Raw genomic sequence first — 72,089 nt, 5'->3', positions numbered from 1 at the left:
GCTGATAAATATTTAAGGCGATTTTGCATTATTCAATCTAAACTTGTATGTATACTAGGGTAGGACTTATTTTGCAGTTTTGCGATTTTTCAATATTTCAAGATTTTCAATTTTCCCAAGTTCTAGAAATCAAAAGCAAGATCGGATTAAGCTTAAAGGTGGCACATTTTATTTAAAGTTTCGTGTTTTAAATCCAAAATATCAATATTTTGAAAAAAATTTAAATTTATTGTTGAAAAAAATTCCTTTTAAAAATACACCCTAACCACAAAAGCCTTAAAGTCGATTTTAAGTCCATAAAGTTGACTATTATTTTAAATTTCGTACCATAAAGCAAATTTCAAATATAATTGAAAATGTTGTTTTATTATTTTAAAATAAGCTTTTTGTTTTTAACTTTTTTCTTATTTTTTTAAAATTCGCTTTCATGAAGACAGTTTTTTAAGTGAACTCATGGTATCTACCTGGGTAGATAATGACTTTATACATTCAATTTGTGTTAGAATTTTTATTTATATACTAATTTTTTATATTAAAATATCTAATACATATTATAAGAAGTAATTTTACAGCCATCTATGCATCGCGATTCGTATATTTCGGGTAAAAAACAAAAGTCTGACGTCATCCAATTTTACAATAAAACTAAAGGAGGCGTTGATACGGGAAAAACATGAGTCCCAATATCCAACCAAAAGAGCAACAATACGTTGGCCTGTGGCGATTTTTTTCAATTCATTGGATTCTTCAGCCCTAGTAGCTTAAAGTATATGACAAAAACAACACACAAAGTACGGAAATATATTACTCTGGACGTAGATTACTCTTGAACTCCTTGGGTACAAATCTTTGCATCGCACAAATAAATCTCGAGCCGAAAATACGATGGTGTTTTTTAACAAGACAGCAATTGAATGTATTTAAGATAAGCTTTTGAATAATTTTTGATGATAGTATAAAGTAAAGCTAGTTAAGTAACAAAGCCAAAACCACGGTATATATTCATAAACCCGTATACACAAAAATATAAAAAAAAACTTCTATAATCTTACTTTAATTTTTTTATTTGTTTGTTTTCTAAAAATTCGGCAAATTTTGATAACTGAGCTGAAAGCAATTTCAAAGTTGATAAAAACTGTGTAAGTTATTAACAACTGAATATCCAAATATCTACCTCGGTAGATACTATGAAAGCGAAGGTTAAATTTAATTTTTTTTATTCACATTCTTTGAAAAATATTTTCATTTATTTGAATGTATGAGTTGGGAAAAGTTTTGACAGCTTTTTAAAATATTTCTTAGTCTGCTTTTATACACAGCAAGTTTACTTGAAGCAAGTCTCTTCGATTCCGTTTAAACTAACTCGACTGTTCAATTTTGTATGTCAAAACCTAATAGACGCCATAGTGAAAATGAGAAAACAAAAGAGAATTGAAGAGACTTGCCAGTACACTTGCCTCTTCTTTCTTCTTGCCTCTCTCTCTCCTATAAACTCTAGACTTGCGCAAGAAAACTTGGCCTGTGTAAAAGCAGACTTATGGTACAAAAAAAAACAAAAAAAAGTCGACTTTAACTAAAATTAACATTCAAATTTCTTTTATAGTTAGGCTGATAGTTTTTATATTTCATTTAACCAATTTCATTTACATCCAAACCCATTACAGCTTGATATCAAAGTATTTTTTTCACATAACTTCAAAAACTTATAAATTAATGACTTAATGGTTCTACAATAGATGGCGTATCTTAGTTTTTAATAACAAAGGGCCACAACAAAGTTTTCCATTGTGATCTATCCTGTGCTATCAACTTCACTGCAGCCCAGGACTTTCCAGTTGAGTATGTTTCACTTTCGATTTGTCTCCTCCAGGTGTTAGCGGGTCTGTCTCTTCTTCTACTGCCTTGGGGGTTCTATTCAATTACCATCTTGACTATGTTGTCGTTGGTACGTCTAAGATCATGGCCAATCCTACTACATTTTAATGTTTTTAATAACAAAGGGCCAAAACAAAGTTTTTCCATTGCGATCTATACTGTGCTATCAACTTCACTGAGTCCCAGGACTTTCCAGTTGAGTTTGTTTCACTTTCGATTTGTCTCCTATAGGTATTAGCGGGTCTGTCCTTCTACTACCATGGGGGTTCCATTCAATTGCCATCTTGGCTACGTGTTGCCGTTGGTACGTCTGAGATCATGGCCAATCCTACTACATTTTAATGTTTTTAATAACAAAGGGCCACAACAAAGTTTATCCATTGTCATCTATCCTGTACTATAAACTTCACTGCGGCCCAGGACTTTCCAGTTGAGTTTGTTTCACTTTCAATTCAGGTGTTAGCGGGTCTGCTTCTTCTTATACTGCCTTGGGGGTTCTATTCAATTACCATCTTGGCTATGTTTTCGTTGGTGCGTCTGAGAACATGGCCAATCCAATTCCATTTTAATGTTTTTAATAACAAAGGGCCACAACAAAGTTTTTCCATTGTAATCTATCCTGTGCTATAAACTTCACTGCGGCCCAGGACTTTCCAGTTGAGTTTGTTTCACTTTCGATTTGTCTCCTATAGGTGTTATCGGGGCTGTCTCTTCTTCTACTAGGGGTTCCATTCAATTGCCAACTTGACTATGTTATCGTTGGTTCGTCTGAGAATATGGCGATTATTAATCTGGGTACGTATTGGTGTTTCACATGCTGTTTGCCACAGGTCTCTGTTTGAGATACCATTCGGCCAAAATATCTTAAGCAGTTTTCATAACGAGCGATTAAAGAATACCAGCAAGGATTGCAAGTCGCTAGCAGTGGTGTTCCAGGATTCACAGCCATACAACAGGGCGGAACGCACGTTAGCTGAAAGGAGGTGGAGCTTGATCCTCAGATGAATTTGGGTTTAGTGCCCCAAATGCCTGATTTTCCTTTTTGATGCGCGATTTGTAATGTCTTTTCTCGAGTCTCCTGATACTGATATGACACTACCTAGATATATAAACGATTGGACATCTTCCAGGTCTACGTTGTCTATTTGGAACTTTTGGAAGTTGGTGGTATTTAAATGCAAGATCTTGGTCATTACCAGGGAAACCGGAAATATGCTGTAAAAAAAGCGTTTTAGGCGCTTTAAATATGCAGTAAAAACTTTAAAATATGCTCTTAAAATTTAAAAAATATTCTCTTAAAAAAACAAACTTTTACATAATTTTTAACCAAAAAAAATTTACTTAAATTTTCAAATAAAAATCATTGTCTATTGGATCTGAAAACATTTTTATACATAGAAAATGTTCTTTCGACATCAACTGATGTTACAGGAGCAAATTTAAAAGACAATATTTCTTTAACACTTAGAACGGATAAGTTTGAATTAGAACTAAAATTTGATATTTAGATGGAGCTATTATTAAAATAGTGCTTATTTTATATTAAAACAAGTAAGAGAGCTATATTCTGCTGTGCCGAATCTTATATACCCTTCACCTAACTATACTTCAAAATAAAAAATTTAAATATTTTTAGGTGAACAAAATTTTTTTTTCAGTTTTTTAATTTTTTGGAAAAAAATTTTTTTTTTAGGTGAACATTTTTTTCAGTTTTTTCATTTTTTGGATAAAAAATTTTTCGAAGAAAAAAAATTTCTGTTTTTTAAATTTTTTTTTTTCAATTTTGAATTTTAAACAAAGGAAGTAAAGACTTGTAACACAACAGCGAAAAATAAGTAAGACAAAATTTGTTTTTGATAAACTCAAAATATGCTATTAAACAGTAAAATATGCTCTAAAAACGCAAAATATGACATAAATATGCTCTTAAAACAAATATATGCAAAAATATGTATTTAAGGGTAAAATATGCAAAAATATGCACTAACAAATCGATGCCAAAATTCTTAAATAGTTCTGAAACGTGTAAATATCTTATCCATGTGCTCATTAGACTCACCAGAAAAAACATGCTTTTGCATATTTTGGTTTCCCTGGTCATTACTATGTTAACATGTAAACCAGCATCACTTGTCGTGGTCTGTATTTATCCTAGTTTGGTTACCATATCGAGATCGTCGAGGCGCCCAGTTAGGCCCCAAGTGATGCCTCTTTAATTGGTTGATGTCTTAATCATTATAACGTCAAGTACTATATTGAACATCAATGGAGATAAAACACATGCTTGTCTTACACCTGCATTAACTCCTAAGTGTTGAATCCCGGTATAAGGCATGGATTAGATTAATCAATTCATGTGAAACTCCTTTGTACTGTAGCACTTCACCTGCTGGTGAAGCGAATCGAAGGCTTTAGCAAAGTCTATAAATATGCGAAGCGCTACAGCAGTCAAATCATCTACATAGCTGGAACAACAACCGTGTAACGAAACTGATACAAAATAAGAATAGACTGGTTCTAATGGCAACATCGTACATAACTAGGACAGTGCCAATCTATATGGGAAATACGCGAAAAACAACTGCAACAAATCGTATAAGATGGAGATGCTTTGCGGAAGTGACGTATTATCCTAACACCAATATGTGGATCGGCTTTAAGCAATTCTGAGTATACTCTTTATCACAATCCACTGCACATGTTCCGATACCTCGATTTATATCGTCTCCTTATAGTTTATACGAGCCTTTCTCATATACTATCATGATGGAGTTGCTCACATCGTACTGTCTAGGTGTGGGTATAATATTCGGTCGCCGAATTGCTGATATGTTCATTCTAAATACTCCAACGAGGAGGTGAGTATTTAGAATGATGGTTGGGAACATCCAGTAAGGAGCCATTCCATATCCTACTTATAGCAATATGGGCAATTTGGATATCCATTCGGTGATATTTTAGAAATACTTCAGTGATCTCTCTCATCAATGAGTCGCCAAGTATCATCCGTTAACCATATTTTGCGTTTATGTTGTCTGTATCCGATTTTCTGTCTAGCACCTTCCGTGAGTATACTCTTTGCCACACTTACTGCACATGTTCCAATACCTCTGCATATCGTCTTCTTATAGTTTCCACGAGTCTTTCTCATATACTATCATGATGGAGTTGCTCACATCGTACTGTCTAGGTGAGGGTATTATATTCGGTCGCCGAATTGCTGATATGTTCATTAAAATATCTCCAACGAGGAGGTTATGGTCGGATGGTTACGAACATCCAATAAGGAGCCCTTCCATTGCCTACTTATAGCAATGTGTTCAATTTGGTGATATTTTAGAAATACTTCAGCGATCTCTCTCATCAATGAGTCGCCAGGTCTCATCCGTAATCCATATTATGCGTTTATGTTGCCTGTATCCGATTTTCTATCTAGCACTTTCCGTGAGTATACTCTTTATCACACTCCACTGTACATGTTCCGATACCTCTTCATGTCGTCTCCTTATAGTTTCTACGAGTCTTTCTCATACACTATCTTGCTGGAATATTCGGTCGCCGAATTGCTGACATTTTCATTCTACTTACTCCAACAAGTAAGTGATGGTCGGATGGTTGCGAACATCCAGTAAGGAGTCCTTCCCTTACCTGGTTATAGCAATGTAGGCAATTTGGATCTCCAATAGGTGATATTTTGGAAATACTTTTGTGATCTTTTGTAGATCTTTCTAGTTTATCAAATCTGAGTGCTCACAAAAAAAAAGATTTGATTTTTATTACTATGGTGAAGCATATTCAAAATTCGGCTCAGTCGAATTGTTTTAATTATTGCATACAACTAACTAATATTATATGCATATATTATGTTTGGTCATTATAATCAGTATTTTGATGTTTTTTTATTAAGGTAATAAATTTAATACTCATTTATGCATACGTGTAACTATTTTATTAAATTTTAAAATGTTTTTCTAGTTTCTAGTATCTACTACATATGAACATACATGGCACAATGGGACATTTTGTGATATTCTTTTGCAAGGTTGTCTACCGATTCGAAACGTTTAAAAAGTAACGGTTACAATAATTTGGATTAATTCGGTAATTGTACTGTACTTGCATTATTTTGGTAACGGTATTTTTATGCTAACGTTAATTCCATCCTGAATTTAATTATTAACCAAATTTAAAAAAATTAACAGTTGACAATAGTTTTCATTATATTTAAAATTATATTTAAAATTTTGTAAATTTCAATAAACTTATTATTAAAATTAGAACTTATTTTTTTATAACTAAAATTATTTATAGAATATCGGTAAAGGTATTTATAAGTAACGGTTTTTAGTGGTAACTGTAATTGAAGTTATTTTGGTAACGGTAGCTTAGCGGTAACGGTAGTTGAGCTGAAAGAATATATTTTTGTTGGCGCCCACATTAGTGCTAATGAATTAAAATTTTTATTTTTACCTTTGAAATCCTATAGTAACTACCTATACATTTATCTGAATCGAAAACATCACCGAAAACCGCATTTCTAAGCCTTCCCCCCCTAAGTAGACCACTGTGCTTTGGTGCAGTAGATAGATATTGCATTGCACTAATGTGTATTTATGTATCCATGGTAATTTGAAAATGTATTTTCATGTGTTTCAATTTTGTTTCTGGTTAAATTTGTTTCCAGGCGAAATAAAATTAAAATAAAGAACAATGAAAAAAAATACCATTTAAATTGTTTTTCTCATTTAAAAATGTAATTAAGGTTTGCAACAATTATAAAAATAGTTAGAGGAGTTTCTGTATTATTTTAGACACACACATGCAAATATTAATTCACACATCCATTGTGCATAGCATCACCTTAAACAGTGTGACAAAGTTTAAATGAAACAAAACGCAGATATTTTTATAGGACTACGAGAAAAAGCCAGTAGTTTGGAATAATTTGTTCAATATACCATTATAGTGTTAATCAGTTTTAATAAAACAAATTCAGAATAGAAAATAGATACTGAAGATTTTAATAAAATCGGACAGTTACCGATTTTTGAGTATAAAACACATTTTAACTATTATTGGACTTTTTCGATTTTATAATGTTAAAAATAAGTCATGTTTTGGTGAGAAAATTAGCGTTTTAACTTATTTTTTTCATCAGTTTTAAATTCCCGGGATTTCCGACAAAAAAATCCCGAGGATCGGGTTGTGAAAAATGTTTAAAATTCCCTGGAGCATGATTTATCGCGTTGCTTTAAGACAACGCACAGTGGTATGAGAATAAAAAAAGAGGGAAATAAATCTGTAACTTCTAAACCCTTACTCATTTCATTCGCATTTGAAAATTTACACCATAACATACACCAGTTTTTTATAGAATTAACAATAGATCTATATATCAAATAAAGAAAGAATTGTTTAAAAATCATGACTGAGTCCAAAGTTACATGCATTTGAATATAAAAAAATTAAAAAAGGCGATTTTTCGCAATTTTTTTGGGAAACAAGTACTTTTATTCTTTTTAAGTTATCTAAAAATTTTCTATGAGGATGTATAATGAATTTGTAGTTTTTGAAAAGCTAACTTTACGCCAAATATTCTAAATGAAAAAAACATTTATAATTTTTGATACCGACGGGATCAGCTCCTTTCAAAAAATGTCTATTTTTTATGTAAAATTGAAATTTAGGGCAAAAATTCTCAAATCGCATACTCGATATCAAAATATAGTAACCTATTTTAGATGGCCCAATAAGTTCTTAATTATTTTGTAAAGGGTTCCGATAACCCCGCCCCTATGGATATTATAGCCAAAAAACCAAAAAATTCCATTTTTGGGATTTTTAAAAATTTTTTTGGGAATTACGGGATACTTGATTACAAATTTCAAATTTTGTTTTTATTTTTCCATTTTAAATAGAAAAATCTACATAACTGTGAAATTTCATTAAAAAATATTCATAAATAAAAATTTTATTTCAATTTGAAAAATTTGTATCTATGCAAAATTCAATAAAAAGCTTTTTTTGTCATATTTTTCAAAAAAGTATTCCATGAATTTTTTAATTGTCAAAAGTTATATACATTTTTGAAAAGTTGACAAAATCCTCTATCCATTGATATATAACATGTCTACCTTATGTTTTTTACGTGTCAAATAAATTAGGGAAAACTAAACAACTCGCTGAGAATTTACCTAGCAATGTTATTATGTAGGCAACATGCTTTTTTATGAATTTCTATGTTAGGTAAATTCTCAGCGAGTTGTTTAGTTTTAAATCGGAACACAAACGAAGAAATAGAATCATTTTAAAAATTGAACATACCCGAGGTGTCCTACTTTGGGAACCCCTGCTCCAAATTCAAAACTTAAACTCGACTACACTTCCTCTTTGCGCATGTGAAATTTCATTAAAATCGGCATAAGGGTTTAGAAGTTACAGATTTATTTCCCTATTTTTTATTCTCGTACCATTGTGCAACGTTAAAGATTTGTGTAAGAAAAAAAATAAATTTGGAAATCGGGTTTCATTATTTTGCTTCTGTCATAGAGCGCTCCTTGACAGAAGGATTAACATTACAAAAGTACAATATATTGTTTATAAACATGTCCATCAGTAGAAGCTTCAACTTATCAACAATGTTGAAACGATGCAGTTATTAGCATTGTCTGTAAATATGGCAATACTAAATGTTTAAGAATATACTAGTTTTGTCCGTTAAAAAGCATTGTAGTAATAGAGCTTTCAAGAAGCATCTAGATGGTAATGCAGCGTATACAAATTGGCCGTGAGAACATCAAGCAGTCAGTCTAAGTATCGTTAAGTATAGACAAATTAACTGCCTTAAAGTGTGCTGTATAAGTTGTGAGTGAGTTTATTATAGGCGCTGTTAGAGTTAACATCAACTGCATTCGTCCACATTATAAAGTGTAATTTAAGTGTGTGTGATTTAAAAACACATAGTGACTACTTAAACTGTTGTTGTTGTACATTTGAATAAATAAAGAGTTGTTACAATTTTAAACTGCTTTTATTTGTAATCAATAGTATCCGGTTTATTTAACAATTTGCGGTTTAGTGGTCACTTTACTAACCACCTTTTCTATAGTCTTTAAAACATAGTTTATTGGCATTTTGAGAAACAATTAAATTATTTGAAGTCATCGTTTATGTTTTCTTGCAAAACTTTTTCGTCAAGGTGCTCTGGTTAGACAGAAGAGACTTTCACGCATTCAATAAAAAAAGCACAGTGTTTATTGTTCATCGAATTCACTGTTAATTTGCTATTTCGTTTGTTTGATTAGAAAATTTAGTCAAAGTTATTAAAGCGCTCAGATAGGTCTTGAAAAACCATGCTTGCCTGTGCTATTTATCTCTTATAATTTCCATGTTATAGGTATTTCAAGTTAGACAACTAAATTACCAACAATATGCAAACGATTTTAGAGCAATATCAATTATGAATCCAAAAGTACAGGATTTTCAATTTAAAAAATAGTAGATTTTTTCTGTTTTTTGGAAAAAAAAAACTTTCTTTAAGAAAATATAACAATTTTATGTTTTTCTGTAAGGCATCTTTACGAAAAATATTTTGATATGATATACGCCCTTCGAAATTTGACTTTTTTTTATAAAAATTTCAACTTTGGGCCACATGTTCTAAAATCCCAAAGCTGGGATCAAAAAACGGAAAGCAGCCTTGGATACCTTGATGTGTTTCTTATTTATCCCCAAAAGGAATTGGGTCTACAATTCCATGTGCAAAATTTTAAAAAATACCACTTTTGGGATTTTCGCTCCAATTTTTAGGAATTACGGGATTCCCTTTGACTTTCGGACAAGTTTTTTTACACTTTGTTATTTGGAATGAAAAATTTAAAAAACGTTGAAAATTTCATTAATAAATAAAGATTTTATTACATATTAGACCACCGTTTTTAAAAGGTAAAAACTTAACAATATTGTAAGCCATATTACATGTTACACTTATAAACGACTAAATATTTATACGAATAAATTTAAATATGTTTCAAGCACAGACATAACAACAACTCTTTATGCCCCTATAAATAAAATTTTGATGCATATTAGAGACAATTGAAAAAAGGGTTTGTTTAATAAATCTTCTTTTTAGTATTTTTTTTTTTGTTCTATTCCTTTTATATTTATTTTAACACCTGAACCTTGTGAAAAAAATGATAAACAAAATTCATTTACTGGGGGTGACCTCAAAATAATTTTTCGTTTTTGGCGATTTAATCTAATGTACTTATTTCAAAACATACTACATTATTTACATTAAAGCTCATACATAACTAATACACACCAACACACACTAACACTCTTGTAACGCCTTTCAAATGACACACGTATGTGTGTGTATATGTGTGAATATTTGAATTATAACGAACGTGTTACAAAAACATATATTTAAATTGATTTATGCAATCATTAATTTCATTTAACGTTATTTTTTCATTCATGAAAAACCATAAATTAAACAAGTACATACATAGAAAAAAAATTAAATTCAACTAATTTTTTCTATTTAGTTTCGACTATTTTTCAATTAAAACTAATTCAATGATTTTTTCTTTCTCTTGTTCAACATTTGTTGTTGTTGTTGTTTTTTTTGGACTAAATGTCATCAGTTTTTTCCACATGATTTATTCATTGAATTCACAATGTTTCAACATGGCGACAATTTTAAGGTAATATTTGAATTAAATTTAAATACACTGCAGAGGATATATTTTAAATTTTTTTATTGAACTTAACAGTTAAATTTATTGTTGATATAACTAAGACTATTTGAAATCCAATGTGATTAAAATGTGATAAATAAGTAATTATGTAAACGAATTTATTTATAAAAATAATAATAATAGATATGAATGTTTTTAGAATTTAAATTTTTAAAATTCATTAATTCGTGAATATTTTGTTTAAAAATCAGGGAAAAAAAGAAATTACATACAAATAAGTCTTCGGTTTACGGCATTATAAAGCAAGAAAATGCACTAAAAATTTCGTACGCACAACAGAAAGTGCCCGAGAATGGGAAAAATGGTGTATAAGTGGTGTTTAAAACAAAGAGAGTAGAATGTTCGAATATCAGCAGAGATGCTACGGACAGCCATGAAACCGTAATAGTCCACATGTAGCAATACCCGTTAAAACCTATTTAGAAACAAATGGTTGTGAAGTTTTGCTTCACCCGCCTTATAGTCCAGACATTGTCTCGTCCGACTACTATTTGTTTCGATAGATGCAGAACGCTCTTTGGGGGATACGATTTGAAACATAGTATACGATATTGTCTTGATTCGTTCTTGGCCTCAAAAGATGTGCAGTTGAAAAAAAAGTTCGATTTTGCCAAAAAAAAAAAAAATCAAACATTTTATGTCTTGAAGGGACCGTTTTGGAAAAAAAATCGATTTTGCAAAAAGAAAAGTCAAAAATTGTATGTCTTGTATTACAAAATATTTATTTTGATAGATATCCCACTCGCATCCCACTAAAAGACCAAATAGGTCTTAAAGGAAAACTCTTAAGCTTTCTTTTGAGCAAACAAATTTTAAAACAAGTAAGAGAGCTATATTCGGCTGTGCCCAATCTTATATACCCTTCACCAAATTATACTTCAAAACAGTGTTTAAAAAACTAGACTACAAGTAGCAGTAGCAACGAAAAAACACAAGTAGTCTAGTTAAAAAATTAATAAAAACTCGGAGTCAATAATTACTACTACTACTGCTACCTTCACATTTTGGTAGCAGTAGTTGTAGTAGTACTAAAAAAAGAAAAATTTAAAAGTAGCAGAGTAATTTATTTTCTATTGCTACCTTAAAAAAGAAAAAGTTTTGATGTAGCAGTCATTAGTTTTTTATCAATTCTGCTACTTTTAAAATTTAGTAGTAATAGAAGTAGCAGTTGAGGTAGTAGAAGAAGTAGCAGTTAAGTAGCAGTTGAAGTAGCAGCTAAGTAGCAGTTGAGGTAGCAATAAAATAAGTCAAAAATAAAAATCTTCAGCCAAAAAAGTGTGTTGTTGTGAATGTATATTTGTGTAAGTTGGTCGTGTTATAAACAAAAGTTCGGCTTTTTTGTTATACACACAGAAAACACGATCTTTCTGTTAGAAACACGAACATCTAGACGAATAAAAACGAATAATTCTTTCAAACTCTCTCAAAACAAAAACAACACACAGTGATTAATTCTGTCAATTTTGGTGTTATGACTGAAGATTTTTTTTGACTACTTTTATTGCTACCTTAACTGCTGCATCAACTGCTACTTAACTGCTACCTTAAAAATTAAAACTCGATATAGATCAGTAGCAATGATTTGTATTTTTATGCTACTACTCAATTTACAATTCATGTTTTATTGCTACTGCTCTGTTAAGAGTTTTATATTTTGAAGGTAGCAGTAGTTTTAAAAAAAAAAGAAAACGAAAAAAGACAAATGCTACCGCTACATACACTTTTTTGAAGCAGTAGTTATAGCAACAGTTAAAAATTTGTTAGTTATCGTAGCTTTTTAAACACTGCTTCAAAATACAAATTTTAAATATTTTTAGGTAAACTAATTTTTTTTTTCCAAAGTGGTCAAAAATAGGTAAAAAATCGAGGTTGTCCTGGTTTTTTCATCATATCTCAGCCATTTGTGGACCGATTATGCTGATTTTAAATAGGAAACTTCTCGAAAGCATGTCTGACAGAATTATTCAAGATTTGGATCCCGAAAATATCTGGGGTCTTCAGAAAATTGATTTCAACAGATAGACGGACAGACAGGCGGGCATGGCTTAATCGACTCCGCTAAGGATCCAGAATATATATACTTTATAGGGTCGGAAAATTATAAAAAGGGACCATTTTGGAAAAAAAGTTAGATTTTGCAAAAAAAAAGTCAAAAATTGTATATCTTGAGTTAGAAAATATTTATTACTCGCATCCCACTAAGCGATCAAAAACGCCTTCAAGGAAAATAATTAAACTTTCTTCTGAGCAAAAAGAAAAATTAAAAAAGGGTCTATTTTGAGAAAAAAAAGTCGACAAAGTTTTTGATTAAGCAAAAAAAAGTCAAAAATTGTATGTTATGAGTTACAAAATATTTATTTTGATAGATATCCAAATCGTGTCCACTAACGAAGTCTGGTTAGGTGCTAACTAATAGTTATATTGTGGTTTAAAATTATTTTTGTATGAAAACTGTCAGCATAACTATTAGTTAACACATAACCAGGCTTCGTGTTATTGGGGGTAAACGATTAAATAGATCTTCAAGGAAAATATCTAAGCTTTCTTTTGAAAAAAAGTCAAAAAAGTATTTGATTAAAATATTTTTTTTTCAAAAGTTGGTTCACTTGACATGTAATCCGTCATATATCTATTTCTTATCAAATATGTAAACATATTACAAATTATTTTTATATTAGTTAGGAGTTAATTAGAAATAAGTGAATAGTTTTAGAAAAATCTTTGGAGCTATACAAAGTTTTGTAAACCAGAGCTTGTCTTCCAGATATACTTGAATAACATTAATCACCCCAATAAGCATTTTTACTGGAATTCAAGTTGAAAGCAAGTGTAATTCAAACCTTGAATTATAGTCAAGCAATTGAATTACAGTTGTATTACACTTTATTTCAATAGCATTCTCTAGTAAAAAGGAAACATAAATTCAAGCCATATGTTTTTTGTTTGATAAATAAATAAATTTTCAAATATTTTTCATGTTTAAATTAGGTCTGTTCATTTACTTTCCCAGTAAATACTTGCAACGAGAGAATAAAATCAAAATTTACAAAATTACTCTCTTAAAATCTCAAAAATAGTAAAAAGCATAATATAACTATCACAAGGTAGAATCAGTAGAAAAGTAAGTTCTCAATTTTTCATGCCTTGAATTGTCAGACTTACATATGTATATGTATATAAAATAAAAAATATAAATAAAACATCAAAAATTAAAAATTAAAAAAGTTTATCAAATATTTTTTGGGAAGAAATCAATTTAAATATTAAACAAGAAATATAACAAGAAATATGCGTGTGAAATGTGCTGTATGTAAATGTTCATTTGATCAAAAAGATATAAGGTTTTTAAAATGTAAACAATTTTTAAATTTTCTTTATTTTTATTCATATATTTTTTTCTCATATTTGACATAACAAGGCATACAATTTTAAACTCTTCCTACTGATTCTACCTGGTTATTGTTGTATCATGAGTAAAAAGTAAATGAACGCTATTCCAGTAACAATTGTTTTATACACACAATTTTCATATTTTATTCCTTTTAAAATGTATAAATACTCACATTTTCTTCAATTTTATTGAAAATTCTTTTTTTCACTTTTTTTTCACCACAAAAATAAAATTGTAAATAAATAAACAATAACACAAAACATATGAAATATAAGCTGCTAACTATTACGAGTTCAAAATAGAACTTGTAATAGTTTGCAACGAGAGAGCACTCTATAAAATTTATACGCTCTTGAATTTTTCTCTACTTGCAAGTATTTTGAGTTAATGAACGCTTTTCCAGTAACAATTGTTACTAACTAGTAACAACTTTTAGTTATTGAACATAGCTATTATAATTACATTTGCATTCAAGTCAAATTCCAACCAAATGTTCAAGTGCTTGAATTTTTGGCGCTTTGGTGCTTATTTGGACAAATGAGAAAATTGTAGAAAAACATTTTAAGTTAATTCTTGTATCTAATACACCTTCGTCCAATTTTTTTTTGCTTATTTGTTAAAAATTATTACGCAGTCAAATAGAACGCATTTGTATGTAGCAAAATACATAAATTGGCTTTTCAAAACTACAATCTTTTAACGTAGAGTAACTTCGGGTATTGTGGACTATGCGTCTAATGTGGACCAGTGTCTTTTTTCAGAAACTATTGAAGGTATGATAAAACTGATTTGTCGTACATTTTACAATTTTTTTGAAACCACAATTGCACATTTGCTTTCATGAGTAATTGATATGTTGGCTATTTATTCTTGTATTGAAATTAATGCGCGTGCTCAACATTTTGTTCTGCTCAAGTAAGAAACAAAATTTGGTACAGTTACTTTGTAGAATTTAATGTTTGGTTGTTTTATATAGTTAAAGTGGACACGTAGTTTTGCATATATTTGATAAGAATTTAAGCACATTTAGATTATTAGGTAAAAATATTTTTTACCACTGTAACCCAAGTTCGTGTAATGTGGACCACTTAAATTACTTGATTATGTACTACTGGTCCATATTACCCGACAATAACTATGTACTTTGTAAGCAATCTATCTAAGCCAAGAACGCGACTTTTTAGTTTGTATAAATAAAAATATATTGAAATTAAATTTTTTAATCATTCATGATTAGCTGGTTCATGAATTTTATGTATTAAATATTAGTCCACATTACCCTCATATAGTGGTCCATATTACCCTCCAATTTTCCTTACAATATTTTCACATAATTTTTTTATCCTTTGACGGAAAAAATTTTCAACTGCAAAAACAATTAGGGAATATATTAGCTAATATATTGCTTCACAACTTTTTTAATATCCATATATATTGTGGCCAAAATTTAGAAGAAACAAAACGGTAGTCCACATTAGCCGAAGTTACTCTACTTATCTCTACCTGTTAACTGTATAACAGCTATTTTACATACAATGTTAAAGGACACAAAAGCGTTTTAAAAAGGAACATAATTAGTATGTATTTATTAGAATCCAAAAGTTAACAAGTTCCTTATTCCAATTGTATACATATATGTACATATATTTATATTAAAGCTTTTGTGACATTTTCTTTCACTTATGTATAAATGTATAACAGTTATAAATATCCTACAAAAATTCCATTAACAAATATGTATGTGGATTTTGTTTTTATTTTCTATTGGAACTTGTTATAAATTGGAAATAAAATGTGCAAAAATGGTGTAAATTTATAGGAGTTTGGAATGAATTAGTTGGCTGTTAGAAAATTGTGGCATATTTGACCCTTCCGAACATCAGTATGGGACATTTAACACTATACTGGTACTTTTTGTAGATTTCGTTCTTGTATTACACTGATACAATACTTATTATGAGGAATTTATTATAAATATATGATTTGTATTATATGTATGTAATGTGGTTTGCATGCAATATATGAAAAAACTATAAAGCCCCTTGTGGAACTTCTGAAGAGTAATTAAAAGCTTTTTATACAAGTATTTGGTATTGGTTATTCATTTACCTTATTTCATTTACCTTAAAAACTAAATAAAAATATAATATGGTGATTATCCATGAAGACAGATAAAAAATTTTAACGTTTAAAGATATCATAACATAATTTGGAACTAATATAGATCCAAATATCCTTAAAATTTTTGACATATTTATTTTCAAATACCAAAATTCTAATGGCAAACCTAATTTTATTTTCAAATTGGCCAGGTTTGGATAGGGCTTGAGGGCTATGTCCGCTTAAATGAGCCAATGCATCTTTCCTTAAGAAAATTTATTCTATAAAAGAAAAAAATGGAGAAAAAACATAAAAAATATGGCCCTTTTTACATGTTCCAACTTTAATCAGCTCCGGATCAAGCTGAAGAAGACTTTCTCTAAAAGATGCTTTAAGCTCCAAAACAAATGCAGAAGATTCATACAACAAAAACAATTTAATCCAAATATACCAATAACAAGTTCATTATTCAAATTATTACAAAAAATCGTGAATATTCAGGGCTGTCAGACCCCTTTCACACAAGGCAATTTAGTTGCGCAAGTATCTTGCCGAACAACAAAACAGCATGCTAAATTTTCTTCTCCTTAACCCGACATTACCTCTGGCATCTACAAACAGAAGACTTTTAGAGACTTGCGCAACTAAATTGCCTAGTGTGAAAGGAGTCTCACAGAATTCTATTCCGATCGAAAGTGGAATATTTTTAGTATTTTACTTTTTCACAAAGAGTAAAACGTAAAACCACCTTCCGAGGAATTGATTTTTGGTTAATATTATTGAGTTTTCTTCAAGTTTTAATTAACATCTTCACTTCATTTTTGATTTAATAAGCATAACATTGCCAATTCAAAATTTAAAAAAATAAAATATTTATTTTTGGCGAATTAACAGAATTAATTGGAATCTAACGAAGGTAGAACAAAATGTAATGGAAATTGAAGCCATTCCGATACTAATGACAAATGGTGACAGGTTTGTATATAACCAAAATTAGAAATCGAATCAGTTTAGCTCTTTATATTAAATTTTTATTGGATTTTTTTATTTGTATCCAATTACATTTTAAAACAAATGACATTTTTAACGAAGTCTACATTCTTAAAATTAATACCGATTTCCCAGGAAATTAAAAAATGCGAGAAAAGAAAAAATCTACTCGTGATTCATTCGATGGCGATACTCTCCGCCTACGCAGATATATCCATATATTTTGGGGAGAATCTTTCTCTCAAACACTCCAAGAGCAGAGAGAGAAGAAATAACAGTTTCTTTATATTATTAAGAATTTTATTCTAAATATTAGGGTATTCATTCGACTAATGATCGTTCGATTAATCGAATAATTTCTTACGAATAATTATTCGAACCATTTAACCATTATTCGGCCATTTTCGCTTGCTTAAAATGTTTCATAATAATTTCAAATTTAAATAAGTAAAAATTACTAACAAAAATTGTATTGTTTCTGAAATTCGACAAATGACTAAAGACAAAGGGACTTTCGATCACTGTAGATGAATGTTCCGATAGCTCCTTCTATAAATATTACAGCAAGAAGTTACAATTCTAAAAACAAATCTTTAAAAATTTTTAACTTATAACTTGAACCAATGAAAATAAAAGGTACGGAATAAAATATTTGTTATTTAGCTGGCGAAATATTAGAAGAATCGCAATTAATAATCAAAATATTAACTTAGATTAAAGTGGAGTTGAATGCGATGGAGAATGTGATTTTGAAACGGTCGTCGAAAGTGATATTAAGGATGACATTTTTAATGATTACATTGAAATAGATGAAGGCCATGATCTTAAAATATATGTATATAAGTGATGTTATTAACCGCGTATGTAAGTGTTGCAAAATATTTAATAAATCAAATATTGCAAACTAACGTTTTGTTGCAAGAGTTCGTCATATACATGATTTTGAACATCTTTGTTTAACATGGTAATAAACTTTTTGCTTATTTGTAAATGCGTCAATCATGCACTGCCAGACTTCAAATTGGACAGATTCCCTTTATTGTGTAATTCCCCAAGACCACTTTATTAAGCAAAGATTCGGCAACGTTGATAGGCTTGATGTATAATACAATTTGTTATAAATAATTTTGAAATAGTGAATAATTAATTTACTAAAGAATTATTATATATTGTATTTGAATTCAGGATCATGTCCAAGTAGCTCAAATTGTTTAAAGTATAGCTCCAAAACGGAAACCAATAGGGTTTGCTAGTCAATTGTTTTGTAGATTGTTCGGGAGTTAATCTGATCAGAATATTTCTGATGAAAATTTAATGATGGGCTTTGTTTTCGAATGTTTTTTAACATTATCAATACTTGAATTGTTAACTTTAACGTTATTTTTTGTTTTTCTTTAACAATAAAATATTAAAAAACCGACATCAAAACTTCATTCTTTACTTTTTTTAAAAAAAAATTAAATTATTCGAATAATTTTAAACGTGTGATCGAATTATTCGAAGAAGTTAAAATCTCTTATTCGTTTAATTCGAACAAGAGAAAAATCGAATAATTCGAATACCCTACTAAATATAGATTTTAAAAAAAATATTCGACCCTCGGTGGATATTTATAAAAAACAGATTGAGAGAATTTAAATAAACCTAAATATTTCATAGAGATATATAATAAAGTATTATTTATATTTTAAATTTCAGCTCATTCGGACCATAAATGGATATTTTTTAAAAAATTTGAGACTTTGAGGGGCCACCCACTGTCCCTCATTACGCCTACGTGAAATTTCGTACGATATCACCAATAGTTCCCAAGATACAGAATTATTTAAAAAAAAAGTTTCTAAACCACTGTCCGACGATGAATTAAAACCATTAAAGAATCCATCGTCTCCTTGGAAATATTATAAAGCTTCCTTCGTATGGATACATAACATCGTTTAAAATGGATCTGTAGTCGATTCGAGTCTAGTATATTTTATGATATGAATTTGACCCATACCTTACCCTGAAAACAGCCCCACAGCATAATCTTGCCAAACATGACTGTGGTATTTGTGTACTTGGGGTCCAGTCTCTGGCTCTTTACTTGGATTCATCCGAAAAGTGAACAGTATTCCAGTTTTGTATCGACAAGTTTAAATTTTATTTGACAACTTGTATACGAGCAGTACGGTTTTTAAGAAATAATAGTTTTTTTCGCGGGACGATAGCAACCAAAAACAGATTATGGATGGCAACCTAAATAAAGTTTCGTTTTCAGTTTCCAAAATGGTATAACAGATGGCAACTGGCAGCTATCATTTTCTGTTGCCAAATTGGCAACCATAAATGTGTGGTTGCCCTCTGACAACACAACTGAAGTTCGGCTCGGTCTTTCGGTTTATAGAAATTTGTCTGGACTATTTGGTTGTATTTAATTTAAAACAAAGAAACAAATAATGATACACGAAACATGTTTAAGATTGTACATAAAAAATATATATTTTTATTATTAATAACTTAAGTTTACTTTAAGTTCACAACTTTGAACACTTTAGTGTTATAATTTATGCATAAAAACATAATTACTATAGGAGAATGTAACAAATTAATTTGAAAATGTATAAAATAAATGTTCAAGAAGTAGTTTGGCTAAAACTTAAACAAAAGCCCTTTAACAATTAGTCTAATGTACTTTAATTTTCTATTTAATTATTGCTGCAGAAAAATACCTTCTGCCATTGTTAGTTAACATTTAATGCTATTATCACACACCAGCTACTTTTAGCATTTCTTCGATTTTAACAATTTTCTCTCTAGGTTTTCCCACCAATAAGCCTCTTTTACTTTCTTCTTCGTCAATTTTTTTCCAGCCTTGCCAAGTCACTACCGCATGACTTTTTAACATATCCTGCAAACCCAGTTTCTGATCATCTGTTTTAATATTTTTAGCTAAAACATCATCACATATGGTTTTAGCTACACCAAAAGCACCATTCATTGTGGTTAATATGACACCAGTGGGACCAGTGCCCAACCAACCAGCAACATATAAACCTTTATCTACTGTTGTATCATTTAAAGACTTTAGAACTCTTCCATGCTCATTAAAAACTCGTCCAGTTTGGTTATCAAAACATATTCCATTATCAGCACATGAGGATTTGTAGCCAATACTTCTTAAAATTAAGTCAGCTGGTATGGATTCTTCTTTTTCGGTAGATATTGCTTTGTCCTGCTGCATTTTGTTTACAGTAAAAATAAGTTGATTGTCTTTTAATTGTTTTGGTGATCGCATGAAAATTGGTAAAAATTGTTTTTTATTCTGTGGCTGTGCCACAGATTGTTCATTTAAGCTTTTAAGCATCAATTCTGTTAAACGTTTACGAGGTCTGGCCAATTTGTCTACAACTTCGGCCACGCCTTCAAAATCTTGTGCTCTCCATTGTGTGGTAACATTTGGCAATTTTAACATTTCTCTTAGTTCTTTGATGGTAAATGCCACCTGTAAAGGTCCCCGTCGACCAACTAAATACACTTGTTCAACTTTGCTGGTGACTAACGTTTCCAAAGCGTAGGATGTTATATCGGTTTTCTGGAATAAAATTTAAAAACAGCATAGATAATACACTAACTTATTAACAACACCATTTTCAATTTGAATATTTTTGTAGTGAATTTAAGGTTTGTAATTTCTAGGACTTTTTTTCCTTCCCGGGAAGAAATAATAAAATCTTTTAATTCTCGGAAAATTGTTAATAATAATTTAACCCAAAAGCCAATAAAGTTTATCGAAGAAGTTGTGTTCATAAATGTTTGCATGTGTTTTAAATGATTAGGTTGTACAAAAGATTTTTAAGGATTTATAATATAATAGTGGAATTTGATCGGAACATGTGGAATTCTTTTCGATAGAGACATTTTTCAAATCAATGACGAAAGTACTCGACATGACGACTATGTAAATTTAAAAATAAATATTCATTATCAAACTTTCTGTTAATATTAAATTCTATAGAATTAATTTACCTTTAAATCGTCTATTGAACTCAGGAGCATTCTTGCCACATCTACAGCCACATTACCTTGACCAACTATCGTTACAGATTTCCCAGTTAAATTTGGATTAAGATTCTCAGCTCCAGGTAAGCCATTATACCAGGCCACAAAATTTCTAGCAGACAAAACATTCGACTCGGTTTCATTTTCTAAACCCAATTCACGATCTTGATCAGCACCATAGGTGAGTAGAACCGCATGATAGTTATCCCTCAACTGTTGTAAGGTAACATCTCTACCCAGTGTAACATTGCCGTAAAAATTAAAGCGGGAATTCTCAGCAGTTTTTGTAAATGTATTAATGACATTTTTCACCTCGGGATGGTCAGGGGCAACACCAAAGCTAACAAAAACAACAAAATAATTAGTACTAAAATAGATAAAGTAATTGTTAAAGTCATTAAGATAAGAATAGAAATAAAAAAAAAGAAAGTTAGACAAACAAATATACCCACTAATGATGTAATTTTATATATAAATATGAAATATTTACTAAAAGTTGAAATTTTTAAGAAAACCAGGTTAATTTAACTAAATATGTTTAAATTAAAACTACTTCCGGCTGTATTCCTAACAATCTTATGTTTATCCTTACCCCCAGTTCAGGCTACATGGAATTTAGCGGGCATAGGAAGTACTATTTTAAAAAACTAATATAGTTTTATAATAACTAACAATGTATTCTTTCATTTAAGATTATTTTCAAAATATATTTCGCGCTATATTTGATCCCATATTCAAATCTTTTACCACCGAAACTTCATCAACCACTTCAGCAACCACGAGTTCTCCTTAAGCAGACTTACCGCACTAAACCGAAGGGTACTGGCAACTTTTCTATTACATCTACTTTACAATCCTGCAGGGTCTTTAAAATATACTGTGCCGCATAGAAACCTGCTGGTCCAGCTCCTACAATGCAGATTCGGGGTCCAGTAGTGCCACTTGTAAAATGACGATGATTTAAATTAAATCTCAGTTTAGTTAGTAGTCCATAGCTTTGTCGTGTAATTAAGCTTTTATTTATAAATCTTTGTAGCATTTTAGTTTAAATTAAGTTAATTAAACTTCTAATTTCCGTAAATATGTTAATGCTAATTAAATGTAAACAACTAATATAAGTGAAATTTAAATTTGTTGTTGTAAATTTATGCAATCAGCTGTTTAAGGGGAAAAATGAGCGGGGAAACAAGGCGAAAGCAGTGTTCCCACTTTTTGTTTAATTACCACAGATATAATGCTGCCGGATTGTTCAACTTTATACTCCGGTTCATCTGGCTCACGTCAAACACAAAACACAACATTTCTTATGGAGCTGATTGGTTTGAAGGGTCCCCATTTCACATTACGAAAAAACCAATATAAAAAATGGTTTCGCTCAGTCCAAGGTGCATTTAATAAGGTGCCATCGGCAGCACAGCTGATTATGGAAATAGCTCGCACAAATGTCAAACTACATATATAAAAAACTACATATATAAAAACATTTCTAAAAAATTTTATTATTTTCTGTACCAAAAACTTCACTTTTGTTTTAATATAAAAACGCTGTCAAATAAAAATCTGGAATACAAAATTATGAAATATGGAATTAACAAATTACACGGAATATAGGAATATATGATTAAAAATATTCAGATATATTCACTAAAGACAGAAATAGTAGTATTAAATTAATAAAAATCTCAGATATTTTTTTTATATGTAGTTTGAAGTCTCTCCATTTATTAATATTATTGCTTGGTTATGACAAAATTGTTAGTGCTTTTGCTAAGACAACTTTGTCTTGACAACAAATGTCATTTATTGTTATGATAAATATTTGTCAAGTATTTAAGACAGAAAGAACATTTGATAATTTTATTCAAACACATATGTATTTGGAAAATTTAATTCTTTTGAATGTCTGGCAACATAGCTGCATTATAATGTTTTGTTTACCAACACTGGTTTCTATGTTTGTTTCTGACGCCGTTATTTTTTATTATTGTTGACTTTGATGTTACGCTAAATTCTGTGAAAATTTTTTTGTGAATTGTTGTGACCAATTATTATTTACCTGATAAAAATAAGAAAATAACTATTAAAAACGGTATTTATATTTTTGTTTATAATTAAAATACAAATACTTGTTTTTATTTATGTAACTGAAAAAGCAAGAATCAATAATAATCTATCTTTTTACCAAAATAAAAACAACCACATCATCACAACTTGCAAAAACACAACTTATTGATTACAATGGAACCACAGCCATTACAACAGCATCTAACACAACAACAGTCAAGGAGTAACATTATTAAATCAACCATGGTAACTGAAGATCTTTATGTAAATGCAAACAATATCGAACATTTTTTTTTTTTGGAAAATTCATAGAATTTTTAAGAAAAAGCATCGATTTTAATTTTTTTTATTTGTGATTTTTAGGCCCCTCTATCGCCCTGTCCCATACCAGATATTAGCGATGATGAGTTGGTTTCCATATCTGTACGTGATTTAAATCGAACATTGAAAATGCGTGGTCTTAATCGTGAGGAGATTGTGCGCATGAAACAACGTAGACGTACTTTAAAAAATCGTGGCTATGCAGCCAGTTGTCGCATTAAACGTATCGAACAGAAAGATGTTTTGGAAACGGAAAAATCTCATGAGTGGACGGAACTAGAACAGATGCACGAAGACAATGAACAGTGTGCTAGGGAAATTGAAACCTGGAAAAAGAAATATGCCGCTTTATTACAATTTGCAGCTCATAATGATATCCCAATACCGCCGGAATTGGAAACTTGCTAAGCATTGGCGTTCGTAATGATTTTCATAATTTGATCAATAACAGTACAAGTTTATACTTTTTTCATATTTGACTTTTATTTAGAGATAAGTTTATTAGAATTAATTATATATTAGTAGAATTAAGAAAAATATACATACATACTTCATTAGTATTTACTAAATTACATTCATTTACTTTAATTTTTATATATGCAAACGGACGTAACTACACTTTTTTCAGGAGAAGCAAAGAACGTTATACAATCAATAATAATAAAGTTAAACGTCCGTTTGAATTTCTTCAATAAAGTTGTCATTCTTGATCGCAGGGGTCTAAAAATTTGCGTGATCATGTAGTTTCATAAAATAACCATAATCAAAAACTGAAATTATACAGATGCATACAGTGTCACTAGGTTGTTAGTAGGTTATACTTTGGTTAGTAGTGTCCAAAAACTGGAAAAATTAAAAAAAAAACTGTATAATCCCGAACAGGGATTTATGGCAGCTCGGACTCTTCCCCCTGACGATGACATAAGGCTGACGGCTCTAAAAGGGGCAATAGGGTTTATATTGAGAACTTTGGGATAAAATCCTACTTTAGGCTACTTGGCTGAAGTATTATCGAATATCTGATGATACATATGTATGTATATTTACTGATAGCAAGGCTGCCCTTAACGAAATAGAGGGTGTCTTCACATGTAGTTTAACCGATGAATGCCGGGTATCCCTAGATGAGATAGCGAAACATTCTAGGATAACGCTTATATGGGTCTCTGGACACGATGAAAATCAGCGTAATTGTATAGCAGATGAACTTGCTGAAGGCGAGGCAATCGACCTATTTTCTGATATTTCCATTCTTAAATGCAAGATGACTGTTCAGCTGAAATAATAGAGACTACACAAAACAGGTTGACCAATAAATCTTCCTGTGCTACGAGGTCGACTTGGCCCGTATATGTTCCCTGCCGGAAGAATCTACTTAGGGAATTTCTTCGTGAACAAATAAGGCTAATTGTCTCCTTTACTATAGGACACTGTAAAATGGGACATATGCGGTACAACAACTACTGTAGAAGCTGTCATAATGCAGAAGAGGATGAGACTGTGTATAACCTATTCTGCCAATGCCCGGCTCGGACAAATATGAGTGAACGCATCCTCGGAATCTTATTCCTATCATGCTTGGATGAGCTATCAAGAATGAATCTTAGACGAATCTACTCCATCATCAGGGAATATGGTTGGTTTAACTCGGAGACAACGGAAGTATTATAAATACCCTGCTGTTTACCCCTTGGGTATCACAATGGGATCAGTTTTGATTAATTGTTGTAATTAATTGGTCCGTTAAGAATTGAATAACTTTGGACATCGATATGTTAATTTAAAATTTGTAACAAAATACTTTTATTGTCAACTAATGCTATTACACATTTATAAGAATGTTACTTATTGAGTTGTGACTTCAAATTGTCTATATCGTCAAGAAGTTCCTTTGATTCGGGAGATTTATCACAGGTCTCTTCAACGCAGTTCAACTTAAGTGATTTTAATTTCTCCTCGACATTTTCATTCAATTTTTTAATTTGATACCTATAGAAAAAAAAATAAAATTATACAAAAGAAAAAAAAGGTAGACTGATAAAAATTGTACTTTAATTCTTTTTCTATTGGCTCCAACATAGCAATATACTCTTTTATTTGCAGAAACTCCTGTGCCCGGTCGTTAAGGTATTGTGTAAATATTTCTGTGTCCTCTTTTTGTTTTTTAATATTGCAACAGGTTTTTTCTGTTAAATCTTTTAGGGCTTCTTCTACCTCATAATAGGGCTAAGTATTCGAGAAATTAAAGTACATATGATAGGTATAAAAAATAAAATAAATTTATACTTGCCTTCAAAGCCAGCTCATTATTGTTAAGAATTTCGTAATACATTTTGCGCATTCTTTTATTTTCCTCTTCGAATTTTGTATTAATGGTTTCTTTGAATTTGTTTACTTGCTCTATATTAGTTTTAAATCTGTTTACGACTCCTTCAATCTTGGAAAATGATTTATTCGGAACAACATCAGTGACTAGCTTTGTAGTGTCTATATTATTAATATAGACTAGTTCACTAATTTTCACCTTCAAATCATCATTTCTTTGCTGCTTTTCTTGCAATTGGGATTTTAGGAATTTATTTCTGTTTGACTGCAAACAACGAAAATAAAAGTAAAATCAATTAAAATGATAGGACATGTGCTTCAAAATTCATAAAATTTTATTAAACACAGAATATTTATTTCAGAATTATTTTGACTCTCTTTGATTTTAATGGAACTTACCAATTGTTCATTGTACTTCTTCAATAATTCTTTAAATTCAACCTTAATGTTCTCGGATTGTTCACAGTTTTTTAACAAATCCATTTTTATTATCTCTCAAATTATTTCTTTGTAGAAAATTTAACGATTTTCAATTTTTGTGCAGTTATTTTAATAACGGTAAAATAATTCCTTCATAACAATTACAGGGTTGTTATAGGGTTTTTGACATATTCAAAATGAATCAACTCTGCTTTATTTGTTGTTTTGTCAGTGCGGCCAACATTGACAGCGCAAACACAAAATGTCTTTAGAAATTCTGCCTGTCATTTAGGAGTTTGCAAAATATTTTTTACATTGAAAGTCTTCAAAAGATTTTTGCACAAACAAATTCCGGTTAAAAATCAGTTTTACTCAATCACAGAGTTTACTACAAAAATACTAGAAACATATTATTGTCAACAAGTTATTTGCAAGATATTTTAGAAAAAAAAAACAAAATGCCGTCATCAGAAGTTTTGGTAAACAAAGTAATAGTTCATCCATTGGTTTTGTTGTCCGTGGTGGATCACTTCAATCGTATGGGGAAGATTGGCAATCAAAAACGTGTTGTTGGCGTTTTATTAGGATGCTGGAGGTCTAAAGGTGTCTTGGATATATCCAACAGTTTTGCTGGTAAGTTTATGTTTATTTAGAACTATCATTTTCAATGGAATGACTTTTATGTTGCTTTTTTCTTTAGTGCCTTTCGATGAGGATGATAAAGATAAATCTGTATGGTTTTTGGATCATGATTATTTGGAAAATATGTATGGCATGTTTAAAAAAGTAAATGCCAAAGAACGTGTTGTGGGCTGGTACCACACTGGACCCAAATTGCATCAAAATGATATTGCCATTAATGAGTTGATAAGGCGCTATTGTCCAAATTCTGTATTAGTCATTATAGATGCCAAACCTAAAGATTTAGGTTTACCCACAGAAGCCTATATAGCCGTAGAGGAAGTTCACGATGATGGTTCACCAACCAGCAAAACTTTTGAGCATGTTCCCAGTGAAATTGGCGCAGAAGAAGCCGAAGAAGTCGGTGTGGAGCATTTATTGCGTGACATTAAGGATACAACTGTAGGCAGTTTATCGCAAAAGATTACCAACCAATTAATGGGTCTACGAGGTCTCAAGGATCAGTTGGATGATATAAAAAGTTATTTGCAACGAGTTGGTGATGGCAAGATGCCCATAAATTACCAAATTGTTTATCAACTACAGGATATTTTCAATCTTCTGCCCGACTTAACAAACGATCAATTCACCGAGACCATGTATGTCAAAACAAATGATCAAATGTTGGTAGTCTATTTAGCCTCCATGGTTCGTTCTATTATCGCCCTTCACAATCTCATCAACAACAAACTGGCCAATCGTGATGCTGAAGAAGGAAAGGATAAGAAAACCGATGACAAGACGAAAGAGAGCAAAGAAAAGGAAAACAAGGATACTAAGGACAAAAAGGGAGGTTCCGATTCGGAAAAGACCGACAAGAGTAAGGATGATACAAATTCCAAGAGCAGTAAGAAATAGGAGAGAAGGAAAAAGAAAAAGAAGCCTAGACGTAAAAAGAAACGTGACTGAATACACAACACACTTCATCATTTGCTAAACATATTACAACAAATTCCCAGGCTCTTTATTCGTCAAAAACCATGATACAAAACATATTTCAAATGGAAGCAAAAGAAAAAAAATTTACTAAAATACCATTATTTCTGTAAGAAAATATTTAAATGAGAAACAAACAACAACAAAAATATTATGGAAAATAGTCTTCCGCTCGACGGAACTATGCTATTTTCTAAACCGTAGTCTTTATAAATAATAAACACTTAAAACAAAACAGCCTATTCAACTAATAATAAATATGTTTGAGAAAAATATGCTTTAAACTTATATTTAAAATTATTACCCCCACCACCAGCTTTTTAGGTTGCATTTTAAACATTGTCAATAAAACAAAGAAATTCGTTTGTTTAATTTAATATGCGAACATTTTTTTTTTTGAAAATCTTTCTTTATAGTTAACAATTAGTTGGCAACGCAATTATTTTTTTCTTAGAGATATGGGTTTTTTCGTATTATACGGTTTTACGTTGAGGCAAAATATGCGGAGTGAGTGTATTAACATGAATTAACACAGTTTAAGCGAAGACGATTACACTATTTTAATTGAAATTTAGAGAATTGGTTCGTCTCATAGATAAATAGACATACATATACAAATTCATCTGGAAAATATTACTCAAAATATTTACACATACGGGAGCTGTTTTTGTTTTAACATAGTTTTTTCTACTAATACATTTTCACCACTTACATTTCTGACAACTGAGTTAGGTCTCAAATATTTTATACACATTGACATACATATATTTTTATTTTTCCAGTTTATTTCACTCCTCATAAAATAAAGTGCAATGATGCATAAAAAAGAATTAAAAACTTATAATTCTTTATCATGTAAACATTCAAAGTTTTTAGGCTTGACATATTAATAATGATATTTTGACATAATTATGCTTAATTACAGCCATTAAATCAAGCATGAACAAATTATTGTCTCAGTTTTAAATCATTTTCTAATAACATACATATTAAATGAAAAGAGAACATTTTATTTTGTCGTATTATTTTAATGTTGAAGAAGTAATACATGACTCCGATTAGAAATGCTGTATTCTACGATGAAGCAAACTATTTTTGGAAATAAAATATATTTAATCACCATTGCCCAATTCACAATTGATGTCGTAGTGTTGTAGCATTGTATGTCATAAATATTTTTCAAACAAATTTTTCGAAACAAAAACAATTACGACATACAACGATACGACGCTACGACACTAATTGTGAATTGGGCACATGTGTTTGTAATAAAGTTACTGACCTAATTTTCTTTAATAGTGAATGAATTCAAATTCTTTTAGTTGAGTGTGACAAAAAAAAATGTATATGTGATCCACTGATCACTCATATTTTATACCAAAAATTATTTTTTTGTATAAAACAATCAAATATCTTCAATCGTTAATAACTTCGTAAATACTGCGATTTTATGGAAAACTAGCTCAATCTGTGATCACTCATATATCATAACAAAAATCGATATTTATATAAAAAAACTCATATATCTTAAATCGTTAATAACTTCGTAAACACTGCGATTTTAGGGAAAACTAGCTCAATCTGTGATCACACATATTTCATACCAAAAATGGATTTTTATATAAAAAACTCATATATTTTAAATCGTTAATAACTTCGTAAATACTGCGATTTTATGGAAAACTCAATCTGTGATCACTCATATTTATAACAAAAATCGATATTTATATAAAAAAACTCAAATATCTTAAATTGTTAATAACTTCGTAAATACTGCGATTTTAGGGAAAACTAGCTCAATCTGTGATCACTCATATTTCATACCAAAAATCGATTTTTATATAAAAAAACTAATATATCTTAAATCGTTAATAACTTCGTAAATACTGTGATTTTATGGAAAACTAGCTCAATCTGTTATCTCTCATATTTCATACCAAAAATCGATTTTTAGAATAAAAAACTCAAATATCTTAAATCGTTAATAACTTCGTAAATACTGCGATTTTATGGAAAACTAGCTCAATCTGTGATAAAACTAGCTCAATCACTCATATTTCATACCAAAAATCGATATTTATATAAAAAAACTCAAATCATTAATAACTTCGTAAATACTGCGATTTTATGGAAAACTAGCTCAATCTGTGATCACTCATATTTCATACCAAAAATCGATATTTATATAAAAAAATCTCAAATATCTTAAATCGTTAATAACTTTGTAAATACTGCGATTTTATGGAAAACTAGCTTAATCTGTGATCACCAGGGAAACCGGAAATATGCTCTAAAAAAAGCGTTTTAGGCGCTTTAAATATGCAGTAAAAACTTTAAAATATGCTCTTAAAATTTAAAAAATATGCTCTTAAAAAAACAAAAATTTTCAAATAAAAATCGTTGTCTATTGGATCTGAAAACATTTTTAAATATAGAAAATGTTCTTTCGACATCAACTGATGTTACAGGAGCAAATTTAAAAGACAACATTTCTTTAACACTTAGAACGGTTAAGTTTGAATTAGAACTAAAATTTGATATTTAGATGGAGCTATTATTAAAATAGTGCTTATTTTATATTAAAACAAGTAAGAGAGCTATATTCGGCTGTGCCGAATCTTATATACCCTTCACCAAATTATACTTCAAAATAAAAAATTTAAATATTTTTAGGTGAACAAACATTTTTTTCAGTTTTTTCATTTTTTGGATAAAAAAATTTTTCGAATTGTTATTTTAAATTTTAAAAAAAATTTCTGTTTTTTAAATTTTTTTTTTTGGTGAAAAGCCATCTATTTTTCAATTTTGAATTTTAAACAAAGGAAGTAAAAACCTGTAACACAACAGCGAAAAATAAGTAAGACAAAATTTGTTTTTGATAAACTCAAAATATGCTATTAAACAGTAAAATATGCTCTAAAAACGCAAAATATGACATAAATATGCTCTTAAAACAAATATATGCAAAAATATGTATTTAAGGGTAAAATATGCAAAAATATGCACTAACAAATCGATGCCAAAATTCTTAAATAGTTCTGAAACGTGTAAATATCTTATCCATGTGCTCATTCGACTCACCAGAAAAAACATGCATTTGCATATTTTGGTTTCCCTGGTGATCACTCATATTTCATACCAAAAATCCATTTTTAGAATAAAAAACTCAAATATCTTAAATCGTTAATAACTTCGTAAATACTGCGATTTTAGAGAAAACTAGCTCAATCTGTGATCACTCATATTTCATACCAAAGATCGATTTTTATATAAAAAAACTCAAATATCTTAAATCGTTAATAACTTCGTAAATACTGCGATTTTATGGAAAACTAGCTCAATCTGTGATCACTCATATTTCATACCAAAAATCGATTTTTATATAAAAAAACTCAAATATCTTAAATCGTTAATAACTTCGTAAATACTGCGATTTTAGAGAAAACTAGCTCAATCTGTGATCACTCATATTTCTTAACAAAAATCGATTTTTATTATAAAAAACTCAAATATCTTAAATCGTTAATAACTTCGTAAATACTTCGATTTTAGAGAAAACTAGCTCAATCTGTGACCACTCATATTTCATACCTAAAATCGATTTTTGTATAAAAAAAAACTCAAATATCTTAAATCGTTAATAACTTCGTAAATACTGGGATTTTATGGAAAACAAGCTCAATCTGTGATCACTCATATTTCATACCAAAGATCGATTTTTATATAAAAAAACTCAAATATCTTAAATCGTTAATAACTTCGTAAATACTGCGATTTTATGGAAAACTAGCTCAATCTGTGATCACTCATATTTCATACCTAAAATCGATTTTTGTATAAAAAAAAACTCAAATATCTTAAATCGTTAATAACTTCGTAAATACTGGGATTTTATGGAAAACAAGCTCAATCTGTGATCACTCATATTTCATACCAAAGATCGATTTTTATATAAAAAAACTCAAATATCTTAAATCGTTAATAACTTCGTAAATACTGCGATTTTATGGAAAACTAGCTCAATCTGTGATCACTCATATTTCATACCAAAGATCGATTTTTATATAAAAAAAACTCAAATATCTTAAATCGTTAATAACTTCGTAAATACTGTGATTTTATTGAAAACTAGCTCAATCTGTGATCACTCATATTTCATACCAAAGATCGATTTTTATATAAAAAAAACTCAAATATCTTAAATCGTTAATAACTTCGTAAATACTGTGATTTTATTGAAAACTAGCTCAATCTGTGACCACTCATATTTCATACCTAAAATCGATTTTTGTATAAAAAAAAACTCAAATATCTTAAATCGTTAATAACTTCGTAAATACTGGGATTTTATGGAAAACAAGCTCAATCTGTGATCACTCATATTTCATACCAAAGATCGATTTTTATATAAAAAAACTCAAATATCTTAAATCGTTAATAACTTCGTAAATACTGCGATTTTATGGAAAACTAGCTCAAAAAGATCGATTTTTATATAAAAAAAACTCAAATATCTTAAATCGTTAATAACTTCGTAAATACTGTGATTTTATTGAAAACTAGCTCAATCTGTGATCACTCATATTTCATACCAAAGATCGATTTTTATATAAAAAAAACTCAAATATCTTAAATCGTTAATAACTTCGTAAATACTGTGATTTTATTGAAAACTAGCTCAATCTGTGATCACTCATATTTCATACCAAAGATCGATTTTTATATAAAAAAAACTCAAATATCTTAAATCGTTAATAACTTCGTAAATACTGTGATTTTATTGAAAACTAGCTCAATCTGTGATCACTCATATTTCATACCAAAGATCGATTTTTATATAAAAAAAACTCAAATATCTTAAATCGTTAATAACTTCGTAAATACTGTGATTTTATGGAAAACTAGCTCAATCTGTGATCACTCATATTTCATACCAAAGATCGATTTTTATATAAAAAAAACTCAAATATCTTAAATCGTTAATAACTTCGTAAATACTGCGATTTTATGGAAAACTAGCTCAATCTGTGATCACTCATATTTCATACCAAAAATCGATTTTTAGAATAAAAAACTCAAATATCTTAAATCGTTAATAACTTTGTAAATACTGCGATTTTATGGAAAACAAGCTCAATCTGTGATCACTCATATTTCATACCAAAGATCGATTTTTATATAAAAAAAACTCAAATATCTTAAATCGTTAATAACTTCGTAAATACTGCGATTTTATGGAAAACTAGCCCAATCTGTGATCACTCATATTTCATACCAAAAATCGATTTTTAGAATAAAAAACTCAAATATCTTAAATCGTTAATAACTTTGTAAATACTGCGATTTTATGGAAAACAAGCTCAATCTGTGATCACTCATATTTCATACCAAAGATCGATTTTTATATAAAAAAAACTCAAATATCTTAAATCGTTAATAACTTCGAAAATACTGCGATTTTATTGAAAACTAGCTCAATCTGTGATCACTCATATTTCATACCAAAAATCCATTTTTATATAAAAAAAACTCAAATATCTTAAATCGTTAATAACTTCGCAAATACTGCGATTTTATGGAAAACTAGCTCAATCTGTGATCACTCATATTTCATAACAAAAATCGATATTTATATACAAAAACTCATATATCTTAAATCGTTAGGAAAACTAGCTCAATTTTAGGGAAAACTAGCTCAATCTGTGATCACACATATTTCATACCAAAGATCGATTTTTATATAAAAAAAACTCAAATATCTTAAATCGTTAATAATTTCGTAAATACTGCGATTTTATGGAAAACTAGCCCAATCTGTGATCACTCATATTTCATACCAAAAATCGATTTTTAGAATAAAAAACTCAAATATCTTAAATCGTTAATAACTTTGTAAATACTGCGATTTTATGGAAAACAAGCTCAATCTTTGATCACTCATATTTCATACCAAAGATCGATTTTTATATAAAAAAAACTCAAATATCTTAAATCGTTAATAACTTCGAAAATACTGCGATTTTATTGAAAACTAGCTCAATCTGTGATCACTCATATTTCATACCAAAAATCCATTTTTATATAAAAAAAACTCAAATATCTTAAATCGTTAATAACTTTGCAAATACTGCGATTTTATGGAAAACTAGCTCAATCTGTGATCACTCATATTTCATAACAAAAATCGATATTTATATACAAAAACTCATATATCTTAAATCGTTAGGAAAACTAGCTCAATTTTAGGGAAAACTAGCTCAATCTGTGATCACACATATTTCATACCAAAGATCGATTTTTATATAAAAAAAACTCAAATATCTTAAATCGTTAATAACTTCGTAAATACTGCGATTTTATGGAAAACTAGCTCAATCTGTGATCACTCATATTTCATACCAAAGATCGATTTTTAGAATAAAAAACTCAAATATCTTAAATCGTTAATAACTTCGTAAATACTGCGATTTTATGGAAAACAAGCTCAATCTGTGATCACTCATATTTCATACCAAAGATCGATTTTTATATAAAAAAAACTCAAATATCTTAAATCGTTAATAACTTCGTAAATACTGCGATTTTATGGAAAACTAGCCCAATCTGTGATCACTCATATTTCATACCAAAAATAGATTTTTAGAATAAAAAACTCAAATATCTTAAATCGTTAATAACTTTGTAAATACTGCGATTTTATGGAAAACAAGCTCAATCTGTGATCACTCATATTTCATACCAAAGATCGATTTTTATATAAAAAAAACTCAAATATCTTAAATCGTTAATAACTTCGTAAATACTGCGATTTTATGGAAAACTAGCCCAATCTGTGATCACTCATATTTCATGCCAAAAATCGATTTTTAGAATAAAAAACTCAAATATCTTAAATCGTTAATAACTTTGTAAATACTGCGATTTTATGGAAAACAAGCTCAATCTGTGATTACTCATATTTCATACCAAAGATCGATTTTTATATAAAAAAAACTCAAATATCTTAAATCGTTAATAACTTCGTAAATACTGCGATTTTATGGAAAACTAGCCCAATCTGTGATCACTCATATTTCATACCAAAAATCGATTTTTAGAATAAAAAACTCAAATATCTTAAATCGTTAATAACTTTGTAAATACTGCGATTTTATGGAAAACAAGCTCAATCTTTGATCACTCATATTTCATACCAAAGATCGATTTTTATATAAAAAAAACTCAAATATCTTAAATCGTTAATAACTTCGAAAATACTGCGATTTTATTGAAAACTAGCTCAATCTGTGATCACTCATATTTCATACCAAAAATCCATTTTTATATAAAAAAAACTCAAATATCTTAAATCGTTAATAACTTTGCAAATACTGCGATTTTATGGAAAACTAGCTCAATCTGTGATCACTCATATTTCATAACAAAAATCGATATTTATATACAAAAACTCATATATCTTAAATCGTTAGGAAAACTAGCTCAATTTTAGGGAAAACTAGCTCAATCTGTGATCACACATATTTCATACCAAAGATCGATTTTTATATAAAAAAACTCAAATATCTTAAATCGTTAATAACTTCGTAAATACTGCGATTTTATGGAAAACTAGCTCAATCTGTGATCACTCATATTTCATACCAAAGATCGATTTTTAGAATAAAAAACTCAAATATCTTAAATCGTTAATAACTTCGTAAATACTGCGATTTTATGGAAAACAAGCTCAATCTGTGATCACTCATATTTCATACCAAAGATCGATTTTTATATAAAAAAAACTCAAATATCTTAAATCGTTAATAACTTCGTAAATACTGCGATTTTATGGAAAACTAGCCCAATCTGTGATCACTCATATTTCATACCAAAAATCGATTTTTAGAATAAAAAACTCAAATATCTTAAATCGTTAATAACTTTGTAAATACTGCGATTTTATGGAAAACAAGCTCAATCTGTGATCACTCATATTTCATACCAAAGATCGATTTTTATATAAAAAAAACTCAAATATCTTAAATCGTTAATAACTTCGTAAATACTGCGATTTTATGGAAAACTAGCCCAATCTGTGATCACTCATATTTCATACCAAAAATCGATTTTTAGAATAAAAAACTCAAATATCTTAAATCGTTAATAACTTTGTAAATACTGCGATTTTATGGAAAACAAGCTCAATCTGTGATCACTCATATTTCATACCAAAGATCGATTTTTATATAAAAAAAACTCAAATATCTTAAATCGTTAATAACTTCGTAAATACTGCGATTTTATGGAAAACTAGCCCAATCTGTGATCACTCATATTTCATACCAAAAATCGATTTTTAGAATAAAAAACTCAAATATCTTAAATCGTTAATAACTTTGTAAATACTGCGATTTTATGGAAAACAAGCTCAATCTGTGATCACTCATATTTCATACCAAAGATCGATTTTTATATAAAAAAAACTCAAATATCTTAAATCGTTAATAACTTCGAAAATACTGCGATTTTATTGAAAACTAGCTCAATCTGTGATCACTCATATTTCATACCAAAAATCCATTTTTATATAAAAAAAACTCAAATATCTTAAATCGTTAATAACTTCGCAAATACTGCGATTTTATGGAAAACTAGCTCAATCTGTGATCACTCATATTTCATAACAAAAATCGATATTTATATACAAAAACTCATATATCTTAAATCGTTAGGAAAACTAGCTCAATTTTAGGGAAAACTAACTCAATCTGTGATCACACATATTTCATACCAAAGATCGATTTTTATATAAAAAAAACTCAAATATCTTAAATCGTTAATAACTTCGTAAATACTGCGATTTTATGGAAAACTAGCTCAATCTGTGATCACTCATATTTCATACCAAAGATCGATTTTTATATAAAAAAAACTCAAATATCTTAAATCGTTAATAACTTCGTAAATACTGCGATTTTATTGAAAACTAGCTCAATCTGTGATCACTCATATTTCATACCAAAAATCGATTTTTAGAATAAAAAACTCAAATATCTTAAATCGTTAATAACTTCGTAAATACTGCGATTTTATGGAAAACAAGCTCAATCTGTGATCACTCATATTTCATACCAAAGATCGATTTTTATATAAAAAAAACTCAAATATCTTAAATCGTTAATAACTTCGTAAATACTGCGATTTTATGGAAAACTAGCTCAATCTGTGATCACTCATATTTCATACCAAAAATCCATTTTTATATAAAAAAACTAAAATATCTTAAATCGTTAATAACTTCGTAAATACTGCGATTTTAGAGAAAACTAGCTTAATCTGTGATCACTCACTCATATTTCATACCAAAAATCAATTTTTAGAATAAAAAACTCAAATATCTTAAATCGCTAATAACTTCGTAAATACTGCGATTTTAGAGAAAACTAGCTCAATCTATGATCACTCATATTTCATACCAAAAATCGATTTTTAGAATAAAAAACTCAAATATCTTAAATCGTTAATAACTTCGTAAATACTGCGATTTTAGAGAAAACTAGTTCAATCTGTGATCACTCATATTTCATACCAAAAATCGATTTTTAGAATAAAAAACTCAAATATCTTAAATCGTTAATAACTTCGCAAATACTGCGATTTTAGAGAAAACTAGCTTAATCTGTGATCACTCATATTTCATACCAAAAATCAATTTTTATATGAAAAAACTAAAATATCTTAAATTGTTAATAACTTCGTAAATACTGCGATTTTAGAGAAAACTAGCTCAATCTGTGATCACTCATATTTCATATCAAAAATCAATTTTTAGAATAAGAAACTCAAATATCTTAAGTCGTTAATAACTTCGTAAATACTGCGATTTTATGGAAGACTAGCTCAAGCTGTGATCACTCATATTTCATACCAAAAATCGATTTTTATATAAAAAACTCAAATATATTTTTATCAATTTTTATTATAAAAAACTTAAATATCTTAAATCGTTAGTATCTCATGTGGAGGTGATATGATCTGGCCACCGTGATCGATTTGACCCCGTTATACTTTTTCTTGTTGGGTTTTTTTAAGTCACAAACTACAGCGGCCCTCAAAGCCAATATAACCCAAAGACATTGGGCAAATTCAACCTGATTTATGTGACAGAGTCATGTATTTATCAGAAGTTTCTGATTAAATTGATACAAATATTCCATATTAACTGCTGAAATTTGAATACATTTTTTGGAAGCGAAACCCCTTATCTCCTACATGTAAGGTTATCGACATCACTCTGGTTATTGAACGTAAATTAATTTTGATCATCAACAAAAAAAAAGAATATCTTCACAACTTGCTATTATAATTTCGTATACATGCGAGTATATTAAAGAAATGTAATTTATATTTTCACACTTTTTCCAATAATAAATCAAATCAATAAGAAAAATATAATTTTTTTGTCGGCCGAAACATTGCTCTTTTTTTCGAAATTTAATTAATCTTAAACATCTGTTGGTATTTAAAATAAATATGTATGGATTTCGAAAATGCCAAGAGACACAACACACACTTATAATATTCATAACACCCGACAACAGAAACAAAACAAAAGATTAAAAGCGATTTGCATGTCGGCAAAGACGACAGACACAACAAGTTCCAGGCAGCATCCACTTCTACAAACAGCATTAGCTGCCAAATAATACTTCTCTTTAATTTATTAGTGATCGAGGAGGGGGCATAGAAAATTTGAAAAAGATCACACACATACAAATTATACATACATAAAAACATTTTCACTTGGCGTACAAGAACAAAGTGTTTCAATAAAGTGTGTCATTTAGAATTTTCTACAATTTATTTAGAACAATTATTGATTTATTCAATAATCGCTTAATTTTGACTACCATTAAGTCTAAAAATGAGTGACAGCTTTCAAACTGTCACATAAATCCAAAATTATTTAGCTCATCTTTCAACACCCTGTTCATGCTTTTAATTTGAGAGTTTTTGAAACAGGAAAACAACATTCTTTGAAAAAAATGTGAAAAATCTGGAAAATTTTAAGAAACTTATGGAACGAAAAAAGACGAAGTAATAAGGAGCAGATACTTTCTAAGAGTACCAAAGTATTACAAATAAAATTAATGGCATGAAATATAATGTATAGTTAATTATGTACACAGCTGCAATTTTAAAACGAAATTAATATATGCCACCACCCTTCGTGCCCCACAATCTCATTCACATATGTATATTTATGTGGTATGCGGATTCAAGTGCTTTCTTCTGCTGATCTTTGATGTGTTCTGTAAAATGTCTAAAACCATAAAAGGTGTAAATATGCTTTGTGGTTTTCCAAGGAAATATGGCTATTTTTAGTCCACGAATAGAAAATTTATTATATCTTTGGTTGAAAATTAAAAAAGAACTTGTTAGATCATTAATCATGGGTGGAGAGGGAAATTATATGTATGCAGCAGGGAGGAAATATAGAGGTCTTCCATTAGGCGCTTCCTATCTTTAAATTTAAGTAAAACAAGTTTTATTCGCTAATATCTTGTCCGATAGCTTTGATGGTAGTTGGTAGTCATCGACATATAGCGCTTACACAGAAAAAATTATATTTCAATTCAAACATTTATCCCATATTGAACTGGTTTCAATTATTTCATAATTAAATCAAGTATTCATTTGCTCAAAAACAAAATTTCTTGATATTTTCTATTGAATTTGATTATTTTGACAATTGAATATAGAATTTTCGTTATTGGTTGAATTTCAAATACAAAAATGATTGAATAGATAATTTTCGTAATTGAAACACAAAAAATAACAAAAATGTGTTTTCAATTACGAAAATTAACTATTCAATAATTTTTGTATTTGAAATTCAACCAATAACGAAAATTGTATATTCAGTTGTCAAAATAATCAAATTCAAAACTCAAAATTCAATAGAAAATATCAAGAAATTTTATTTTTGAGCAAATGAATACTTGATTTAATTATGAAATAAATGAAACCAGTTCAATATGTGACAAATATTTGAATTGAAACGGTTTAAGAAATAGTTTTTTCTGTGTACGCGTTGGTGGTGATGGCCTCGACAACGTCTTTTAAAATATCAATCATTTATATTCGTGAGTGATTTTCGGAAGTGGGCCTTATATGGGAGCTATGACCAATTATGGACCGATCACTATAAAATTAGGTCGTGTGATTTATGACTATATGAAAGTTATTTATGTTGAATTTTGTGTAGATACCAACATTTTTAAGTGATTTAAGCACGTTAAAGTGATTTTCGGAAGCGGGTCTATATGGGAGCTATGACTAATTATGGACCGGTGACATGAATTTTTTATATATAAAACTTATTTGTAGCGAAATTCGTGTAGATACATATACAAATTCAACATTTATGACCGATAAAGTCCAATTTCGAGAGGACATTTGTATGGAGGCTAGGTGAAATAATGGACCGATTTCAGCCAGTTTCAATATGTTTCGTCCTTGGGCCAAAAAAATTATATGTACCAAATTTTATAGAAATATCTTCAAAATTGCGACCTGTACTCTGCGCAGACGGACCTGTACTCTGCGCAGACGGACGGACGGACATCGTTTAATCGACTCAGAAAGTGATTCTAAGTCGATCGGTATATTTTAAGGTGGGTGTTAGACCAATATTTTGGGCGTTACACACATTTGCACAAACGCATAATACCCTCCCCACTATGGTGGTGTAGGGTATAAATACTGAACATTATTTTAATGTATCACATGAGTCTCGGACGTACCATGTACCAATAGTATCAAAAAAGTACGATCGTGTCATCTTTTCCATCCGTAGTTCTTTTCCATATAAAGAACTAACAAACTTCTTTCTGAGGTCTTCAGTAAACGTTTTGCTTAAAGTTTATATTTATAATTAAAAGCTTTTTATTAAAATTTGTATATACCCAAATATATTTTTTCACCATAAAATTAATTAAAAAACCATCATCAGAGAGTGCTCATAAAATGTTCACAGTATGTATTTTAGCTTGACGTATGTATGTTTTTAGGCACGTGCTATGATGATTTTCTTAGAAATGCTTAATAAAACATTGCTATACATTTCGACAGACAAATGTACTATATTTCACGAAACATGTTTATAGCACTAGGTGTAAAAATAAGTAGTTTATGTCCTTGGCGCCATCTATTAAATTAATATTGACATTGTTAGAAATACTTTCTGAATAAGTATGTCGCAATTTTCACCTTAACACCCTTTGATCATTTGGAGGAGTGTGATTTAGACATTTTACGGTCTGTTACATGACAATCAAATGACAACTGAACATTAATCAAAAGGGCTTTAAAAGAATTGAAGTAAAAGAATAGACACAAACAAATACTACTACAAGCATATGGGGGAAATCTCTCTCTCTATCTCTTACTCTCTTTGGCCAGATAAATGATCATTAACACCAAATGTATAACGGTAATTAAACATATTTCCAAGCATGTTCTTATTGAAAATACCGTTATATGTGTGGAAATAAGAGAGCTTTTTTCCCCCGTTCATTTGCACTCTCAGTAACAATTTTCTTTTGTGTTTTTCTTTTTATACAAAATTTCAAATTCATTCAACATCTTTTGCTGCTGTGTGAGTTTTAGAGGATCTGATTTTTCGAAAGATCTTTCAGTTGTTAAAGTGTAGCAACAGCGCATAGTACGCTGGCCGGACTAACCATCCGTTTTTGAAAATAGAAAAATTATATAAAAAATAAAAATTAAATATATACTGTGTCTGTTAATTTCTATATGTATAATTTAACACAGTGAAGTTATTTTTAAAAACCACTTCTATATACTACATAAATATATAGAATAATTTCCATTTTATAAGAAAAGAAAAAAACAAGCAACGAAAAAAAAAAAATAAAATAAATCCAAAATAATGCAGTGCAGTTTGTGAAAAATTCTTTTTTAAATATACAATTTACGAAAATATATAATAAGAATAATTATTTTATATTGTAAAATTTAAAAAAAAAAAAAATGTTGAATTCAAACATGAAATCCTTTACACAATATTTGTGCTTCTCTACTCTACTACTTTTGACCATCACCTCATCTCTAGCCTCTGGCCATGTTTTGGATAGTCTGCATTTAGATGAATTATATTATCCCACCAGTGCTGAATATCCTGTTTCGAATTTACCCAATGGCGATAGCGAGTTCTTAGTTTGGCATTTGGACAATCCCATCAATTTTTATAGCGAAAAATATGATCAATTATATGTGAGTATTAATTAAAAAATATGTATGTATATGGAATTTTTAAATAAATTTTAGATTAAAATTAGTAAAATGATAAATGGGAATCCCAATATTGTACTTGAAAAAAAAATTATTTCTTTACACAATTTGTAGCACAATGAGGCAAAGTTTTGAAATCATTATTCGTATTTTCTATCTTAAACAGAAAATATTTTTGTTTTTTTCTTAAATTTGAATATTTTATATAAAGACCGTTTGCATTCAAAAGCCCGCAAAGTTGAAAAAATATATTTTTATTTAAAAAAATAAAATTTGGATATTGAAAATTTGAATAGTAAAGTATTGGATAATAGCTTTTGAAGGAATCACATTCGGAATTTTAAATTGGGATTTTAAAATGTTACTCTAAGCTAAAGATTACTTTTTAAGTTTGAAAATATAAAACTATTTGTATGATTGCTTCAAATATAAAGAACTAAAAGAAAAATGGCATTCGTATTTAATTTTTAGATTTCAATGTATTTCCATGAAATACATGTGAATGCTGGAATAATTTTCATTTAGTATTTGGAAATTCTTTGGTCATTTTCTGATGGCTGGATATAATGAAATTTAATGCAGGAGTTTGAATCAATTTAGACTAACTTTTAGTAGCAAAATATTTCCAACTGGATCAAAGGGTCTGAGTCCAATTAGAGAAAGCATTTCTAAAAAATTGAATTCGATATTTATAATAAACTAGAAACAACCATGTTTTGGAATAAATAACTCTAGAAATAGTATGTTGATAGACAACAAGCAATTGAACCGTGTGCAAATTAAGATCTTAAATTTAATGGAAACAGCTGTTAATAAAATTTTAAATATGCATTTATAATTCAGAATATGAACTTAAGTACTTCACTTTTCGATATTTACTGAAAATCTACAATATTTTGACTAAATCGAATTATAAGTTCAGTATTGGTTTATTGATTAAATCATGATACAATAATTGTAGAAGGTGGAAACCTCAAACTTTGATTTTGTTTTTTTTTTCATATTTTCTTTTGTTTGACGTTACAAGAATTGTATAATTAGAAATTTATTTTCTACTGAGTGTACCTTATATTGTTGTGTCATGGATTAAATTAAATAATTGACAGTTTTATATTGTAACATGTTAGAATGGTATATTCGGCTTTCACGAATCTTAAATACCCTCCACCTGCATACATATTTTTTAGGTTGATATATATGGGAGCTATGACCAATTATAGGCCGATCATCATAGAATTAGGTATAGCGATTTTGGTATATATGGGGATTATTTATGACGAATTTCAACTTAATAGCGATATTTATAAGATATTTATGCTAATTTAAGTGATTTTCGGAAGTGAACTTTATATGGGGGCTATGGTCAAATATGGGCCGATCCACAAAAAATTTAGTGTTGTGATTTCTTTTAGAATGAAACTTATTTTTGCTGAATTTTGTATGGATACTGCAATTCTGAAGGCATTTATAGACCATAGAACCATATTTCGGAAAGAAATTTGTATGGGGGCTAGGAGAAATCATGAACCAATTCTTATAATTTTCACCAGAGTTAGTCCTTTTATTATACAAATAACGTGTGTAAAGTTTTATGGTATTATAAGCAATATATTTAACAAATAACCAAAAATATGTGAAAATTGTAAATTTTTATGTTGTCTCACATTTTGGTTCATAGCTCTGGTTCTACTGAACCTATTTTGCTTATTTTCAATACCAAACTGCTTAGGACAACAATAAACATATTTTTTGCAAGTGTACCAATTTTTTTGGCGTATTTTGGACATGAGCATGTTTTACACAGACACACAGACGGACAGACAGACTTACATGGCTCAATCGACTTAGAATTTCATAAGGATTAAGAAAATATATACTGTTACGTTTTAACCTTTTTAAAACGTTGGTTTATTTCCTTTAAATAAACCGGATACTTTTGATTGCAAATAAAAGCCGTTTAGTAGTTTGAAAATTGTAACAACTCTTTATTTATTTAAAATGTAGAACAACAGAATTAAATAGTCACTCAATGTTTTTTATACACGTTTATAAATTCGCAGAAATACAGACACACTTTATAATGTACACGAATTCACTTGAAAAATACAACACACTTTAAGGCACTCAGTTGATATTTATTCGAATAGCGTCTCTGATAAACTCACTTACTACTGCAACCTCTGCAACTATTTATAACACTGCCATCTGCACTCTAGATTGCTCTTTAACTGTCTAGAGCTTTCTAATACATACGCCATCTGTGGTGTACATTCTACAATGTTCTTTAACTGAATATTCGAATTCGAATATACGGTCGCAGCAAACAGCGTTGCCAACTTACGATCAATGGTCTACTGAAAGCTTTTATTCAATGTTAATAATTCCCACTTTGTTGGGTCTCAGATGAAAATTTCTCAATGTTACACACGGAATGACAAACTTATATATACCCTCACCACTTGTGGTGGTGGAGGGTATAAAAACTGAAAATATTTTTTCAATTTTTTTTTTTTCAAATTTCATCGTTTTGAGATTATTAAGATATTGAAAATTCAACTAGAAAAGGATTTGGAATAAAGGACTCTAGAAATAGCATGAAGATAGCCAACTTAACATCGAAATATAGCAATTAAACAAATACAAATTAAGGTCTTAAATTTTTATAATAATCTTTATAGAATAAGCTGTTAATAAAGTTTCAAATATGTATATATAATTCAGAAAATTTACTTAAAGTACTCCTAAGGGTACTGCGGTACTTTTCGATGATAAAAAGTTCTGGAAATAGTTCAATAATAATTAATTTTCCATCACTGAAATTATCAAATTAAAAATTGTGGATTAGAGATACAGCTTCAATTAAGCCTTGAACCTTTTTTAATATTGGCAGGAAAATTATGTAGTCGAAACCAAACGGTTAAAAGGCAACGGTAACGCTATATAGAGGTAACGGTGTTTACAAAAATATCGGTAACGGTAGATTAGCTATAACGCTAGTCGAGCAGAAAGTGTATTTTAGAGGTAACGCTAGCCAACCTTGATATTTTCTGTTTTATATTAATGACTACGAATGATTTTTTTGCTGAAAATCTACAATATTTTGATTAAATCGGAAAACAATTGGGATTCTATGTTCAGTATTGTTTTATTTATTAAAACCTAACACTAATACGAATTGTATTGAAAAAATTAACATCATTATCATCCCTGGTTTAAGCAGAGTTCATTTTTATATTAGCTTTGAGCCTGTCAATTTAAGAATTCTCTAGATATTCGATAATTCATATTTACTTTATATGAAAGATGACACGCCCACTATTCTAATGCGGCCCACAATTTATATGAACTTTAATATGGCGGAGAGTTGGATGGAACTAACAATGTATTGATTTAAAATAAATATTTAATAAAAAGAGGTTATATTGATGAATAATTTAAAAAAAAAAACATAAAATTTTCAAGGCCGTATTCATAAACGAATTTTAAATTTATACAACGTTTTAAAATCAAATTTTGTATGGAAATTTTGCTTTAAAACATTGTTTAAATTTATAATTTTTTTATGAATACGGTGGTGATCCCGTTCTTAGCAACATTTTGTTTTTGTTGTTAAATTTAATTCATATTTAATACAAATCTTTGCATTTGCTATTATATATTTGCATATTTTTGGCGTTTTTGTTTAATATAACTTTTAGCAACATGTGAAACATTTGCACACATCTTTTGAGGCAACATTTTGTTATTACCTACATTTTGATAAATTAAATTCGTTTTTACTAGAAATATTTGCTTTAGGTATTTTTTATTTAAATATTTTTGGCGATTTTTTGAAAGACAACTTTTAGCAACATGTTGCGAACTATTTGCTCAAATCTTTTGGAGCAACATATCGTTATTGTATACATTATGATACATTTTTTTTTGATAATTGCTTTTGGTATTTTTTACTTTAATATTTTTGGCGAATTTATTTAAGACAACTTTTAGGAACATGTTGCGAACTATTTGCTAAAATCTTTCTATCTAAACGTTGTTTTCATAAAGACTTTAATAAATGTTGTTTAAAGTATATGGCTAGCAACTTGTTTTGAAGCGCTCCTTGAGCTTTTAAATTCCAATATGTTGTGAAACATTTTCTCAAATCTTTTGAAGAAATATTTTGTTATTGTCTACATTTTGATAAAATTAATTCGGTTTTATTAGATATCTTTGCTTTTGGTATTTTTTAGTTTAATATTTTTGGGGAATTTATGTAAGACAACTTAAATGTTTAAATGTTGCCCAGCTTATATAGCTAGCGATATGCTGCCAAACATTAACGTAACCCTCATCACACCCTCAAAAAAGCTTACGTTGTTTATCCTGTGTTGTTTTCCACACATACGATATATCAATGTGTTTCACAGTAGCAGCATAATTGTTTTTGTATTAAAAATCATGATTTACCATAAATAATATATTCAAATTCATCTTTATACTTTTTTTTACCTGTTTGTCATCAAATTAGTTTATCTATCTTCAACACATTTTACATTTTGGGCAGAATCAGCATATTTTCCTTCCAAATCTGCTGTTGCTAGTGCAAAATACATATAAATTTCTTATGTGTGAAAAACCACACAAGAGGGTAAAAACATCACTTTTAAAATATCACAATATCAAAAAATATATTTGAATAAATAAATTCGTTTCTGTGCTAAACATCGCTTATAATTTTTTTGATTGTATAAAAAAGATTAATTTTGTGTGGTTTTCCACACACGACATATCACAGTTTAAATTTAATACATCGTTGACCGCAACATGTTACTGGCATACTATTTAAAATCATGCCGACAAAATGCGAAACAAATTTTGTTGCTTATAATGATTATGTTGCTGGCAACATGTTGCCATGTTTAATCAGACTTTTTTGGAAATATGTATATTAAATTTTGTCTATTAAAAATTGTTTGACATTTAGAAAAACATATTATGATCTATTGAGGACTACATAATATAAAACGTATTAAACTTTTCCAATAACTTGGATAAATGTATAATATGTATATGAACAGACAAATGAATTTTGTATATGTAAATAATAAATTATTGATCAAAAGATGTTACTAATAGTAAAACAATCAGTATTAAATGTGTTTGTATACATGAATTTCATTTGAATTACATCAATTGTTTGTTCATTTCATCCATCTGTCTGTCTGGCTTTCTTATCATCACTTACTTTTAAAAAGATTAGGGCTCCTACAAAGTATTATCAAATGAATTTGCACTCTATTAAAATGGATCAAAGCAGAAAAATAATAAAAACAGATCACGTGCTGTTTTATACATATTAATTTATTTATTTAATACAAAATTTCATGTTTTATAAACAAAATATTTTACACACGAAACGAAAAAATCAACAAGAACATTTTCTTAATTTGTTCTAATTTGTAGTGCATTAAACCTTTTTTTTTGGCGTGTGAATGCATTCGAATGCATTTTATTTATAAATACAAAACAATTGTTTATAAAATATAAAATTTAGATTAGTGGTTTATATATGGGGAAATTAAACGAAAAACTAGAACAAAATTGTGCGTAAACAAAAACAGACAAAAAAATAAATCGATGTATGCACATAATTATTTATTTATTCAAGTAATTACAAAGATTCTCTTTGAAACTTTTATTTGGGATTTCGTAAAATCATCAATAAAAACACAGCAGGCCTGCAGCGAGACTGCACTTTCGTTTTTCTTTAATACATTTTACATTAAGAAAAAAATGCATTCACTGTTTTTTTTATATTTTTATTTGCGCATAGATACTCAGTATTTGCTACATTTACATAAACACAGATGCTGATGTTTTTGTTTATATTTCAATAATTATACTTGATAAGATTGTGGGCAAATATTGAAAATTGATAATAAAAATTGAAAAATGTTCAAAAAGCTTATTTTAATTTCAATAAATATTTTTTTTAATGTTTGTTTCACTTAAACTTTGTAATTTTGTATGCTGAAATATTTTTCTCACAAGATTTTAAAGAAAGTTAGAATTTTTGTTAGTAGTTGGTTTAATAGGGTTTCGATTTCAATGGTCCCAAGGTCTAAAATTATTCTCCGTTATCTAAAAACCAAATGCTAAAAATTTTGAGCAAAATAGGTTAACTTTTAGACAAGCGGTTCTTAAATGGGTCAGCAGCCCTCTGGGGGTTCGTATAAACATTTCAGGGAGTCAGCAAATAACGCATTATTACATTACATTATTATTTTGACAGAAAAATAATTTACTTCGAAATCCCTTTAATACATCTGTTAATGAAATACCTGATATATTGAAGGTTATATTATTGAAATGTAACTAGTGTGCTAAAGTGGATTCTGAATTAGTTGAAATCGAAAATATTGGCTTTGAACCTCTGAACCTTAGAAGCTTTTAATACAATTTTTTCGGAATATTGTTGTGAAACTAGCGTTTCTGATCGAAACAAAGAATCAATCGATCACGTATGGACTCTGAGAAATATATTAGATGTGTATTATCTGAAATTTCTCTTAACATTATAAAACGAAGCTTAATACTCGTATTATTTATCATTATTAACAAATAATAGACTATCTATTTCATGTTGAAATTGATAAAATCCAAAATTATATTTAGAAACAAGTAAGAAAGTATGGTCGGTCAAGCCCGACCATATAATACCCTACACTAAGTAAAAGAGCAAACACATTTTTCTTTTAAAATTTCAATAATTTATATTTTTGAGTGATTTTCGGAAGTGGGCCTTATATGGGAGCTTTGACCAATTATGGACCGATCACCATGAAATTAGGTCGTGTGATTTATGTATATATGAAAGTTAACTATGTTGAATTTTGTGTGTATACCAACATTTTTAAGAGATTTATGCACGTTAAAGTGATTTTCGGAAGCGGGTCTATATGGGAGCTATGACTAATTATGGACCGATCGTAACAAAATTTGGTGACATGAATTTTGTATATATAAAACTTATTTGGAGCGCAATTTGTGGAGATACATTTATAAATTAAACATTTATGACCGATAAAGTCCAATTTCGGAAGGACATTTGTATGGGGGCTAGGTGAAATAATGGACCGATTTCAGCCAGTTTCAATAGGCTTGGTCCTTGGGTCGAAAAACTAATATGTACCAAATTTTATCGAAATATCTTCAAAATTGCGACCAGTACTCTGCGCACAAGGTTTACATGGACAGCCAGCCAGCCAACCTGACGGACGGACATCGACGGACTCAGAAATTGATTCTAAGTCGATCGGTATACTTTAAGGTGGGTGTTAGACCAATATTTTTGGGCGTTACAAACACCTGCACAAACGCATTATACCCTCCCCACTATGGTGATGTAGGGTATAAAAACAAATTGAGGATGAGAAATCAAATTTAATATTGAGAATATAGAAATTGTAATTTAGAAAAGCAAGTAAATATTAAGAAAAATCTAATAAAAATGAAGGAATCCAAATGAATGTTGAGAAAATACAAATTTTAATTCAGAATAGCAAATACAATAATATTGAGAAAAAACCAATTGAGAAATAATAATGGCCGTATTCATAAACAATTTTTAAATTTAAACAACGTTTTAAAATCAAATTTTGTATGGAAATTTTTGCTTTAAATTTAACTCTTTTTATGAATATGGGGAAAATTTTTTATGAATATGGGGTTAAACAAACTTAAACAAATGTATTTTACAAAAATATTATTCAAAAAATAACATCCCAATAAGCATTTTAACTGTAATTCAAGTTGAAAGCAAGTGCAATTCAAGCCTTGAATTATAGTCAAGCAATTATTAAGGCATTATATAGTAAAATCAAACATACATTAAAACCATATGTTTTTTGTTTGGAAAATATTTAATTTTTTAAAATATTTTTCAAGTTTAAAACATAATGACATTTGCATTCAAGTCAAATTCCAATAAAATATTCAAGTGCTTGAATTTTTGGTACTTATTGGTATAGGATTTCTTCTTTATTATTTCTATTTCTTAATTTCAATTTGTTTTTTTTTTTCAATATTAATTTGAATTTCATGTTTTCAGTCATAGAGAAATACACATAGAGCGGAAACTAGAAAAAAACTCAAACAAACAATTACTCAAAATAATCACACCTACAGGTGTTATTTTTTTGTTTTCACATTTTCTTTTACTAATATATTCTCAACACTTAGGTTTCTGACAATTGAGTTAGGTCTTTGACAGGAGAGTTTCCGATATATATGTATTTATCTAAGTTTTCTGTTTCTTCTCAATATTAATTTGATTATCTCAATTTTTAGTTTCTCAATTTCAACTTGAAAATAGATTTGTTTAAAAGAATATTAATAAAAAATTAAAATTTTTTCTCTAATCTACTAAATACTAAATGAGGATTAAAAGTGAATATTTTAATGGTGTTTTTGCTTGAATATTTTTCAAGAATATTTTGTTTATAGTCACAAATTTTCCTCGAAATGCGGCAATTTCAAATCGGTTCCCAATCTAACCCATCAAAAAATGGGGATATATAGGTTGCCTCTGAACCGCCATTTTCTTGAACCTGTAGCTTGAATGATTTTTTTCACCATACAATTTTGGAGCTGTCTAGTTTTAATTATACATAAATAACATTCTCTATTTAAATATCACCATTAATTTCAAAATTGTATCTAACACGAGGTTAAAAGCTTATTTTTAATAACAATTTTATGAATATTTTTTTTTTTTTTTTTTTGCATAAAACCACATTTTTTATTTTAACAACAAAATCCATAACTTGTGTCAAGTATTTAAAAAAGACTTATCAACAAAAAACAAACGGACAAAAAAAAAAAAGAAAGAACATATTTTTGGATAAAGGCCAAATTATTATTAAAGACACTTTGTGTTAATTTCTTGTGTTTTTTCCACTGAAATGGCGGGTGTTAAAATGTTGTGTCTATGTGGTGGACTCGCAATTTCAAAATGTGTTTGGGCCATGATACCGCATACAAAATAAAATAAAAACAAAAATCACATTTTATTTGTTTTTGTATTAAATATATGTATGTATTTAGAAAGAAGTGTTGTGGCAACCAACCAACGTTCTTTAAAAACAAAGTGTTTAAAGATCTGACGCCAAAATACTCGTACCATAATAAATCGTCTAGCGGCAATATTCTTCTATTCTACTTAAGTGTCGCAAACCGTTGGAGAGATTGGCACACAGACACACACACATGAATACCAGCAAATGTCATTATTTCAGTTATTTTTAAAAATGAAAATTTCACAAAAAAATATAAAATAAAAAAATATGGCTGGCTACATAGTACATAAATTTTGAAATCAAATGAATTAGCATAATTTTTTTAATGAAATATGTAGAAAAAAATGAAAATAAATAAAAAGAAATATATAATTTTATTTTTAGTGTGAATTTAAATTTAGACATTGAATAAAAAAAAATATGTAGAAGACAAATTATGAAAATATTTGTCATGATCAAGTAAAATTTTTGTGAAAGTTGTGAAATGAGTGTGAAATAAATTGAAAAAGGTAGACGAATGATATTTCAGTATTAATTAAGATTAATTTAAAATAAAAATCTGTATATGAAAACTTGATATTTTTGTCTTAATATTATTTAAACTACATTACTTGCTGAATTTAATTCATATTAACTAGAATTCTTTGTTTTCGGTATTGTTTACTTTCATATTTTTGACGTTTTTGTTTAAGATAACTTTTAGCAACATGTTGCGAAACATTTGGTTAAGTCCTTTGAATTTCAATAATAGACTTTTATATTTATAAGTTATTTTCATTAAGACGTTATGAAATGTTGCTTAATATATTTACCATTACTATTGTTCTACAACATTTCATAAGCCTTTGATTTCCAAGTATAAAATTTTAAGGTAAATTTCTTATGAAAACATGAGCTGCTTATGTAGCTAGCAACATGTTGCGAAACATTTATTCATTTTTATTTGCTTTACTTTTATATATATTTTTGGAATATTAATTATTATACATAGTTGCCATAAATATATAAAATGTCACCTAACAAATGTTGCTAGCAACATGTTGTGATATTTTTCATAGAATCATTTGTAGTCTATATACTTAGATGTTTGTTATTATATTATATTCCATAACTTAACACTATACACATAAAATTATATGTTGCCAGCAACATGTTGTTAAACAAGAATTAAAAACAGTATTGTAACGACAACATACTAAACAAATTTTGTTGTCTACAATGCTATAATACACATAAAATATAATATACATATATACCTTTTTTTTTGTTAAACATATTTGTTCTATCTTTTGTCATAAATATTTGTCAAGTATAGAATCTAGGATGGCCCTTATTTTGCACTTCTCCGTAATCTAACCAAAGCAAAATCGGATATTTTATATGAATCTTCGAGTTTTGTGTTAAAGTAGCAATATTTCCAAAAAAAATAAAAAAAGTTACTTTTGTATTTTATTTACTTGATGTTTAAATATAAAATCAAGCCAATTTCGGATACTCTGTTCCAAAGTGAAGCGTATTCCAGAGAGAGAGAGCTCTGCATCGATCGAAACAAATCAGTTGCCTTCGGTACAGGTTCCCTGTATTGGTTTGTGAAGATTTTAGCAGCTCAAATACAGATCAATACCTTTGAGCCATATTTGGCTTTGGTTCCGATTCGGCTGATTGGCCGGGCTTCACATACGATCTCTTACGCTTCGGGTTATCGTAATGGATAAACTTTTCAATGCAAGCAATGATTTGGTGAAAAATTTATTTTCTTTTTCAAGGTCTCTAGTCTTCAATGCTACTCGCAAATGTTTTAAATTGCTGCTTGAGTAGCTCCCAATGATTTTGCAACAATCTTCATGGAGTAATGCTTACAATTCAAAGCGTCATATGCTTGAAGTTTTGCTTTACTTCTTTAAGTTGGAAAAATTGCCGCTGAAGCACACCAATTGCCCATGAAAGCTTATGGTTAATGTGTTCCATCGGTTTCAACGTGCGAGAGATGGTTTGTGCGGTTCAGAAGTAGTGATGTTGATACGGAAGTCAAAGATCGCCCAGGCCAGCCAAAAAGTTTGAAGACTAAGAATTGGAGGCATTGGTCTATGAAGATTGTTGTAAAAACAACAAGATATTGCAAAATCATTGGGAGCTACTCAAGCAGTAATTTCAAAACGTTAGCGAAGAGCTGGTTTCATCCAAAAGTAGGGAAATTGGGTACCATACGAAATGAAGCTGAGAGACCTCGAAAGAAGATGTTTTATGTCCGAAATGAAGCTTGAACGCTATAAAAGAAAATTATTTTTGGACTGAATCATTACAATAACCCGAAGCACAAGACGTCGTCTGTGAAGCCCGCTATACCAGCCAAATCGACATCAAAGTCAAATACATATGGCGCTAAGGTAATTTTCTGTATTTCGTGGAAACAAAAGAGTCCTACATATTATGTGATGGTATGAATCTGGCCATATCATCACAGGAAACCAGTACCGAACGCATTTGTGCTGCCAGACATGGAACCATAATATTTCATCATGACAACGCTATGCCACGTGTTGCGATACCTGTTAAAAATATTTAGATTGAAGTGTTTGGGAAGTTTTGCTTCACCCGCTTTATAGTCCAGACCATGCCCGTCCGAATACTATTTGTTTTCATTGATGTAGAACGATCTGTCTGGGAGAACGCTTCACTTTGGAACAGAGTATCCGATATTGGCTTGAATAAGTACCTGTTAAAAAGTATTTAGAATGAAGAGGTTGGGAAGTTTTGCCTCTCCCTCTTTATAGTCCAGATCGTGCCCCGCCCGACTACTTTTTGCTTCGATCGATGCAGAATGCGCTTCACTCTTTCTCTAGAATACGCTTCACTTTGGAACAGAGTTCCTATATTGGCTTGAATCGTTCTTGGCTTCAAAAGATGTGCAGTTCTTTTGGACCGGAATCCATATGTGGCCAGAAATTTCCAGCATTTTCCCATTTCTCCCAATATAATTTTTATATTTTAACATCTATGGGTAAACTGAAAATATTGCTACCTTTACCTAGAACTCGAAACTTTAAATAAAATGTGCTACCTCTAAACATAGATAAATACACAGACATCGGAAACTCTCCTGTCAAAGACCTAACTCAGTTGTCAAAAACCTATGTGGTGAGAGTGTATTAGTAGCAAAAACTATGTGAAAATAAAAACAACACTCGTATGTGTGAGTATTTTGAGTAATTTTTTAGGTTTGAGTTTTTTCTAGTTTTTGATCTATGTTTTTCTATACCTCTAAACGTTAGCCGATTAAGATCTTGAGACATTAAGAAAAAGAAAATGGGGTCAAATTAGGGCCACTTTAAACTTAATACTGACAGCGTTGCTTGCCATCAACTAATTTTCCATATATGTACGAGTATGTTTTTAATTTACTACTCTAGGGAGCAAAGGGCATTCATAAAATATATTTTCCAATTTTTATTTTTTTTGAACTATAGAGCTTAGTAGCAATAAAGTAAGCAGCTTACAAAACTCAATACATATTTTAATGTATTAAAAGAATTTGTTTGTATATTACTTCCACCACAATACACCTGTGGTTTCAGAAAGAACAACAAAATAATTCCTATAAAAACACTCATAAATTGGATTTCTTTCTTCAACAACAACAACAACCGGAAAACCAATATTTATGTTCCATTTTAAAAAAGTATATAAAAAAATTCTGGCAATTCAACCAAAATAACACAACAAATCACACATACGAATGCTGCAGCAACAAAATAAACAGAATCTCCACAAAAAAAAAAACATAAAATAAATAATTTTTTTTGGGAAGAAATATGGATATTCGACATATGCAACATAGTTAGTAGACTGAAAGGCGGACAGGCAAACGCATGAACGGACGGACGGACAGACGGATATTTAACAGCTTGTTGCATGATGGTGATGATACCAATATGAATTTTATTATATTTTCGAAATCCACTGCATAATGCAAACAAACTTGTGTTTATTTATGCAATGTAGCAATAGCGCGCAACATTTTATTGTTGCTGCAACAGATGAGCGGCAGCAAGTAGACATAGCCACACACAAACACTCATTGAATGGAATTGAGTGCAAAACCATAAATTGCTGTGCATGCCTGCCTGTGCTCTATGAATGACAACTTAAGAAAAACATTAGAAAAAGTACATTTCATTCATTCAAGTGGATATCATAAGTGTATTTACACTAGTCTCTATGTATAGATCTCTCTATCTTAGAATTGATGTTGTCGGATTGATGTTTTTCAATATCTTACATATACCAATGAAATTAAAAGTTCTATAAGATACATATGTACAAATAACTACATATGTATGTTATTGGGGGAAGTTATGCCAAGCGTCGACATTGAAAACCAGAAAAAACTTTAGGAATAGAATTCTAATCGGTCACAAATTTCAAACACATAAGAATAGAAACCATATAGTGTTGTAATCAGTAAAAACTTAATTTACAAAATAATCTGGAAATTAATGAGAGCTTGACGAAAGGACTACTTATTTTTCTACTAGAAAAATTATTTATTTTTGTTCGCGATGTTCCAAAAAAACCCATTATTATTTGTCCTGCAATAAAGTAAGTGATAACACAAGGCAAACAAATCGAAAATATTTTAGAGGCTTTTTAAACCACTACACAATTTTGATGTATTTTGGTACCAGTAGTACAAATTTGGTATAAATTTTAAATTCTATGAAGAGCTTTTTATACCCTTGTGAGAAGGGTAAGTTTGTTATTCCGTTTGTAATTTTTACATTTTGCATTTCCTACCCTATAAAGCATATATGTATATTGTAGATCCTTATAGATAGCGGAGTCGACTAATGCCCGTAACTTCAACAAATAGATATCTACTGTGTAAAATACCAAGCAGTTAAATTTACCTAAAAGGTAACTTGACATTAATTTCAAATCAATCGGTAAAAATTCAACGGGTACAAATATCCCGGGAATTTTGCCAATTTTTCACTACCCGATTCCCGGGATTTTTAGTCGGGAATCCCGGGAATTAAAAACTAATGAAAATATATAGAAAACGTTAGAACTCTATTTTTTTCACCAAAAAACAGTGAAAAGTTTTTTACAGTTTTTGCTTATATCTCGGCAATAATAGACGGCTTATTATGTATTATTGATTTGGGTTTTTTTGTATGAAAATTTAAAAAGTGAATTCATTATTTATAGAATTTATTCCTTATTGAATCATTCTAATTTCTTTAAATTTCTTCTATAAATCCATAACAAAATAGCTTTACTTGATTAAATTTTTCTTCAATTCAAAAAGGCTTAAGACAATTTTTTCAATTAATTTTGTAAATGATTTGATTTAACAAAAATTTAATCATTCAAAGTTTGAATAAATTCTGTTATCAATTAACTTTAAAATTAATTCAGTTTAAACTAAGGCTTTGGAATGAATCTAAAAAATTAAATATTAGAAACGGATTTATGGAATGAAAGGCTGACATTCTTTAATTACGGATTAAGATTTTAGTGAATTAAGCTCAAATTTTATTAATTAATTCGAAGCTCTGAATTTTTTTTTATTAATTATAACACTAAGTTTTTATATTAAATTTGGCTATAATATTCCTAATTTACAGTATCATTATATATTTCGGGAATAGCCGGGTACCGGGAATGTAGAAAAATATTTCCCGATTCGCGGGAAACAAAAAAGGTCGGGAAATTATAAACCCTAATAATGATAGATATTTCAAAGACCTTTGCAATGACGTATATAAAACCATAGTAAGTTGAACCTAATATGGATCAAAATCGGATTTTTTTTTTAAATTTAAAAAAAAAAAATATTTTTTAAATTTTAAAAAAAAATTTTAAATTAAAAAAAAAATTAAATTTAAAAAATTTTAAAATAATAACTGGAAATTTTTTTTTTGGAAGAAATGAAAAAACTAGTTTGGAAAAAAAAATAATTTTTTACCTAAAAATATTTAAAATTTGTATTTTGAAGTATAATTTATTTGCATTTCCGATCCTATGAAGCATATAAATTCTGGATCCTTATATATAGCGGAGTCGATTAAGCCATGTCCGCCTGACCCCAGATATCTTCGGGATCCAAATCTTCAATAATTCTGTCAGACATGCTTTCGAGAAGATTCCTATTTAAAATCCGCAAAATCAGTCAACAAATGGCTGAGATATGAGGAAAAAACCTCGATTTTTGACATACATATATCTGGATACTAAGACAATAATATAGACAATATGGCTATCTAATGATAGATATTTCAAAGACCTTTGGAATGACGAATATAAAACCATAGTAAGTTGGACCTACAATGGATCAAAATCGTATCAAAACCCGAATTTTTTTAATTAAAAAAAAATTTAAATTTATAAAAAAAAAATTTAATTTTAAATTTAAAAAAATGTAAAATAACAACTCTAAAATTTGTTTTTCCAAAAAATTAAAAAAAACTTTGTAAAAAAAATAATTTTTTTTTACCTAAAAATATTTAAAATTTTTATTTTGAAGTATAATTTGGTTAAGGTATAATTTGGTTAAGTATAATTTGTTAAGGTATAATTTGGTTAAGTATAATTTGGTTAAGGGTATATACAAGTAAGAGAGCTATATCTCTTACTTGTTTTTTTTTTTAATTTGTAAGTAAAATTATAAATTTAGACGTTTGTATATTTGATAACTCAAAAAGGTTTAGTACGATATTATTAAAATAAACTTAGAAAAGATGAGATTTACATAGGCTTTAATCATAATCTGTAATGTTTTTCAATCGTCTCAGTAGTTTCGGAGTTATAATAACAAATTAAAGCAAAAAATATATTTTTTAAGTGAAAGTTGCTATTTTTTTTTGGTTTTAAAAAACTCATGAAAAATCGAAAACAGCAGATATTGTTCAGATTTATTGTCTCATCGTAAAGCCACATGTAATAGGAAAAAATGGAGATATCGATCATAAAAATCGATTAATTCTTTTCGAATTTATTCACAATTAAGTCAATTCGCTCATTTTCATAAAATTTTTGTTAGATTTATATAAAATTATGTAGTAAATGTTCTTCTTTCGATTGATTGAAATTTGAAAACATTTTCCCCATGCTATGTACAAATGTTCACCTATATATTGTGTTTCAATCGGCCAAGTAGTTTCGGAGTTATAATAACAAATTGAAGCAAAAAATATATTTGTTACGTGAAAATAGGAATTTTTTTTGTATGAAAAAAATCATGAAAAATCGAAAACGGCAGAAATTGTTTAGATTTATTACTTCATCGCAAAGCCACATGTAATAGGAACAAAATGATATATCGATCGTAAAATTCGATGGATTCTTTTCGAATTTTCACAATTAAGTGAATTCGCTCATTTTCACAAAATTGTAAAATGTAAGCACATGCAATTTTTTGAAAATTATCAAATTCGAATTTAAGCTCAAAATTCGAACTTATGTTCGAAAAATTTGTAAAGCAACTAAAAAAATCTCTAAATCATGAGGATTTTCCAATTTCGAACTTAACAATTAAAAAAAACAACCAATAAATACAGTATCTGAATATAAGCTTTTTCAAATGTGTTACAAAATTCGAATTTAAATTCGATATTTCAAGGAGCTTTAAAAAGAGGAAAATAAAAAACATTTTTAAAATAAGATTTTATTTAAATGCTCTCAAAAGAAGAAAATAAACTTTCATTTAAATCAAACTATTTGTTACATTGGCTGTATGACTTAAAAATGCGGAATTTTTTCAACATTTTAGCTTTTATTTTGAAACATTTATTCAAAATATTGGCCATTGTTAGCTATGACCTTCTCCCATCATCCTTGCAATATATGGATTCCCAGCCAAAAGAATTACTCATCTTTTGAGGCTAAGAACGAATCAAGCCAATATCGGATACTCTGTTCCAAAGTGATTCGTATCCCAGAGAAAGCGCTCTGCATCGATCGAAACAAATATTAGTCGGAGGGGGCATGGTCTGAACCATAAAGCGAGTGAGGAAAAACTTCCCAACCACTTTATTCTAAATACTTCTTAACAGGTATTGCAACATGTGGCCGAGCTTTGTCATGATGGAATATTACGGTTATTTAGCCACATATTCTGGGAGTTTTTCGGCAAATGCTCGCTTCAAACACATTCGATACAGTTTCCCTGTGATGGTCTGGTCAGATCCCAGCAACTCATAATAGATAGGACCCTTTTGCTCCCACCAAATACAGAGAATTACCTTAGCGCCATGGATATTTGGCTTTGGTGTCGATCTTCACATACGATCTCTTTTCAATTTTTCATCCCAAGTAATGATTCGGTGCAGAAATGTTCTTCTTTTATAGCGTTCAAGCATCATTTCGGACATCAAAATCGTATTTCAAGGCCTCTTGGATTTAATTCGTGTGGTACCCAATTTCCATGCCTTTAGATGAATCCTGCTGCTCGCAAACATTTTGATATTGCTGCTTGATTAGCTTCCAATGCTTTTGCAAGCTCGTGTTGTGGTTTACAACAATCGTCATGGAGTAATGCCTCCAATATTGGTCTTCAAACTTGGCTGGCCTGGGCGATCTTTGTCTTTCGTGTCAAAATCACCACTTCAGAAATTGCTGCTGGATTAGCTCCCAATGATTTTGCAGGCTGTTTGGACTTAGCACGTTTGCACACTAAGCTAACTATGTGAACAGATTTAGTTAAGTTTTGAAATAAGAGGGATTTCGAAAAGTGAGAACAAAAGTGAACGAGAGTCCCTTCATTAGAATACTTCCCCTTATATTTAGTGCACATTTGTATTGTAAGTGTGCGAGAGTGTTTTGTAAATGCAAAGCAATTAACAAAATCATTATGCGGCATGTTTCTTATAAATTCTTTGGGTATTTTAAATGTTTTTGTTTTCGTTCTATTAGAATGAAACTGAACATCTCAATACAAACCAATAAGAAGAACATACATAGATAGATATTTATATGTTTTATTTTTATTATTCTTCCGCCACTTTGTTCCAGTTACTACTAGTTTTTTAGTTTTTAATGTTTATGGTGGATTCTCCTCTTTGGCTTTAAGTACCCACTTAACAGATTGACTTTAACAAGGGAGGAGGAAGACAGGGCAAGTAGATGCTTAATAGATGTTTAAAGATTTCTCAAGTGGTCTTAAAAATAGCAGACACACAATAACAGACGGACGGATGGACGGACGGACGTAAGAGTCCTTAATGATTTAAACATTTACCCATGAATGCTGGGGAAATATTTGTGTGTCTCTCTATAGATTAAATCTTTATAAGTGTTTGTTCAAATAAATAAAAAATTTAACATTTAATGTGTTTGAATTTAAAATGAAATTTATTACCCTGCTGCTAATTGCTGTGAAGATGTCAAGTATGTGTAAAAATAATTCTCCCACCACAATTTGTTGCTCTAAAATTAATCGACACTCACTTAAATGATCCTCTCTGCCTCCTAGACAGCCTCACTTAATTTTTTGTATTCTTAATTATGTCAAACCACTTAATGCTGTGTCTTAAACATTTAGATAAATATTTACAAAACTAATTAACTTTTTTCTTTTTTTTCTTTTCAGATCAATACCAATGGCATATTGACATTCAATATTGAATTTCCCGATTATATCAATCAACCATTTCCCTTTGAGTATCCCTCAATAGCGGGTTTCTATTCGAATGTGGATACGACGGGTGCTAATGCATCCACTAGCATTTCAATTTTCTCTTCTCAGGATCCTGAACAATTGGAAAAAGTCAGTGAATTGGTGCGTTATGCCTTTTATGAGCAAGCGGATTTTGAAGCCACTGATATTGTGGTGGCCACCTGGAAAGATGTTGGCTATTTTGAATCGAAAACTGATAAGCTAAATACCTTCCAGGTAAGTTTAATAAAAAAGCTTTTTAATTCATTTTAATTGGTTTTTAAATAATTTGTATTTTTGTTTGTAGGTTATAATTATTGCTGATGATCAGGATACTTTTGTTCAATTCCTGTATCCTTCTGGTGGTTTAAATTGGTTGCAAGGTGAAAATGGTCCATTGGGTCTGCCGGATATAAGAGCTCAAGCTGGTTTTGTTTCCGAAGATGGCCGTTATTTCAATTTGGAGGGATCTGCCACAGATAATGTAAGTTTTCCATAAATTTGATTAATACTGTTATTTTTTTTAAAAGTAGAAATAAATCTGTAACTTCTCGATTTTAATAACATTTCCCAGGGATATAGAGGAGGTTTTGGTTTTTTTAATTTCGAATTTAGGCATATAACACCAAGAGGGGGGTGAGACACAACGCCCTAAAGTGTGGCACCTCGGGTATATCGAAAATTAGAAATGATGCCAAATTTTATATATGTATGTATATGGAATCTACTGGACGAGATCTACAAAAAAACATTGCTCTTATAGTTTACGAGTTATTCGCATTTGAAAAGTAAAATTTAATTTTTTTTACCTACCTTGGTCTGATTTTTTTGCTAATAACGGATCCAATTCTTTCCCGATTTTCTTGAAATATATTTTTTTGAATTAACAACAAATTTATTAATAATCATAATAAAGAATTGTTTAAAAATTCTCTACAGAGTCGAAAGTTATGTGCATTCAAACTTAAAAAATTTAAAAAAAATTCGTTTATTCGCCATTTTTTTTTCGAAAAAAGTACTTACATTAATTTTAAAATATACAGAAAATAAGAAAAAGATAAATAATGCATTTACATTTTTTTGAAAGATAACATTTGAGGAAATATTATAAAAGTAAAATAATATCAAAATTCGTATTATTGCGTGGTCCAGAGCCTTCCGAAGTAGTCTTATTTTTAATGTAAATTTCATATTTAGACAACATTTTCTCTAATCGCATAACTCCTTTCAAAAAATTAAGACCTGTTTTGTTTGTCCCATCATGTTCTTCAATAACTTGCAAAGGGATTTCTTAGCTCCGAGCTTGGTGCCTTCAATATATCCAAAAATCTAAAAAATCCCAATTTTGGAATTTTTGAAAAGTTTTTTGGGAATTGTCGTTAACAATTCTCAAATGTCTATTTCACTTTTGGATTCGGGCCGAAAGTTTCTATATAAGTATAAAATTTCATTAAAAAGCAGGCTGAAATATAAATGCGAAATTAACCCTAAGCTCGCTTTTGTTGTGTCTCATTTCTGACTTTCTGTATGAGTTTTCCGTTTTGGTGTATTCAGGAACTTATAGTAAAATTTCACGGATAATATTTTTCCGGAACATTTTAACCCCTTAAATTCCAGTTTTAATGGAGTTTGTTGCTCTTTTTTTGGATTTAGAGGGTTAACATATTCGACAAAAAAGTTCTCCATAACATTTTGCATAAATTTGCTGAATACACTTTATACCTAAAATGTTCTTTAAAATAAAATTCTTAATAAATGCGAAATTAACCCTCGGCTCTCTTTTGTTATGTCTTATTTCTGACTTTCTGGTTGAATTTTCCGTTTTGGTGTATTTAGGGACTTATAGTAAAATTTTACGGATAATATTTTTGCGAAACATTTTATCCCCTTAAATCCCTGTTTTAATAGTGTTTTTTGCTCATTTTTAAGAGAAGGACAAAAAAGACCAATGCCTTGAGGATTTAGAGGGTTAACATATTCTAAAAAAAATGTTCTCCTTAACATTTTACATAAATTTGTTGAACACATTTTATACCTAAAATGTAAGGATCACATGGTTTCTTATGAAGATTAACAATAAGAATGTGCCAGAGTTGGGAAATTTTAACCCCCCCTCAAATGAAATTCAAATGTAAACTTTCAAAATGCCGTTAATTTTTGTTTGTGTTGTACAGTGTTATTATTGGAACATGGAGTTTCAAACCAATAATAATAATATATTGAGGTATTTTATTAATGTATTCAGCTCGCCAATGGAGTAATTTATGTAGGCTCAAGCCGACGAAACGTTGGAGTTTGAAATCAATAAGAATAAAGAGATGCTGGCCTTGTTGTTTGGGCATGTCTTAATACTTATGATGAATCGGAATTCGCTCGCCAATGTGAATTCATCTGGGCTCAGGGAGACGAAACATTTTATTAGTTTTTCCAAGGGAATTTTTAAGGAACTTAATCATCTATTTATCGGTCATTTTGGTCTAAGATACAATGAATTTGCTTTGGGCAATATTAAGTTGAGGCAATGCAGATTATAAAGGTTAAAGAATGAGAGCAAGTACTTCGTTATTGTCTTATATTAGGGTCGTATAGAGCGAAGTGACTCGATCTATAATAACCCAAGTGGATGCTTTTGTTTTCAGTAAAGGCTCATGATACATTAATTTCATGGATCATATTTCATTCAGACGGATTAAAAACAAAATTTTTTGATTTCTTAATTTGTTATTCTTATTTTCAGGCCCGTTTCTTAAGTGAAAAATCCAATGTTGGCATACCTGGTGTCTACTTGTATCGCGTAGGACCCTTCGACTACGAACGTAACGTACAGGCACCCACCAATGAAGAAACACACACCGAATCACCCTTATACTCACAATCCTGCTCAGATGCCGGACAACGTGTTTGCAGTCAACATGCTCAATGTGTCGACAAAGAAGAAGGCTTCTGCTGTGTATGTCAGCAGGGTTTCTACGGCAATGGTGAAGTATGTATTAAAGATGATTTTCCTGTACGCGTTACTGGTTCCATTGTAGGCGAATTAAATGGTGAATTGATCAATGAACGTTCGAAACTTCAATCGTACGTTGTAACAGCTGATGGACGCAGTTATACCGCTGTGACACCCATTAGCACTGAACTGGGTACCAATTTAAGATTGGCTTTGCCCATTGTTACCTCGATTGGCTGGTTGTTTGCCAAACCCTTGAACAATACTCTGAATGGTTATCAGTTGACGGGTGGTGAGTTTTTGCACACCTCTAAGCTGAGCTTCGAAACTGGTGAAGTGCTATTGATCAATCAAACATATGAAGGTCTCAACTATTGGGATCAATTGTCGGTGAAAATTGATTTGCATGGTCAGGTGCCTCACATTGATCATGCTTTGAAATTGCACATGGCTGAGTTTACAGAAGAATATCGTTTTGTTACACCCAATGAATTGCATTCCGTACAGGCCCATGTTTTGGAAATTCCCGAAGAGAATAGAGTTGTAAATTTCCAGTTTGAACAAAACATCTATTTCGAACGCTGCTTGTCGGATCAACAGGATTCCGTTGTTGGTACTACCTACTTCCAAAAGATCTCGAAAATTATGTTGGATTACTTTGAAAGAGATCAGGCTTTACGTACCAGTATTTTGACGGTAGCTGGTGTGGCTGCTATGTCAAATGCTTGCACCGATGGCACTGCTGTCTGTGGTGAGAATATGGTGTGCATACCCTATGACGACAACTACAGGTGTGACTGTTTGCATGGCTATGCCCCCCAATTAACCAATTGGGGTTCTGAAGTCTGTGTTGATATCGATGAATGCGCCTTGGGCACACATGCCTGTAGTGAAAATGCTGTGTGCACCAACAATGAAGGTGGTTTCAGTTGTGTTTGCTTAAATGGTTTTGAAGGCAATGGCTTTAGATGTTTGATTAATGGCAGCAGTGTGGCTGATAATATTGAGTCATCGACCCAAAGTAATGTTGGTGAAACTATTGTTAATGTTGAGCCAGAGCCAGAGTATCAAGTGGATAATGTAGATCAACAACAATCCTCACCAGCACCTGAAGCTCAACCACAACCTCAACCACAACCTCAACCCCAGCCTCAATATCCTTACCACTCTGCTGATTGTTATCGTTGCTCGCCGTATGCCGATTGTTTGGAGGGAAGATGTGAGTGTCGCGAAGGCTTTTCCGGAGATGGTATCTATTGTACAAGTAATTGTGGTCATGACGAGGCTTGGGAAGAGGGTAGATGTGTTAAGGTTATTTATGAAGAACCCGATATTGAGCCCAGATGTAATTTCTTTGGCGACTGCACTTGTGATGATGGCTATGAGCTAATGGAAGACATACAAATGTGTCGTTATGTGGGTTTCAACATGGATCATAGACCAGACGATTTTGGTAAGTTTTGAGGTTGTTTTAATATATGTTTAAATGATTTTAATCTATTAAAAATCTCTAGTACCCTGCGATGTGGAGTTCAATTGTCATTCAAATGCCTCTTGTGAATGGTTTGAGGTGGAATTGAGACATGTTTGTACCTGCGAGAATGGTTATTTCGGTGATGGTTACAATTGTGCCATTATTGATGAATCCTGTGCTGTGGTAAGATTTCATTCATTAAGTTTATTTAATTGGGGAAATAATTTTCTTTTGGTTCGTTTTTCTAGAAACCCGAAATATGCGATCCTCAAGCTGAATGTCTTTATAATGAAAATTTGGGCCAGTCCGAATGCAAATGCAAGCGTGGCTATGAGGGTGATGGTTACCGCTGTACTTTAGCTCCTGAATGTCTGGAAGATTTAGACTGCGGCCAAAATGCTTTCTGTGATCGCGATGTCTGCCAATGCCAAGCTGGTTTCGAGCGTGATATGGCCGACTTGTGTGTGGTGCCTGGCAGTTGTGGTTCTGTGTTGTGTGGTGCCAATGCCTTGTGTAAATACGATCAACATCAGGATGTCAAGTATTGCGATTGTATGGACGGTTATGAGGGTGATGCTTTGGTGGGTTGCAAAAGCAAACCTATACCCTGTAATGTTCAATTCAATTGTGGTGTTCACGCCAGTTGTGAACCAACAGAGTAAGTTTTTGTTATGGTTTTTTGTTTTTGGAGGAAATTTGCAATGATTTGTGTTTGATGTTCTTTTTTTAGTGATCCTGCCAATTACGAGTGTCAATGTAATGCTGGCTACAATGGAGATGGCTATGTGTGTGTAGAAGATCAAAATTGTTTGAATACTCCTCAGTTGTGTGACATGAATGCAGCTTGTTTGTCCACCAACAATGGTTTGGTGTGCGTTTGTAATAAGGGTAAGTGGAATTTAATATTAAACTTGTTTCCATGATGTTCCTGATAAACTTTAAGATATAATATTGGGTGCATTATTTAAAGACTAGGGATTTTTTAAATTTTTTAGTTTTTACTTAGAAACATTTGTACAATACATATTTATATAAAGTAAGCTATGACCTTGTCACATTTTTTTTGCAACATATGGATTCCGAGCCAAAAGAACTGCTCATCTTTTGTGGCCAAAAAGGAATCAAGCCAATATGGGATACTCTGTTTCAAAGAGAAGCGTATCCCAGAGAGAGCGTTCTGCATCGTTCGAAACAAATAGTAGTCGGACGGGGAACGGTCTGGACCGTAAAATGGGGAGGCAAAACTTCCAAACCACTTCATTCTAAATGGTTTTTAACAGGTATTGCAACATGTGGCCTATCGTTGTCATGATGGAATATTACGGTTTTATGTCTGACCGCATATTCTGGCAGTTTTTAGGTCAATGCACGCTTCAAACGAATCAGTTGCATTCAGTACAGGTTCCCTCTGATGGTCTGGTCAGATTTCTGCAGCTCAGCCTTTTGCACCCACCAATTACAGAGAATTACCTTAGCGCCATGGACATTTGGCTTTGGTCTCGATTCGGCTGGCTGACTGGGCTTCATATATGATCTCTTACGCTTCGGGTTATAGTAATGGATCCATTTTTCATCGCAAGTAATAATTATGGGTTCAAGCATAATTTTGGACATGAAAAATCGTCATTAAAAATTTCTTGGATTAAATTAATATGGTACCCAATTTCTGCGTTTTTGGATGAATTCTGCTGCTCGCAAACGTTTTGAAAATGGATGTTTGAGAAGCTCCTAATGATTTTGCAAGCTCTTGTTGAGTTTTACAATAATCTTCATGGAGTAATGCCTCCAATTATTGGTCTTCATGATGGAATAATACGGTTTCATATCTGGCCGCATATTCTGATACTTTTCGGTCAATGCTGTCTTCAAATGAATCAGTTGCATTCGGTAGAAATTCCTTGTGATGGTCTGACCAGATTTCAGTAGCTCATAATAGATAGGATCCTTTTGCTCCCACCAAAAACGGAGCATTACCTTAGTCTTCAAACATTCTTGGATGACCTGGGCCATCATGAAAATTTACCACTTCTAATCCGCACAAACCATCTTTCGCATGTTGAAACCGATGGTACACATTCACCATAAGCGGATTTCAGAGAGTATTTCATCGGTGGAGTAAAGTATCTTTCCGCCTAGCCATTTTTTCAGGTTTGGAAACAATGCATAATCCGGGGAATAAGGCAGAAGTGGGAACATTTCATAGCCTAATTCATGGATTTTGGACATAGAAACTCTACATATGTGTACCCGATTGTGAGTAAACGAGACAGCGATCATGCGGAAAGCTATCTCATACCCAAGTGATCATCCAAAAATTGAAAACACTTAGCCATGTGTGATGTTTACGGCTTCCACAATATTTGGAACATCCAACATCACTTCTTGAAGTTTTGAAATTTTTCGGATGAAGAGACCTAAACTGAGCGTCCAGAACTTTCGGCATCTTCCGTGCTTGTACGGTCACAGCTCTCCTCATGTCTGGCTGTCAAACACAAACTAAATGACGCAGCTTGATTAAATTTTGCAGGGGTCAACTGATGGATTCCTGTTGACAGGAGCAGTGTAGCCCTTTCAGTTAAGAGTCAGGAAATTAAAAAAGTTAGGAACTTATTGACTCTTATACTCTTATACATATATAAATTCTCATGAGGACAAAGAGGAATCGGTGGAATTCCTCCACTGCCTTTACGTTCTATTGGATATAAGGCTGTTACATAGGTAGTATGTTACTGCATGACCAGACGGATCTATAGGGATGGATATTCGGAAGATGGATTCGTAATGGAAACTGTGATCTTCTGTTTTCTCAATTTATTCACATACAGTTTGCATCTAAAAATCAAAATCTTTAGTTTGAACTGGTAATATTAAAACGAAGCTTTTTCAAAAGTTATTATATTCTATTTAAATATTTTCATGGAAATGTTTACATTATTTAAATTGTCAAGTAATAAATACATATATTTTCACCGATTAAATCAAATTAAGACATCCATTACTTTCCCTTCTCCTCATAAGAAACTCTGGACGATGATCCTGGCTCTCCACTACACGTGTAACAAAAACTATAACCAAATATTGCTAAACCCAATAATAAATTCAAATAGCCATTATTACGATCCCAGGTCAAGGAATGGGAGAAAAATTCTTTTAAGCCTTCCAAGCTGGACATTTGTTGCGGCAAGGTTTTTTTCGCAGTACCAATAGTAGTATTAGTATTAACTTTGGCAGTCGGTGTAGTGAATTCTGTAGCAAAATTCCTGGGTACAAATGGTTTCCTTTTGGCTTTTACTGCGTTAGTAGCTTTTGAGGGATTGGTGGTAAAGTTTTGTTGTTGACTTGGCAAAGCAGTTTTAAGTCTTGGTTGGGGTCTGCGGCCATAGCTTATAGAGGGAGCTTTTTTGGACGAGACATTACGCATTGAAGATTTGCAATTGAAGGGCAGTAGAAATGTTACCTTGGAACACGGATATTTGTATAGTTTTGCAAGGCGACCAAATAAATTTGCAGCGAACATATTTTTAGCCAAAAGAAGAGATTTCCAAATAGTTGCACGAACAATTTTGAATATTTAAACAATTTTCTTACGATTTAAATTTTCTTTATTTTATTTATTATTTATTTTATTTCAGGCTTCTATGGCAATGGCTCCTTGTGTATTGAAAGACAACAGCATGATTCTGGTTTCCTGTTAGTGTCCCAGGGTGTGGTTATAGTGCGCGTGCCTTTGAATGGCAAAAATGTTCGTCCCATTTCCGTGGCTTCTATGGCTATTGGTTTGGATAAGGATTGTGTTGAGGGACGTATTTACTGGGGCGATATCTCGGCCAAAAAGATTATAAGCGCCAAATATGATGGTAGCGATATTAAGCCATTTATTACTGAAGGTAAGTTTATTTCAAAAGTGCTAATGTTCTGCATAAAATAAAGCTTTGCTCAAAAAAAGCTCAACAAATTATTATTGTGATTCAAAATTTTAAATTAAATTTCCTTTTTTTTCTCAACAGATATTGAATCTCCCGAGGGTATTGCTATTGACTGCATTTCCAGACGCATTTATTGGACTGATTCTGTTAAGGATACCATTGAGGTGGCCAGCTTGGAAGATCCTACTCTCAGAGCTGTGGTAATCAATAAAAATTTGGTTAATCCTCGTGGCATTGCTGTCGATCCTTATAGAGAGTAAGTGATTTTTAAATAAAAATATGATCAACATTTAATATTAAATTTTTATTTAAAGAAAATTATACTGGTCTGACTGGAATCGTGATTCGCCTAAAATTGAGGTCTCCGATTTGGATGGCACAGGTCGTGAATTGTTGTTGGGCAAAGACAGTGTTACCCTGCCAAATTCTTTGGTGGTATTGGAACGTTCGGGAGAGTTATGTTATGCCGATGCTGGCACCAAAAAGGTGGAATGTATTGATAACTACACCAAACAAATGCGTACCATATCCAATGAATTGACTTATCCATTTGGTTTGTCTTTCACACACGATCAATTCTATTGGACCGATTGGACTACGTAAGTTATTAATTTGTGTGTTTTATTATTATAATATTAAACAATTTTTTTTTTTTAATTCCAGCAAAAAACTGGAAAGTGTCAACACTTTGGGCGAACGTCAAAAGAGCATGCAAATTCCCTTCTTCGGCAGTCATAAAATGTATGCCATGACCGCTGTCGAGGATCACTGTCCCCAAATGGATAGCCCCTGTCAAATCAATAATGGCGGCTGTTCGGATGCTCGCTTGTGTTTGGTCAATCGTAAAGCACCCTCGGGTAAAAGCTGTAAATGTACAGCTCTCTCCAAACTGTGCACAGCTCCTAATCCCTTCCCTCTTTAAAGTCTCTCTTTTAGTACTTAAAAGCTTTTAGCTATCTAGCTAGAGAAGAGAGTTACAAAAATTCATTCGTAACATTTATTTATAACTTTTATTATATATACATATAGTACGTTTTAAAAAGAAAGAGAACATAATTCATTTTGTTAAATAAAGTAATATTTTTTTTTTATGTATTTTCCCCCTTCACTCCACATGTATGTGTGCTAAAATTATGCTCATCATTGTCGGCATAAGTTTTTGAATTGTGCTACCATCATATCATATTTTTTTACTACAATAAAAAATAAATTATTTAAATCTAATAATGAACGCATGTGGTTTTATTTTTTGTTAAAGATTTCGCTATCAGTTTAAAAAAGCTATTGTTTATTATGACGTTTGGTGTATGACTTAAAAATTAAGATTTTTTTAAAATGTTCAGCTTTTATTTTGAAACATTTGTTGAAGATTGTGCGTTCTGCATCGATTGAAACAAATAGTAGTCGGACGGACGAGGTCTGGATCCAGAGTGGGCGAAATAGGAATTCCCCCCCAAACTGAAAAGTTTTTATAGAAAAAAGGAAAAAAAAAATTATAAATTTCCCTCGGACTGGCAAAAAACTTTGGGGGTAAATAGGGAATACATCAATGTTTATAAAGCTGCTTCCGGTTTCTGATTCCAGCTTAGGGTTTTCAGAACATGTGGCCAAATATTGAAATTTTGATAAAAAAAAGGTCAATTCCGAAGGGCGTAGGACATCCTTTTTATACACAAATGTTCTCCATAAAGATACTTTACAGAAAAACATAAAATAGTTATATCGAGCCCTTAGCGCCAAATTATCGTAAGCGACGAAACACAAATTTTCCAGGAGAAGGTTTTTTTGATTATTTTGAAATTTATACATAGAATTAAAAATGTTATGATACGATATAATATAATTTCGTTCAAGCCATGATACAAAAATTGTAGAAGGTAGAATCACTAGGGAGAGTTTTCAATATTTAGCCTTATAACGTCAAACTTTGATTTTGATTTTTTTCATATTTTTTTTATATTTTCTTTTGTTTGACGTTACAAGAATTGTATAATTGAGAATTTATTTTATACTGGGTGTACCTTATGTTGTTGTATCATGGTTCAAGCTATTTGTCTATTTTTCAAAAATATTTATAACTTTTTACAATTAAAAATTCATGGAATATGTACTTTATTGAAAAATATGCCAAAAAATATTTTTTATTGAATTTTTGTATAGATACAAATTTTTCGAATGGAAATTAAATTTTTATTTATAAATAGTTTTTAATGAAATTTCACAGTTATGTAAATTTTTCTATTTAAAATGGCAATAATATCCATACCAGGGTCGGGGTTATCGGAACCCTTTACAAAATAATTGGAAACATATTGGGCCACCTAAAATCGGTTACTATATTTTGATATCGAATATGCGATTTGAGAATTTTTACCCTAAAGTTTAATTTTACATAAAAAATATGTGTTTTTTGAATGAACCTGGTCCCCTCGGTAACAACAATTTTTAAATTTTTTTTTATTTAAAATATTTTATGAAAACTTAGCTTTCAGAAAGTATAAATTCCTTATACATTCTCTTAGAAATTTTTTGCGATAACTTAAAAAGAAATAAGTTCTTTTTTCCCAAAAAATTTGCGAAAATCGCCTTTTTAAATTTTTTTAAATTCAAATGTATATAACTTTGGACTTAGTCATTATTTTTAAACAATTCTACTTCTATTTGACACATACGTGTGTTGTTAGTCCAACAAAGGAAAACTTGAGAAATTCGGAAAATATTTGGATACGCTGTTATCAAAAAACTGGAGTAGGGTGGGTCAAAATGTTGAAAATTTAATTTTGAAATGCGAATATCTCCTAAGCTATAAGAGATAATTGATGGC

General features: G+C 30.1%; 4 protein-coding genes across 7 annotated transcripts; 3 read left to right on the top strand and 1 right to left on the bottom strand.

Annotated features, from left to right (window-relative positions):
• Nucleotides 1-19,576: 19,576 nt before the first annotated feature.
• On the bottom strand, nucleotides 19,577-22,271 carry dare (NADPH:adrenodoxin oxidoreductase, mitochondrial). Its single transcript, XM_065511421.1, has 3 exons — nucleotides 21,966-22,271; nucleotides 21,130-21,502; nucleotides 19,577-20,695 (listed from the first exon to the last, which is right to left on the bottom strand). Exons 1-3 carry the CDS (start codon nucleotides 22,199-22,201, stop codon nucleotides 19,868-19,870), a joined length of 1,437 nt encoding a protein of 478 aa, XP_065367493.1. The 5' UTR covers nucleotides 22,202-22,271; the 3' UTR covers nucleotides 19,577-19,867.
• Nucleotides 22,272-23,183: 912 nt separating this feature from the next.
• Nucleotides 23,184-24,116, top strand: maf-S. 4 transcript variants are annotated; one of them, XM_065511554.1, is made up of 3 exons: nucleotides 23,184-23,251; nucleotides 23,413-23,490; nucleotides 23,590-24,116. In XM_065511554.1, the coding sequence occupies exons 2-3, from the start codon at nucleotides 23,470-23,472 to the stop codon at nucleotides 23,953-23,955; spliced, it is 387 nt and encodes a 128-aa protein (XP_065367626.1). In that variant the 5' UTR covers nucleotides 23,184-23,251; nucleotides 23,413-23,469; the 3' UTR covers nucleotides 23,956-24,116. The 4 variants fall into 4 exon arrangements, with proteins under 4 accessions (XP_065367626.1, XP_065367627.1, XP_065367625.1 ...); XM_065511555.1 differs by having other exon boundaries at nucleotides 23,206-23,251; nucleotides 23,413-23,472; XM_065511553.1 differs by lacking the exon at nucleotides 23,184-23,251 and having other exon boundaries at nucleotides 23,322-23,472.
• Nucleotides 24,117-26,555: 2,439 nt separating this feature from the next.
• Nucleotides 26,556-28,286, top strand: Rpn8 (regulatory particle non-ATPase 8). The gene is made up of 2 exons (XM_065511148.1): nucleotides 26,556-26,925; nucleotides 26,993-28,286. Exons 1-2 carry the CDS (start codon nucleotides 26,751-26,753, stop codon nucleotides 27,829-27,831), a joined length of 1,014 nt encoding a protein of 337 aa, XP_065367220.1. The 5' UTR covers nucleotides 26,556-26,750; the 3' UTR covers nucleotides 27,832-28,286.
• Nucleotides 28,287-41,572: 13,286 nt separating this feature from the next.
• Ndg (Nidogen) lies at nucleotides 41,573-70,492 on the top strand. Its single transcript, XM_065514518.1, has 11 exons — nucleotides 41,573-42,186; nucleotides 60,853-61,155; nucleotides 61,226-61,402; nucleotides 63,656-65,318; nucleotides 65,380-65,522; nucleotides 65,588-65,997; nucleotides 66,070-66,227; nucleotides 68,972-69,226; nucleotides 69,347-69,521; nucleotides 69,580-69,864; nucleotides 69,929-70,492. The coding sequence occupies exons 1-11, from the start codon at nucleotides 41,944-41,946 to the stop codon at nucleotides 70,185-70,187; spliced, it is 4,071 nt and encodes a 1,356-aa protein (XP_065370590.1). The 5' UTR covers nucleotides 41,573-41,943; the 3' UTR covers nucleotides 70,188-70,492.
• Nucleotides 70,493-72,089: the final 1,597 nt, after the last annotated feature.

The sequence above is a fragment of the Calliphora vicina genome, chromosome 5 (assembly GCF_958450345.1).
Source record: "Calliphora vicina chromosome 5, idCalVici1.1, whole genome shotgun sequence".
Taxonomy (NCBI): Eukaryota; Metazoa; Arthropoda; class Insecta; order Diptera; family Calliphoridae; genus Calliphora; species Calliphora vicina.
This window is presented reverse-complemented; position numbering and strand designations above follow the sequence as displayed.

Bases quoted from the DNA above. Each gene is read 5' to 3' on its own strand.
- Ndg (XM_065514518.1), top strand. From the start codon at position 41,944: ATGTTGAATTCAAACATGAAATCCTTTACACAATATTTGTGCTTCTCT. The intron at 69,227-69,346 runs GTAAGTTTATTT...TTTTCTCAACAG, and splicing joins TAAGCCATTTATTACTGAAG to ATATTGAATCTCCCGAGGGT. The intron at 69,522-69,579 runs GTAAGTGATTTT...TTTTATTTAAAG, and splicing joins GCTGTCGATCCTTATAGAGA to AAAATTATACTGGTCTGACT.
- maf-S (XM_065511552.1), top strand. From the start codon at position 23,401: ATGGAACCACAGCCATTACAACAGCATCTAACACAACAACAGTCAAGG. The intron at 23,491-23,589 runs GTAAATGCAAAC...TGTGATTTTTAG, and splicing joins TGGTAACTGAAGATCTTTAT to GCCCCTCTATCGCCCTGTCC.
- Rpn8 (XM_065511148.1), top strand. From the start codon at position 26,751: ATGCCGTCATCAGAAGTTTTGGTAAACAAAGTAATAGTTCATCCATTG. The intron at 26,926-26,992 runs GTAAGTTTATGT...TTTTTTCTTTAG, and splicing joins TATATCCAACAGTTTTGCTG to TGCCTTTCGATGAGGATGAT.
- dare (XM_065511421.1), bottom strand. From the start codon at position 22,201: ATGCTACAAAGATTTATAAATAAAAGCTTAATTACACGACAAAGCTAT. The intron at 21,503-21,965 runs GTAAGTCTGCTT...TGTTTTTGTTAG, and splicing joins GTACCCTTCGGTTTAGTGCG to CTTTGGTGTTGCCCCTGACC. The intron at 20,696-21,129 runs GTAAATTAATTC...ATTTTATTCCAG, and splicing joins GTTCAATAGACGATTTAAAG to AAAACCGATATAACATCCTA.